This window comes from Apis laboriosa, unplaced genomic scaffold (genome assembly GCF_014066325.1).
Source record: "Apis laboriosa isolate Shangri-la unplaced genomic scaffold, ASM1406632v1 scaffold68_cov148, whole genome shotgun sequence".
Classification (NCBI taxonomy): Eukaryota; Metazoa; Arthropoda; class Insecta; order Hymenoptera; family Apidae; genus Apis; species Apis laboriosa.
The window spans coordinates 6,819,152-6,891,240 of NW_025224135.1; the positions used below are offsets into that span (position 1 = coordinate 6,819,152).

Genomic DNA, 72,089 nt, shown 5'->3' on the forward strand with positions numbered 1-72,089 from the left:
GATCATTCACGAGAGGAGGTGTTTATAATAGTATGAAGAAGTACTTAGATATCATTTAGTTCTTAAGGAAGGAAAATTCCTAACGCATTATGAATCCATAATCGATATTTCGCTGACAATCGGCTACTGTGAGGCAAGTGACGAATGGATTCAATATCCGTGTAACAATGGATTAATGTACTGTGCACATTAAGCATATCGATTAATGCATCATTGAATCAAACAGTTTAGCTATTAGATAGATTTTCTGTATTATAATTCATTTGTCAATCAATCATAAATTGATTTAAAAAATTATTCATTGTTATTATATTTTACGTCTTTATCATTAAATTATATTAAATTATATTAAATTTTTTATCATAATTTATAGAATATATTAAGAAATGTAGGAGAAAAAGAGAGATATCAAAATATAAAGTTCTTTAAAATATATAAATATATTAATTTTTTTAATGCTTTAAATTCTACTATCTTGAAAAATATTCGGAACGCATTAACTTAACCGAAGAAAAAATATTTCTAATATTTTTATATAAGAGCGTGCCTTAAATTTTTCTTTTTATTTGATTCCGAAAATATTAATATATTTTTTTTTAATTTCTTATGATATTATTGAATATAAAGTTCCTGTAAATGAAAAAAAAAAAATTTATTCCACTTATGATTTGAATAATCATAATCCACAAAGGAAACGAGATGAATTTATAATTATGTAAAATTTTTCCATTCTTATTATAATAAACAAACAGCATAATTATATGTGAATAATAATTTAATACAGATAGGAAGAAGAACTTATATAACTAATTTTTTTATATAATAAATTGCATATTAGACACGATAATTGTTTATGCATAAATTAAAATATAAATACTAATAAGTATTTTGCTCATTATAAATATATAAGATATAATATATATATTAATAAAAATTAAATTACAAATTGAATAACATTTGTCTCGATTTTTAGATAAAAAAAAAGAAGACACGCTTTAAATGAAAATAAAATCTAAATTTTTGTAATTTAATTTTATATTTTCAATTTATAAAAAAATATAATAAAATATCGCTTAAAATTTTCTATAAAAAATATATTTTCAATAACCTAAATTTGTTTTCTTTGGTCGAAACAAAAATCTTTATTACGAGATCTTTTTAAAAAAAAAAAAAGAACAATATTTTTAATGGAATCCAAGCCCCAGAAGTCAATGCTTTATTATAAATCTTATTTATTATAACCGTAAGCTACTTTGTTAAGCCGCGGCGTAGTTAAACCGAAGGAAATAAAGCCTGCTATGAAATGATATATTCGGTAATAAATAGCCACGGTGGAAATTATGTTGGCGGAGAATTGTTTTTCATTTCGAGGACGCCGACTGAATTTTTATTCGCCGCTATGATTTAATAAAAATATTCGACTCGTAAATAATATATTATCGAATTGTTACAATTTTTATCAAATAATTTTGCAGTATGATTCGAATCGAATTTTCGAAAGCGTAATTTTTATGCATCGATTAATAAAATGTAATCCTTTGATACTTTTTTCCTTTCTTATAATTATTTACAAGAATCGTATTGCAACACCGTAATGGATCATTAACGGAAAGTTGAGCTGAAATCATCGAGATATTTATGCTTTGTAAATTATATTCTTCTGAAAGTGTAATTTGATACATTGATGAATAAATTATCCATAATATGCATTTTCCTTTCCTTTTCCTTTTAAATTTCATTGCTCGTCTCACTTTGTATCTACAATTTTGCGACACCCTATACATTAAGTTAGTTTAGCAATCGCCATTTGAACATAATAGAGCCATTTGTTTGTACCCAAATGGCGTATCGACTACGTAACCGAATTTAAACTGAATAAATTCGTATTGTGCGGCTGTATTCAACAAACCAAAAGTTAATACCTCCAATTTCGCTATTACTAAAAAATATTATTTCAACTTGCAAGATAAATTCGTTCAATACATAACAATACAATAACAAAATATTACACACAAGTATTATTTCTCTCTTTAATATGTTCCTTTTTTTTTTTCATTTTAATCGCACATATATACTAAAATTTAATCAAATTTTCCACGCGTCCAAAATCCTGGTGTTATTAAATTTTATTTATTTTCAACAAAGTGTCGAGATAACAAAGTGAAAATATTTTCGTTGTGAATCGAGCTTTAGAGCCGGTATCGCAGACGGAAACGATTGATTTGCGAACCCGTACAGAGTCATGAAGTCATACGAACAACAAAGTCGATGGAAGAAAATGATATAAACGATCTGACGATTGGCTCCCGGTTAGACGTCGATCGGTTGCCGGCGCATGGTTATGCTAATTCGCGTATCAACGTTAATATCGGCTATTTATGATCGTCCGGTATATGACTTATGTTCATTACTTTCACCTGGCTGATATACCGATATACCGATGAATACCGACTTGCGAAACGGGGGAATTAAATTCCACGTTCAATATATATTGTTTTTTCCTTTACGATAATCCGACAAGAATTGTCACGCGATATTTTATAAAGATTGTAAAAAAGAAATTGTGTAATAATGCATATTGTTTCTTAAAACGTTTATATATATATATATATTTATATATTTGTTTCTTGAAATTTAAAAATTTTATATTGCATGAAATATATTTAATTATCACAACTCTAATAATAATTTTATATTCCTTTAGAGAAAGAGAGAGAGAGAAAGAGTTTAGAAAGTGAATAAATGAAATTTTGTAAAATTAAAAGGTTAAATTCTTTTTTATTTACAGACTGGATCTGTGAATATAGCAAAACCGGTGTGCCATGCTAGATAGATTTGGCTAGATAGATAGTTTCAGAGATATTTATCTAACTCGTTTCTCCCAGCGATCATTTTTATTCGAATTAGCCTAATTATATAATTAATTAATAATGGCGTTAAAATAATTAGTCGAAATTTAAATAGAAATTGGGGAAGAATTTGACGGGGGATAGATAAAAATCTATCTTATCCTTTTTAATTAATAAATTAATAAATTCAGAAATTAGAAATTAATCAGGATTAAAATATCTCCTGAATGAAAAGGAAAAAAAAAAAAAAAAATTCCTCCTTAAAAATTCTAAAATCTCATCGATCGTGCTGCAATCATAAAATTTCGAAAGAATTTATCCAATCGAGCTTATCCGAGTTGAACATCGATCGAAAAATCTTAAAATCACGAAAAGGCGCGAAAATCGTGGAGAGGAGAGGAAAATAACGGTGAAAAATAATGCGGCGGGTAAAAATTTAAAACGGATCGGCTGGTTGCGCCGGGGATAATGGCCGAGGGATGGGGGGGGGAGAGGAAGGTTGCGCGCTTATTTTTTAGCATTCTACAGCTTTGCCCCGAGACGGCCGGGCCGAAACTTTTCCAATTTAAAGTTTCCTTTCGGGCCGACTTTCGCGCTGCAACTACACCCCCGCGCGGGGGAGGGGTGTCTTTATTGCGCTCGACAACGTTGCCCTCGCTGCGGCCACTCGACGAGCGCAGGAGGGGAGGGGGAGGGAAGGGGGTTTCCTTGTCCAACCACCCCTTTTTCCACCCGTTAGAATTTCAGCTTTCGTAAACACACGTCCTATCGGCGTTTTTCTTTCGAAGCCCTTTTCGCCGGGCGTCGTTACTGTCAACAGGTAAACCTCCCCTCCCCTCCCCCCCCTCCCCCTAATCTCCTCCAAACTACCGTTTCCACCCAACCGGCTATTAATTAACTTTCGCGAAACTTGGCAACGGGGTTCAGATACGGAACGACGTCTCTCTCGCGTTGGACACCGAAACGCGTTGCTTCTCGAAAGCTTCTTCCTGTGTTTGTTCGGCCGAATAGCTTTCCAAGTTTTGCTTTTTAGCTCTCGACATGGAGACTTTGGAAAGGGGTGGGGATGTGCGGTTGGATCGGTTTCGATATTGCGAGGTTTTTCTGAATTCAAGGCGGAATAAATCGTTTCGGGGGATTCGATAAGAAAGATAAGATTTTTGAAAGAAATTTCGAAGAACGGAATTGAATTCCGCGAAAGAAAGTTATATTATGCGTGAATTTCGATCGATCGTAAAGGAATCACGAAGGAGTTTCGAATTGCTTTAATTCGATTTATTTATTCGATTTATTATGATTATAGAAATAGTTATCTATAGTTATTGTGTTATTATATACTGTATGTATAATGAAACAATTCAATTGCACAAGTGCGTTACGGTTCGTAAGAGAACGATTCGAGTTTTTCGTGGCGAACGATGGGAATACGGGGCTCGTAAGTTATTTATGAGATTCGAGCAAAGTGGGTCGTTCGGTATGGTATTCGATATTAATAATTCGTTACATCTGCCATTTTATACAACGATAATAAAGAGATATGAGAAATCGTGTACACTGAAAGCCGACAAGTAAGAAAAGTTGTTGTAGGCAGGCAAAAAAAGGTTTGTCGTGCAATCTATAGTTTCATAATTCTCCGCAGGTATTTCTGTTTCTTCCTTACTATTAAAGAAGAAAAACGAGGCTAACACGTTGAAAGCGTAGTTTTCATTGAGCCTCATAAGGCAACCGCAACAAGTCTACGTTCTCATTTTTCATGGGACATGCCCTCTTCCTTACTTTTGTTGCGCTTCAACCATGACCTTATTTTCCGTTATGGATCATACCCGAGCCATCCTTCTTCTTTGCTATATATATATATGCAATCATCGCTCTTTGAATGCAATATATATAATCTAAATACGTATTACCTTCTACGCATCGTATAAACAATATATAAATTGAAACATTCTTTTAAAGCAGAAAAATAATTCTATTCTATTTTATATAAAATTCTTGTTAAATAAAAATATAAATAATATTTATATACGCACGATTTGAAACGGTTTCAAAGAGTATAAGAATTCCACGTAAGCTTCGAAAAAAGAGGAGGAATCAATCGTCCGTCGCTAAGGGGCAACTACCTCGAAAACTGACCCCCCTCGGCTTGTTTCCATTGTGAACGCGGCTTAACAGACGGTGGTTAAGCTTTTCTGGTAATTAAGTGCGGCTTATGTCGGCGCTGCGAGGGTGGCTGCGGTAACCTTAGAGGTTAATAACTCAGGGGAGGGCCGAATATGATATTGTTATGGGGGTCGGCTGCGCTGTCGGAAGAGGGGGGGGTGCGATGTACCAGGCACCCGTGAACCCTACACCAGCTGATTAGGCTCGTGCCAGGCGTTATTAATCCGCTAACTCACCCCCTCACCTGACCCCGCTAACGAGCCAGGGTACACTTGCACGTGCCACCGGCTCTCACGTGACTCCGGAAGCCTCCACCTTGCGAGGGTGCGACTTTTCACGACTTTCTTCGCTCGAATCAAGCAGGGTGCAAAGGTGTATTACGTGTATTTCGATCTTTAAATAGAAATATTTCTGGGGGATATATATAAAAGGGAAATTATTTTTTAAAATTATTCAAAAGTTTAGAAAAGGAACTAGGGGAATCGAAAAGAAATATTTGAAAAAGAATACTGGAAAAATAGAATATTAAAGTGTAAATAATAATTCTTTTCGCGTGTAACAGTTTTTTGAATATAATCGCGATCATTTGTAAAAATAATATTTGTTTCTTGGAAATTATATTTTCAATCGTACGTATTGTACAAACGTACGTGTTGTTTATTTGGAAAAATAGATATTTAAGGGATATTTAATTTTATAAGATTTGTGGCATTTTTCAATGTTTAATTTTTTGATTATGTAACTTATTCCAGGAAATTGTTCTGTTTCCATTACGAGGAGCGGGAAATTTAATGTTCCGAAATTCCTCAAACAGAGAGTCACTGGTCTGGAATGTGTTGGGTTAACCTGACGTAATATCATCAAGAAGAACATAATAAAGCGAGACGTTAACGTAGCTGTTATAATTAGAGATTCATAGATTTATGTTTGATACGATATATAACTGTGGTATTCGAACTAATTCAATTTTTACTAGCTAATACTCGTAGTAAATTATCATAGATCCAGTTCAATTTTTCCTTTTTCAATTATTTAGACTAACAATACTGGTACGAACAAAAGCAAAAAAGAAAATAATAAATTATAAATTAATCAATAACAGAAACATAAAATAAATCCAATCTTTTCAATTCGATTCAACACCTATCTAATATCTAATTCGCACAATCATCGGCCAGTTTTAAGTTAAAATTAATAAAAATTAAATCGTTATCGTTCCAAAACATCAATCGAAACGAAAAATATTCGGCAATATTCCAATCTCAATCACGATCACCACGGACATCGATATTGTTCACGAAGGTCACGAGAAGAGGTACGAAGGAGATCTCCAGATTGTCGAGGGTTCGATCCTCTTTGTCCTTGCTCGTTGTTAACCCCTCGGTGCTAATCCGACCTGACCCCACACTTCTACTAATCCGAAACGGGCGCGGCGCTCGTCCAACAGAGATTGACAGTTTAAAATATGTATAATAGGAGGAGGAGGGTGTTGAAGGGGGTGGCGGAAAGGTCTGGATTAAATTGGACGCCGTGAATTAATCGGCTTCTGTTTGAGTGAAATTGGGCAAGCGCTGTTAGGAAACGTGAGCATCGGACGTGGACCATTGTGTGGACCATCGCGCAACCCCCTTTTAAATCATATACGAAGGCCACCCCTGGCAAACCTGCTCGCCCTATTAATCGGTCGGTAATCGCGCATTCACGTGAATAGGGATGGCTGGAACGGACGAAGGAGGTATTGTATCTTTGTTCCGCCCGCTTCTTTTGTGCCTGCCGATTTGGAAGGAGTTGCGCCCAGATCGCGGGGGTGGCTCTCGAGTAATGATCAATCCGTTCATTTCTCCGGGACTCTTCCTTCTTTTGTCGGGTAAATTATCGACGATTTTTCGATTCCCGTTGTGATTGCTGCTCGCTGTTGAAACTTGATCCCGGTTGAACCGGGTTCAATATGAACAGAGATTTGACGAGCATGGTATCTAATTTATTAAATCTATCTTTGTGATTTCTATCTTTAGTTAACAGTGTTTCACAAGTATACGATGGTATAAATATATGTATGTAATGAACGTAGATCTCCATTCTTAGAAGTTTAAAAAAAAAAAGAAGAAAATCGGATGGCTCAGAAATTATCTCGCTCAGAATTAAAAAAAATTCTCTGGAACGCTCTATACAATAAAGCGATACCTATCTATGATGTATCTATGATTCCGAATTTTTATCGTAATATTTCCAAAAGCGAAAATATATCACGACCATATCCCCTTCGTCGCTGGCATCCCGATAAATCGAAAACATCCTTCTATCGATCCCAATTTTTATCGTAATTTTTTCATAAAAGCGGAACACATGGCCACTTACGGCGCTCGTCACTGCCATTTCCGATATCCGATGCCGAGAATCGAAACATCCTCCTATCCATTCATTCTATTTTTCCACAACCACGTCCAACCGCGGGTTCGGCTCGGTTCACAGAGTTGGTTCGGCTCGGCTCGGGAGAAGGGGCAGGTCGCGCGAAAGTTTCGCATTCCGAGTCGAAGGGATCCTCGCTCGACTCGAGGAAGATCCGATCTGTCGGAGTTATGCGTTATTGGGCAGCGTATACGTCGTCAACACGCGCGATTCCGTATCGCGCGGCAATTCCACGCGAAAAATTCCGCACGCCAGCGACGCGGCCATTGCATAAACATTAGGGATGTATCTCCGATCTTGCGGAGAGTACGGTGGCCGTAAGACGGTGGCGCACACCCACGTTCCTGAAATTGAAAAAAGCTGAATGGGCGCTTTCGAGGCGGTGTTACCAACGGTGGGAAGGAGGTACACAGGAGGGGGGAAGGGGGGAATTATAGGCATAACGAGCAGGCGAGCGCGTTAAACCTCGCGTTTTTACGGGCGATGGTTGTTTATGCCCCTCACGATACTCGCGATAATGGAGTTTAAATGGCTCGAGAACGGAAATCTATCGGGGAATCCGAAATGGCTTTTCGACTATGGAATTTCTTTGCAAATAATTGTGTTTTCGATGATCGAAGGAGAAGTTACGAAGACGAAGAAATGTTAATTTTATATCAGGAGAATGAGTTATATTATTATTTTTTTTTTTTATTACTTTCTATTATTAATTTGGTGACTTAAAAAAATTATATTTATTTACGTACGTATTAGTTTTGACGTATCGATTTTCTAAAAATCATATTATTTAATTTTTTTTTTTTTATTATTAATATAATATATGTGATTTAAATAAATTATATTTGGTTTATTACTATATGGTATTCAATGATCTTTCTAGTCCGTTAGCATATGTGTTTAATTATACGTATGGGATTTAATTTCAGGAAATATTATATTATATTTTCATGGATTACGTACGATTCATTTAATAACAAGAAAATTATAATTCGTTGCAAAATATGAATCAGCATAATATGATGTGTCATACCATCGTTGCGTATTAATACGTAAATTAATATTCCATCCAATTGCCAAGAAAATATGTATTTACATGAAACGTACGAAGGAGGGAAGAAATGGATTGCACAGCAGCACGAGGAATATTTTGATATTAGAATAGCAGTCGAGCATAATGGAACGCATATGGAATGAAATGAAACGATGATACCACGATATTATATAGTATCTCTTTCGAGACGATGAAATATCCGATATTGGAATCTTCTTCGATATGGGTATTATTAAAGGTTCTTGAATACATATCTTCGACGACAGTTATTATACATATATAGCATAACAATATTCCATAACTTATAATTTAATCCAAAAGGAAAAACTTTTCTCCAGTGACACGAATAAAAAGAATTAAAATACTCCATGATAGAATATTTTTCCAATAAATTAGATACCAACTTTATTATTTAAATAAAATTTCCTTCACAACAATATCGATCATTCCTCCTTTTCTCCTTCAAAATCAAAGCCGCGATTTATTAATTTTGACGATTAATCACATCGAACAAAAAGAGAAAGATGAAAAACTTTGTTGTATGTTGCATTACCAATACGGCGAATAAAGTAACACCAGCTTCGACGACTATTCCAATGATTTTCCGAATTTCTAGCGGCGGCAGAAGAGCGTCCCGGTCGATGGCGTGCTGCTTTATGGGGTGTGTAATGACACCGTATGGAACCGGCAAAACCCAGAGGAAACGTAAAAACGTGCGGCAACGCGGGACACACCGAGGAAAAAAAAAAAAAAAAAAAAAAAAAAGAAAAAAAAGAAACGTGGGGGTCGACCGGATGAATTTCCATCCGAAATTTCCACCCCCGACCGGGTAGGGATGCCGAGCCAGAATTTGACTGCGCGACGCAACATATGCACGGGGTATTCTTGATATTTACGGCGGGGTTGCGAGGGTTGTAAACTGTTCTGCAAAGTAGACGTGCTGTCAGCAGTTTCCATAAGATTGGCCGCGATGCCATGCCAGGGGTAAACCACCCTCTCTCGTTCGTGAATATTCCTTGGTTATACTGGGTCCCGGGACTCGGGGACTATGCGTGTCTGCCACGAAAATGTGAGTGGAATTTTCTTCGTTTTTTCGTCTCCCGATTCCTCCTCTTCTCGCCGTGTGTTTTTCCCGGAAGTGGAGGATCTTCCTTGAGAGCACGGTTTTCCGTTTATTAAATAAAATTGCTTAGGGGAAAATTGGGATGTGATCCTTTTTTTTGGAGATTGAACGTCGGGCTTGTTTTTCTATCAATTTTTTTTTTTTTTTTTTTTTGAATATTATTGGACAAGCGAGAAATTGGTTTAATTTCTATGATAGATAAGGTAATTCTAATATCAAGTTTCGGTTTAAATTATGTTTGATTATTTATTGAAAGGCTATTAATATTATATTCATATTTATAATAATAATAAGTATTTTTTAACTCGAACTTTTTAATTTTTAATCGATATTATTATCAGCCGTTCGTATCTATGTTCTTTCCATTACAACGATGACTACGTTTTTCATCATATTTGATTTAACATTTCATTATAAATCTGACATCGTGTATATTTATTTCGAATTGTAATATAACGAGTCCAGTATATTACTTAAGCGACTTTGCTAAGAAAAAATATGTCAAGAACTGCATAAATATATTTTAAATGAACATGCATCATGTCCATCAGGGATTATGATGTCATCTGGCATAAATATGTGCATTTCGATAACAAATATTAATATGTTATTGTATAACAGCGTTATATAATAATAAAAAAAAAAGCAATTGAGATCGGTAATTCAATTATTAACGATCTCAATTTACAAATATAAATTTCATTTATTTTATTAATGTTAAATATAAAATTCAAGATTAGGTATTGTGATTAAATTTTTACACTTAAAATATGCCGTAACGTATGCCAATATAATATGTGAATATATTCTTTTCGAGATGAAACAATAAAGATATTGAAACCATATTGAATACATATTTCAAATTATTTATATGATATAAAAAAATATATAAACAACAAGCACTAATATGAATAAATTAACATAACTCGTCACATTAACATAATAATATAAAAAATTAACGATATGAAAATCTAAAATTAAAGGTGAGAAGGTATCGAGATTCAAAGTAAGAAAAAAAAAAAAAAAGTAGAAGTACAAAGACGAAAAAAAAATCAGAAACGAAAAAAACTGAACAACAAAAATATGTCTCGACGTTCGAATTTCGAGGATTTTCAGACAATTGTCACCATTATTATTATTACTATTATTATTATTATTATTATTATTATTATTATTATTATTATTATTATTATTATTATTACCTCCTCCTCCTCGTGTTCTCGAAAACACGTAACGTTTCCTTCCATAGACAATAGCTCTCTCATTCGTATTAATATAAACTTCACATCTCCAATTGCGAAAGCAACACGGATCGAGCGAGTGTAACGATCCGTATGGGTAACGAGTTCGTTTCGTTCTCTTTTCTCTTTCTCGGAAAAGTCATCGTTCCTCGTGGAAAGGGTTAGCGAAGCATTTCACGAAGAGGCCGGCGACGAACGTGTCGGTCGAACAGGACATCTAGATCCTCGATGCGGACACGTGCTTCGCCTTGGCGGCCACACGGTTTCGTATACTTTTGCCGATATCCCTCCTCTCTCTCTCTCTCTCTCTCGACTTTGGTCTCTTTGTCATTTCGCAGTCATCTCAGTCGACCTGCCCCCGGCCAAAGTGACTCCAATACTGTTTTTCTATTCTTCTTCGTGGCCGACACGTGCGACAGATCGCGCCACGGATTACCTTTCGCGTGTACGCTAATGACTACCCACGACGAGCTTTCCGTTCCTCCGGCATTTTTTCACGATTCCCTCCTCGACTCTGATATGCATGCTTTATCCCCACGGCAGAGAATTTCTTCTTTTTTCCCTGCCTCCCTCCCCCTTTTCCTTTCTTTTTTTCTTTCTTTCCTTTATCTTGTTTGAGTATGGAATTAATTTTTTTTTTTTATCGAGGGTTACGTACGATCTTGCCTCGTCGATTATTATTTTTTTTTATTTTTGTGTAACATCCATTATTCTCCGATTCTGCATCTTTTGTACATTCTTTCGTTACTCGTTTAATCTGTGTAACGCTGTTTGTTTCCAAGTAAATTTCGATATTTTCTTCGAAGCAAAGCATGCGAGAATATAATTTATAATTTATAATTTACGTAAAAAATTCATTTTTCATTATTGAAACAATATTCAAATTATTTATCGGTGATTCATTAATTTTTTATTACGATATTGAAGTTATGGTGATCAATTTTTTTCCTCTCTCTACGATACGAGAATGAACACGATAATAAATTTTGATAAATCGATAAGTTATATGTTCGCAATTATCATTTAATAATTCCAGATCAGTGTGCATAAAAGATAACGATTGACGTTAATTAATACAAGAAAGAAACATCATTATTCTACATACCTTGATGTACACGTTTTTTTATTATACAGTGGTATTAATTTTTTATTATATTTTAATATCCGGGAAATGGAATGGAGAATAGATTAGTCTAGACCAGATCTAGTTGATTAAAAAGCAATAACTAGATTCAACGGTAATGGAATCATAAATAATTATTATTACATGTACACGAGGATTGGAAGAATTAATGAAGGATATAATAGTCAATACTTATAAGTTTTCATATAAAATTGCATACAGTTAATTAATATCCATTTATATGGTAATTAAATGATATAGGATACATTGTACGTACTGGAATTTACCATCGATTCTTATTACCGATTATAACTGAAATAAAATAAATCTCAAAATATAAAATTTTTAATACAAATAAATACGTACACTTGATCCATATATTATTAAAATCCATCGATATTTATTCAAACATTTTTAAAAACTCATCGGATTCTGCGTACAACCTCTGCGTAAAACCTAAGAATCCCAAAATTCTCTCTACGAGAGGACCCCATTTTTCTCAACAGGTGTCGCAGAACGCATCACGAAAACGTATCACGAAACGATCCACGAGCGATCAATCTTCGCCACCGGTTCTCTCCTCACCGCAGAAAACCACACCCGCGCCAGTTTCACCTTCTAGAACGTCAAACCTTTCCATCACGCCGCTGAGAGAGAGAGAGAGAGAGAGAGAGAGAGAGAAAAGCAAGATCCTTTCCAACCTCGACCAACCTGGCGGCAAAACCTGGCACCGGCATCGCGATCACGATTTATAAAAACGCAATTAGCAAAAAGGGGGATGGCGAGAGGAGGGATGAGAGGAGGACGTAGGAATTCCCCGATCGACGTGTCCGCTTCCTGATACCTGAGGTGAAGCGATTAACGCAAGCACGACGCCGGGCGTCGTCGCGCATTCGCCTCCACTCATTGATGGATCTCTCTCTCTCTCTCTCTCTCTCGACAGTCTCTCCCATAGGTCATTAATAATTCATCCGTCATCGGTCGCAGCGGTAATGGCAGCGGCAGCCACCGGCTCGAGAGGAGCATTCATATCTGCGAATCGATCCCTAAACTCCAGCCGCGCGGTCAGCCTTCACCATCCTTCTGCATTTGCATATAAAGGCATTCCAGAAGGCTCTCCTTGCCGCGGCCGCGTAACTGTAAGTCCTCGTTGACAGGATCTGCCAACAATCTGGTCTGCATGATTTGCTGGACGGCCACGGCTCCTCCGCTTGGCGTATTGCTATATACATCGTTCCCGCTTCGTACGAAGGATCCCTTTTCCTCGCGGGTATGATGACCGCGCGGAGGAAATGTGGAGGCTCGGCGAGGTGAATGGGAGGAAGTGCGGTCGAGATGGGATGTGGATGATAGAGGCGAGTAGTGGAGTCGTTTTACGTTTTGTTTTGTTTGTTTCTTTTCTCTCTCTCTCTCTCTCTCTCTCTCTATCTATCTATCTATCTATCTATCTATCTATCTATCTCTCTCTCTCGTTGACACTTTTGATACGAGTTGAAATTTTTTGGATCCTGAAAATTTTGCTCGAAATCTTATCGAATCTTATCGAGTGAATTTTTCTAATTTTATTCTATCTTTAATCGCGGAAATTTGTTGTTTTTTTTTTTTATTTCACGCAACCTCGGAGAAAACTTTGCGATGTATTTTTGAATTAGGCAGTTTTTTTCGTTTTTTTTTGGAATTGGAATAATAATAAATTAATTTTTTTAAATTAATATTAATGTATATTCCGCAAAGAATTTTGATTGGATCTGTTTTTCTCTAATTTTATTATTATCTTCAACGTGGAAATCTGTTATTTTCTATTTCGCAGTGTCGAGAAAACGCGATTGCAAATGTACTTTTGAATTAGCCGTGCACCAGTTTGAAATATTTTTAAATTGGAATCGGTGAATATTAGTTACCGCGGAAGAAAAGAATTTTGATTGGATCTGATTTTTGTAACTTTAAATTAAGGAAGTCATAAAGAAAGGCATTTAAAATCAATATTTAACAAATTAATTTTATAATTAATATTACAAGGTTTATCGCTATAAAGCCGCATAATCTTCTTCGTAAAAATTACATTTAACACCTGCGTTATAATGACTTGACAAACGTAAAATGTAATAAATGAGTTTTATAATTGTTATAACAGAAGAATGCTATAAGTGAACAAGCTATTCTTAACCTTCTTCGCAACGACTAAATGGCAATAGTTTCGATATTGCACACCTGTACATATGTGACATGAATATGAATTATAATAGCCGTTTGTTTTATTAATGCACTCATTTTCATCAAGGCGGTAACTCTGTAATCATTGATCGTTATCTCGTTATTCATATGCCTCTCGAGCATGCTATAATGCTTGTAATATTGAATTTAATGTACTGGGTGATTTAAATGCTGCATTTATGAGGTTGGTGCTCTTATCTCGATATTAAATTTAAACGAATATTTCATCACTGTATAAGTATATATTTTACCTGAATAAACCCATACGTAAAACGTTATGGAATAATAATATGCTTTGCGAACTGTAGGATACGAATAAATATTATTTCTATTTTTATTGAACTAACTTCGCAATGATCGCGCTTTAATATCATGCATACGTTACATTAAATATCTACGTTAAATGCATGCACACGTGCTTACGTGATACAGTCACTGATTATAAATGTTATTTATGCGATATATATATATATATATATATATATTTTTTTTTTAAATTATAACGCAACGCATAAATAATTAATAAATGATTTATACACATGTCAATTATTTTAATTATCATTCGTCTTTAACCTTTATATCGATATACTCTGACACACTTACTTAATTTATCAACTAATCATATTATATTTCCTCCTTGAAATATTTTTTCAATTCAATTTTCGATCATTCGATCGAACATCTTCTTCTTCTCTTACACACTTGTCTTTGTCTCGATAAGCAACTCCACAATTTCCACTCCCCTTAATCTCGCTTTCAAAAGCAAACACAAATTGACCGATTGAACAACGTACTGAAAAAATTAATATCGAAGAAAGAGGAGCCAGTCCCATCCGGTACTTTTTACGAGACACGAGCCACGACGAGGCAATCCTTCCCAACAATAATCCCCGCGTCATTATCACCCCTTCCTCCTCGTTATTAACCCCCATCGATTCAGCAAAAGCGGCGCTCTCGCTCATCCGGCCATTGTGATGTCACGTGAGCTCGTAAACTCGGTTTACGTAATTACGAGAGGGGCAGGGGGGGATGGATGGCGTGGGCCCCCGTACGGCCCAGGGCCGGCCTCGTCAATAAGTCGGATGCCATTAACATTCCCCGACCGGTTGGGTTAAGTCAGGTTAGTTACCGGGTTAACCTTACAAAACTGTCGGGTCAGTCCTGGGCGAGGCTGTAGGTCCGAGGGCCTCGAGGCCCAAGGGGCCCAGGGCGTAGAAGCCGCCCATGAATTTCGGCTAATGAGAACATTTCGAGATACGTCAGTTCCAGTATGCTAATGGCCATACAGATGCCGATACAATTTCGAGAGATGAATCTCCCTCTCCCTCTCCCTCTCCCTTTCCCTTTCCCTTTCCTTCCCTCTCTTTCTCTCTCTCTCTCTCTCTCTATATATATATATATCTCGGGCCTCGTTTCACCTGTGTTCACCTCTCTTTTTCTCTTTTGCCTCGCTGCTCCCCTCCTCCCTTCTCCGGGCCCCGACGTCCTTCTCTTCGTCCTCGTCCGTCGTATATTACGGCTGTCCGCCATATCTTCGAGTTAACTATGCGCTTCGTAGAGAGGCCGCGTGCGTGCGCCTTATGCAAATACGGTATATTTTGTTTAATTAAAGCGGAACGGAGGGATAACAGGACGCGGGGCCCCGGCTCGATTCGCGCGTAAAGCTTCCGGTTATTGGGGATCCTCGATGAAATGGAAGAATGGCGAATGGGGGAGGGGGAGAAGGAGGACTAGGAGGAGGAGGAGGAGGAGGAGGAGGGAAAGGGGAGGGGGTGTATTGTCTACCACTGCCCGTTGGTGATGCTTGATGGTACGTTTCGCGGTGATTTATAGCGATTCGGGCCCTCTCCCTCTTTTTAGATTTAGGGGTCTGGGATTTATCGGTTTCTTTCGATTTAGGTATTTTCGGTGAGGATTTCGTTCGTTGAAAGTGACACGCTCGTTTCTTCTTTTTTCTTTTTTTTAATGTTTGGATATCGAATTATATATTTCGAGTATCGAGTAAGTAGTAAAATTTTGGAGGATTGTGGGATTTTTTGGTAAGTGACTCGTCTTGTTTGATAAAATACTTCGCAATGACTCTTCTTGATTATAATTTCTTACGAGGTTGTGGTTCTTTCAACAAATTTCTCTCTCTTTCTCTCTCTCTTTTTTTTTAATAATTTTTATAGTCTCTACGATTTTATTGTTCTTGTCAATCGATGAGGATCTTAGGTAGAGTAAAGTTTCGAAGACCAGTCGTGGAATCCTATTTGAATTACGTTCGGGGGGATCGATCGTCGGGGAATCTTTGGGGAAAAGTAATATTGAAGAGAGAGAGAAAGAGAAAGGGGGACGATCGAACGGTGACCTTGAAAGTCGGTCGACTCCGACAGATTTAAGGTCCACTAAGGTAAAATATTATGAAAAACCACGCGAAAAAAATATGTCTTCGCTGTCAGGGCTGCACTGTCGCGAGGACGTTGTAAATTACGCATTCAATTCCGGATCGTAAAACCGGATGCCACGGACTGCTACCTTTGACGGCACCGTTTAGGGCTGCAATAAATTTTGACTTATATAACGTGCTCCTCGGAAACTGATTCTTACGCTAAAATTTTGCAGTACTTTGTTGATCCGCTTTCACGGGAAAAGAAAGAAAGAAGAAAAAAAAAAAGAAAAATGTACGATTGACTGAAAGTGAAACTTGTTGCCTTTCGGATGAAAAATGTTCGAGGTATGGTTGTTTCATAAAACCATTTCAACGTTGCCATTGTGAAGTCAGGTAGTAACATTATAATATCTTTGTTCAACGTCAATAGAAGATATTATTTGTTGAAACAATAATAAGAAAAAAGAAAAAAACGTAAACTTGAAAATATTTCGTACACTTTCTAAACTTTTTTTCCCCTTCCGATAATAATATTATCGGGCTTCGAAAATCAAAATATGGAATGTTATGAATCGCGATACGGGAAACGACGACGATATCGCTTGTTATTTACATTCGAAATATCGATTTACGCAGTCGTGTTTCGTATACGGAGCTAAACGGACGTGTCGCTCTTCGCTCCTCGCAAGAATATTTTAAGTAAGTTGATTCTTTAAGATTATTTTTGTGTAAATTAATCAATTAGTGTAATTATTATAAAAATTATTGATAAAATCACAAGAATATTATATTATTTAAGTAAATTTATTAGTTTTGTGTAAATTATTGTGAAAATTATTGATAAAATCACACTTATGGAAAAATGTCTATCAACCAATGCAACAATATAATTAGTTATAGCTAGTATTTTTACAAGAATATAATAATTAATACTTTACAATAAATATTTTGTTAAAAAGAAAAATAAAATCTTCCAGAAAACGACAAAATTTAACAAAAATTACGAAATTTTCGACTTTTAGAGAAAAATACCGTAGCATCTCAATAATTTTCTTCAATAATGCTATAAATATCGGCACAGAAATCTAGAATTTTATTCTATTTCGCTCGATATTAGAAATTACCATTAAAATGATACCATTAAAACCCCCTCATAAAAATATCACTCCTCTACAATTCCATCCCCGTGGAATTCGAACATCTCCTTCGAAACGAAAAAAAAAAAAAAAAAGAAAAAACTTCCAACGTACAATCACTCGTTCGCTTCCAAAGTGGCTTCGTTGTCCACCATCGTTTTATATATATATATATATGTATATATCTTCATATATCCTCCTCCTCCCTTCCGGTTTATACACGTCGTTGAATTCCGTGAGCTCGTAAAGCATCCCGGCCCCGTAAAACCGATCGTCGAAGAACGTCGAGGCGTAACGTCCGCCTTTATCACGATTTGTAAAGGCGAAGCGTTACGAGCCGCGTACAGAGAAGAGATCTGCCAATAAGAGCAAAGCGTCGACGCTCGTAAACTTATGCGAAGCTGAACTCTCCTCTGGAAAACGGGGAACCGAAGGCTGCACGGCCGACTTCCATTGGCTGCCTCGGAAGTGACGTAACCGAGGCCGCTAATCCATCGGCCTCGTAAAACGCTTCTTCATTTCCCGATTGAAAAATTAATTATACCGAATAAGGGAGAGCGGAACGGGCTATAAACTCGATGAAATTTAAATTGAATCGGTGGGATCGGTGGCCGCGGCGCGCTCACCAGGCTCACCCCTTCCGCTCTCTTTTTCGACGCGCTCTCTTCCCTCTTTTGTTCCCAGCATTCGACCATCGAAAAGTAAAAATATTTAAAGTTCTTCCCAAACTTTTCGCGGCCAAACCTTTGTTATAGTACCTCTGTCCCTCGGAGGGAAGGGATACGTTTCATTATCCAAGTTTATCTTTTATGGATGGATACTCCGGATCTCCATCGATATTTGCGATATATATGGTTATGGTTAGTCGTCAGAACGTGAAATTGGCATTTAGACGCAATTCGTGGATAAACTTTACGAGTTGAGCTTATCTTTTGATTACTAGTAACTGCGTAGCAGTGAATATTTGTAAATATTTTGCGATATTTGTACTGCGATGAGTGTAGCGGTTATTAGAATACAAATCGTGTAATCGTGATATACATACGACTAAAAATTACGTTAAGGATTGCGTTAAGAAAAAAGAAAAGAACTTGTTATTAATAATCTCATCCGTATTATACAAAGTGATACAAAAATGTCACGTAAAATTTTCAAAATTCCCTCGAGAAAGAAATCGATAAAAATTTTTATCTGGATAATTAATGTCCTCTATATAATGTCCTCTAACACGTAATAGTGTTAAAACGGAAAGGAGATAAAGTCTTAAGTTGAAAATACGTTTCATCGTCGGGTCGGCACGGTTGAAATGGTCATAAAGTCATATACTCATCGACTGTTACACGCATCGCCTATTCCGGAAAACAGCAAGATAAATGACGAACGTCTTTCGAGGAGTATAATCTTCGGACACGTGGCTGGCAACATTATCTATAGCGGGTTGGAGAAACGTTTTCGAACGTTTCCCCAACGTTGTCTTTTTGGCGAGATGACTGATGATCGTGCGGCCTGCGGCGCTTTGCTCCTGTCGTGTCGCAATAATCAATTAGCCCGATGTGTTGACACGCCTAATTCCTTGTCCAACTGATAGATAACCCGTGCCTCATAATAACCCTTTCGTTCACGGACTAATAACCACGATGACGGAACCAGAAACCTGGCTCTGCTTCGGCGTCCACCGCGTGTCAAATGGTTGGAAAAATTGGGGAGGGGGGGAATAGAGGGCGATCAGTTATATACTCCGTCAGGATAATAATTTACTAAGTTACGACGGTTGTTTAACTAGTTGTTCCTTGTCCCGTCGATTCGTCGATGATAATCTTAATAGCTTATACTTTGTAGTTGGAAAATTTAATCAGATCGACGCAATTCTATTCTTTTGCCAATAATTAATCCGATATTTTTTCTTTTTATATAAATATAAATTATTCATAAGATTAATCAAAGAAATGTAGTTTGTACTATGTGAAATTTATCTCATTTAAAGGGTTAAATGTTACATAATATTGCATCTCTCGGTTGAATAAAAGTAACTCTATGTTATTCTATATATATATATGGATAAATAGATAGATAGATAAATAGATAGATAGATACATAGATAGATAGATAGATAGATAGAGAGAGAGAGAGAGAGAGAGAGAGAGAGAGAGAGAGAGAGAGAGAGAGAGAGAGAGAGAGAAAATAACACAGAGTTACTTTCATTCAACCGAGAGATGCAATATTATGTAACATTTAACCCTTTAAATGAAATTAATTTTAATTAAAATAAATTTTAATTTTTAATAAATTTTTTAAATAAATTTCACATAGTACAAACTACATTTCTTTGATTGATCTTATAAATATAAAATATATATATATATATATTCTTCTCGTTCGAAAGAAAGAAGAGGGGTTGGCCGAGAACATGTACGAAACTTAGGAAGTTGGACGGACGAATAACACGTTCCTGAAGCGAAATGTATATACGGTTGGTTCGAGGAGGATATAAATGAGCGGCAGGAGTCGACAAATCAAGAAAGTATCGACATAAATAAATTGTGGCCCGCTAGGGGGTTTCGCGGTTGTAACTATATGAGGAAAATGGCAGGCTCTAAGTCAGCAATTACCCACATTTCCAGCTCCCTGTGGCTATTATATCTACCTGCCCTCTCTATTTCTCGTTCGATTCCAATTCTACTACAATCCCTTTCAAATAACGTGCAATGGATCATCGTTTATGTAACAAAATCCTACATCATTGTCTTCGCAATTATTTTCAAAATTACAGAAAAAAGAATAATTGCCATTATCTCTATGATCTAGAATATCTTGATCAAAAAGAATGTATTCGCGAAAAGAAAAAAAATTATTATTTATTCTTCCGCACTTATTTAATTCACATATTTTCGGATCCATTGATTCATATTTTTTTTTTTTCAAGAAATAATTGTATTTCGATAATTATCGAATAATAAAATTAACAAGAGTCTTAGAAAATATTAAAATATAATTAATCATATTCCAATCATCATTAACATCGTTAACGAATTTATGTAAATCTATCATTTTTCATTTCCGATTCGAGAAAATCCGTGTAGAATTAGAATTTCGATCGAAATTATTTTCAAAAAAATGATCGCAGATGTTCCTTTTTTTTGACACCCTATCAATTATCTACCGTCCATTATCAATTTTGAAAGCAGCGATTCGATCTAAATCTCAATTTTGGACCGTCCTATATACACTGGGATTCGGTGTTTCCACCCCCGCGTGCTCCTTTCGCCCCACCATCCCCGACGTTCATCCAGTGAATTACTTCGTTAGTGGCTACCTTCAGAGGGCTGTTAATTCCTGCAGGGCAGATTATACAGATAGGTTTATTGCACTCGTGTCCCAATCTAATGTCCGTAATGCTCCTCCGCCCGCTACAACGCTCGCTCGTTGCTTTTCAGGCCTCCCTGAGTTTCCCTACTCACCCTCCTTTCTCTTGGCCAGTTTTCGCTCGAATTTCGATCGAAACGAGCGACAATATTTTTCTTTTCTGCTCGTAAAATTTACGCTACACCTTGATACGTTAATCAAGTATCAAGAATAAATATAATATGAAGACGAAGAATGACAATGTCTGAAAGATATACTTGTAATTTGAATTATTATATTTTTATGAATTCGAATTCAAAAAACAGAGATTCATTTGTGAAAGAAAGCAATATTCGAACAATAGAGAGGAAACCAAGTAAATAATAACAAAGTATAACAAGTATATAATAAAATTCAAAATCATGTATCACGATATTCTAATAAATATTCCATCTATCGCTGGATGCTCGCTGGAAAATAAAATTTTCACGAACGTGATAGAACACAAAGCATTATATTTCCCTTCACGAGAACGATACCGCGCAAAAGGAGAGCGGCATCTTTTTCTTAAGCTCGAATCTCGACGAATCTCGAGAAGAAGTAATTTCGTATCTCGATTAATCAAATCCGTCCATCGATCGAACGGATCGTCGTTTTCTCGTGAATTCTCGGTTGGTAATTCTCGGCCACTCCGGTTGATGTCCACTTGGCCGGGCTGTCCCCTTCGCTGCCTCTTCCTCACGGGCGGCTGGGCACATCAGCTCCGAAAATTTTGGTAACGAGTTTAGCATTACGCCCGAGACCAGCGGTTCGAGGAGGCGGGAAGGGGGATGAGAAGGAGGAGGAGGGGGAGGGGGAGAAGGGGAGGGGTGTCTGATTTTAATGGCGCGGACTGCGAGCTAATGGGCCACCGATTGTCCAAGCCCATTTAAGTCCGGGCCAGACACGTCTGTCGGCCTCGAAATAATGGCATTCGCCGGACTCATGCGCCCAGATCTCGGCTCTCTCTCCCTCTACCGACGTTTGGACACCGCGCGATAATTTTCGGGAATAATCAGACCGCGTGGTTGCGGGCCTATGCCAAGAATATTAATAACAGGCGCGTAATTAGGCCAATCCGATTTCTAGGGATATTATTTGCGGAACACTGGACGGTTTGAGAGCTTTCAGTGATTGAGATTGTGATGATTTGGTTCGGTATTTTTTTAATATTCGTGCAATATGGTTGTATGGATAATATTTTGTATATTATCGCGAGAGACTTTTTCGAGTCTTGTCTCATTTATTTTTTTCTTTTATATGTAATTTTTTTATTTAATCGTTAAATAGATAGTATTATATAGAATATATTTATTTTAGACGTAGTAGATTTATGTAATGTTTATTTTTATTATTTTTTTCAAGTTTGCTGAAATTTTTAGAAAATAATGTTTATTTCTCATATACTTTCCTGTTACGTAGATCAATCATCGATCACACTGGAGAATATAAAAAGAAAATGATGATATAAACATCGAGATATATAAATACACGTGATTTGAATGACAATAAATGAATTGGAATAGAATAATATAGCGAAACAAAAAGACTAATTTATATGAATAATTTTCAATAATTATTTATTAATTATTCGATCATTAATTATCTTAATCTTAATTAAATACATCATTTTCTTTTGTATAATTAATATTTCGTTCTTGTAATTTATTTCCATTAATTTATAATTGAATTTTGCACCTTTTCTTCTCTTCAAACAAAAATAGTTATACTACAAGAAATTGCATCGATATTATTCCTAAAGCGTAACTAATATAGAGTATAAAATCATTTAAAACACTCTTCAAATGCGTAATCATAATCTTCGAACTTTATACACTTACATTCGATTTAAGATCATCCTTGATGATGAAAGCATAAATATCAATTAATAGGATAAACAAAGGACATCTGAATTACCAAGGAAATTGATACAATCGTTACAGAATCCGGACTGAGAAAGTTCCCAAAAACGTTTTCCACGGACAAAGACGTTTCCAGGGACCCGAGTCCACCCCCCTTGTCAGCAATCTCAGGGATGTTTCGAAGCGAGGAGACAGCGTTCCTCTACTCATCCACCGAAATAAATGTTTAAATTCACGCGAAGTTAATTAAAACTAAGCGTAATTATAGCGGCGCTCCTGTATAAACCAAGAGGACCGAGAGGGAAGGGGAGGGAGCAAGGAAAATTACCTTTCCTCCGGAGATGAGAAGCTATTTTGTGCCGTGGATATCGTGTCCTTGTGAAAGACTGTATTGTAATAACGAGAGAAAGAGAGAAACACAGAGAGAGAGAGAGAGAGAGAGAGAAAGGGAGAAAGAGAGAGAAAGGGAGAAAGAGAGAGAGGCCTGGTATAAGGGAGGAAAAAAGGATTCTGAAAGCAAAGGTTGTTCGTTCTTGAAAAATTCAACATCATTTCGTGCTGCCCCCCTCCTACGGAGGATTGTTTTATGGAAGCAGCAGCGGATAGAGGGGGAAGAGGGGAGTTTGTAAATTTAGATTAACCCGTGGTTTTTCCCTCAATGATTCTCTTGTTTCCTAAAATTTTTCCTTTTTCAATATTCTTCTTCGCTCGAATAATTATTAAATTTCAATGGAGAGCGGCATTATTAGATGGTGATGTTAAATTATTTATTTTTTAAATTTTAAAACGACGAAAGTTAAAATGTTAAGTATCGTGGATATTTATATTTGGATTAAATTGATCTGTACAATTGAGAAATCTTTCAGAAGAAGAATGAAAACTGTGCTGTGTTCATCGGATTTGATTCGAATCATTGATTTTTCGGGGATAAAAAGAAACGGCAAAATCACGTTTCCGGAGAATTATCGAAGTTCGAAGGAAAAAATCGTGTGAATAATTCGTAGACCGATTTAAACTGTAATGAAAGAAGTGTAAAGAAAGATAGGTAACCCATTCCTAATTCCTTCGTTATGACAGCAATGAAGCATAACGCGAGTAAATGACATGGCATATTTTCCGAGAGAAACATTCATTATCGGTACAAATTTGTAATTAATTTTTGCAATGGTTTCAGGGTCATCCGGGTGGAATCGAGTCTTGAAATCGTTCCAGTTCGATGGAGCCTATCTTTTTTTCATCTTGAAGAATCTCGAAGGATCGTTTTAAGAAATATTTTGCTCGAAAATGCAAATTGCAGCAGTAGTCGCATTCGAAATTACAATTATTATTCACCAAATCTTTACCAAATCCTTAAATTTTATAAAAATATCATACAACTGATTGGCTCGTTTCATCGGATTCAATTCATTTACATCAAATTCAAATGCTAATCGGATTTTCATTTTAATTGCCTGCTCGTTTGGTCCCTTCCTCCGATGCCAACATCTCCATTTCCCAACAAAATTTCTTTCTCCCCCCTTTTCTTTTTATACCGGCCGAACGCGTTTCGCTTCCTCGATAAAAACCAAGCTACCCCCTCCATCCCCCTCCGAGGGCCGGAGAATCGTCAAAGAATTTTTTCTTTTCTCCCCCCTCTCCCTTAAGGGCACGGTTAAACAGGCGAAAAGAAATATGCGAACGAGGAGAGTTTGTAAGAAAATCATACAATCGCCTTAATGGCGACTGCTAGGGGGAGAGACCGATGGCCGTAGGCGCATAATGGTGTTGATTACTAATTACAATTATTGGGCAGCGAGGGTACGATCGATCCTCCCCCTATCCAGCTTCGAATACCTTCCCCTCGCCACCACCAGAAGCGTGTTCGAGATCGCGGCCAGCTAATTGCATTATACGTGTCAATATCCTGGAGTAGTTCTCCTTCCAATAGGATTGGCAACTTCGAGAGGGGATGGGGAGAAGGGGATTATTGGTAAGTTTTTCAGACAATTCTTCTTGGAAAATTGCAAGAATCGATAATTATAACGCGACTAATAATCGTTGATTACGAAGCGATATAAATTTGTAAAAACGATTATTCAATGATCAATAATTAAATATACAAATATAATAATATACGAAATATATTTATTCTTACGAAACTACGGATCGCGATTTTTTTCATTTTCAAAAACGTGATTCAAAATCTTCATAATATTTCGCGATACTTCGATTTGAAATTTCCAAATCTTAAATTTTTAAACGCAGGATGACGAATATTTTTATAATTCGATTATATCGTAATCGTAATATGAAATTCGAAAAACCGAGACGCGTTCGTCCCCCCTTAATTAATATTAAAACGAACGAAATTCCGTTCAAAAACACCGTGAAAAAATTCGGCTCGTGCGTAAAGCTGCGCTCGTTAAAAAAAAAAAAAAAAAAAAAAAAGAAAGAAAGAGAAAAAGAGAGAAAGAATCGAATTCGCCGGGACGAACGAACTCGTCTCCTCGCTAAGGATGTATCCCTGTTTTTGGGGTGAGAGTCGGCTTTTCACCGGGGATTGCCAGATTTATGACGGGCTGCCCTCCGCGCCGGCTTATTTTTAACCTTTCGCCCACTAACGAACCTTATCTCTCCGGGCTGCATTTCTCCGCGCAACACGATAGACAAAAGAAAAACGTCCGGTTCCATGGGCCCCATAACTTAACGATTCTGCCCGATTCCCGTACTCGGCCGACCATTATGTCCGCTCGAAATTTTTACATTTTCTACCGCAGCGAGTTGGCCAGAGCACAAAAAAAAAAAAAGAAAGAAAGAAAGAAAAGAAAAAGGGGGGAAAAAAAAAAGAAAGAAAAAAAGGCCCAATAAACACGGGGACGCGATAAAATTGTTATGCATCCCGATTAATTTTCGGGGACATTTTTGGCCTCCCCCTGGCGCTCCTCCTCCTGGCGTCCCGCCATCCTGCCACCAACCGATTACCGAAGATAATCGCGACCTTGGCCACTCTCTCCAAGGAGGAATAATTAATTGAACTCGATCGAGATTTTTCGAAGTGTGTTCCTTGCCCGTGAACGTTTACGCAGAAGAGATTGCGATGAATTAGTGGTACACTTAGAAAAGGTTGTCGCGTATCGGTCGAACGTTGGGTTTCAGTTAACGCGAACAGGATAAGATTTTATAATTTAGATTTGTACGGTTAATGTTTTCAACATTCAGAAGTTTATCATTTCGAAATTGTTCGATCGTGAATTTAATACAAAATTTAGAGAAAAACTTTATCCCTGTAACTCTTCGTTCGTCGAAATTTTTTACAATTAGGTATATTTCGATATTAATTCGCGACATGATATTTTTCGAAAAAAAGAAAAAAAAGTTCATGTTCATTAAAAACGATTGCAAACGCATCGCGGGCTGTTTTTCCGTCGTTCTTTCCGTCTTATTATTGTTAAAAAAAAAGTTTTTCCGCGCACGATAAAAACTGTTGACTGTTAAAATATTCAATGTAAATTCATTCACCTTGAATCCTGATGTTGTTCCCGGGGAAAATATCAAGGAATGCCTGTTCCTTTCCCGCGAAAGCGGTAATTTAAAAAAATCGAGGGATTCTGGGAGCAACGAGAGAAGCAACAAGAGACCCCGGTGTATGGTGAATAGACCGGTACACCGTCCGGGATAAAAATCGACGAGCAGGAACGAGTGTAAATGAATGAAAAAGTGGAGCAGAAATATGTCTGTGAAACTGTGGACTGGGAATGGAGAGAAAGAGAGAGAAAGAGAAAGAGAGAGAGAGAGAGAGAGAGAGAGAGAGAGAGAGATAGGAATGTATAACTGAAATGGAGCGAAAGGGGGCGGTAATTGTGAGAGGGAAACGCAGAAGCAGCAGGATGCAGATGCATTGAAAAAGTAACGTGAGAAGCGAACGATGATACGGAGGAAATGATGGAAATATAAGGATCAAAAGCCGGAGAAATAGAAATAAAAAAGAAAGAAAAAGAAAAAAAGAAAAAAGAAAAAAGGAAAAAAAAAGAGAGAGAGTGAAAAAAAAAGAGTGAACGGACGTGGCTGCACACTGGAAGAACACTGAAACAAATGGAAGGAACGGGAGAAATGCATATATAAAATGTAAAAGCCCGCTTTTCAAAATTCCTGACTCGCCACTTGGAGCTACCTTTTCGTTTCAAGTTTGAAAATTATTCCATGTTAGATATGCCCCGCTTGAATACGTGCATCTACCTCGGCAATAAAACGTATAAATTGTTCCGCAATGGAAAAAAAAGAAATAAACCGAGAAAGAGGCTGAACGTTACACGAAAAACGAAGTTGAACGATATATATAATAATAAAAATTAAGAGAAGATAAAATTTAATTTATTCTCCTTTTCCATTCTTTTAAAACTTTACTCTCACTTTCCGAAAATTCTCCCTCCTTTCGATAAATCGGAAACATTCGCCGCCCCTTTTGATAGAAACGAAACGTTTTTCCATCAAAACGTCCGATGATCAATCAATCAAAATTTCGTCTCTTCTTCGAAAGAAGAGGAGGAGGGGAGGAGGAAAAAAAAAAAAAAAAAAAAAAAGGAAACGAGTAGAAGGAGAAAGAGAAACGGAACTCACGCTCTCGGTTTTAACGAGAGCGAGGAGAGGAGAAGGATACCGCGCTTATGCGGTGGCGCTGGCGACAGAGACAGCCGCGCCTCTGGTAAGCGGACACGGAACGAAACGAAAGGGAGGCGGGAGAAGGTGCGAAAAGGATGGCGCGCTTTACACGCAGGCCTTATTTATGCGCACCGGCCGGCGACCTCGGATAAGAGTTTAACACCGCGGCATTATTTATTCGAGTTGGCGCGCGCGCGCACGTTTCTTTTAAAAGTTCCCGTGAAAATGATACCTCCGCGATGAATATAAAACGCACGCCCACGCAACCGACATGCCGACACCGACACTCTCTCCGACGCCCGGCCCTCGGATATTATACGAGGCCCTGTTCACACGCGCGCGATCGGCGTTAACACCTACACGGACATCCGCGGCGGCTGCGGGACAGCGGAGAGAACGTGGAGAGAGCCAACTGATTGGGGTGGCGATCGCGGCTGGAGAGGGGGGGCTGGAGGAGGGGGGGGAGGAGGGAGGAGAGGAGGAGTCGGTGTTGCAGGTGTACAGGACTAACATCCCCTCGAAATCGGAGAATTCTGCTAGGAAGGAGGAAAGAAGCGCCCGGTTTAAAGTTTCGCTTTTCGAGCGCGCCGCGCCGGTTTTGGCGCTCGAGTGGAGGAAGACGTAGAGTTGTTTCTTCTCTTTTCTCCCGTTCAATAGTAGTTTTGAACTGCGAAATGCTCTTAACCAAGATTTGATATACGAATCGATATCGTAAGACATCTCGTGTTAAGAAGTGTTAAGAAGCGTTTGACGCTTAGCTTCTAGTTATGGGAACGGTTAAGGAAGATGAATATCGATCGTAGAGAGTAAAAGTTGGGCGTGATAATAAATTTGGATATATTTGGAGATATTTTTGTTCATATATCATTTGAATATTATATGCACGTACTATTCCATGAATGGAATACATTGAAAGGTCAAAGTAGCGGGAAAAATTTCGTGGAACATTGGTTCGTGTTAATGTCGACCGCTTCGTATCATATTGAACCAGATCCAAGATCTGTACTGAATTTCAAGCAACTGTTTCGCGAGAAAATGAAGCATTCGAATGATAACGTCAAACTCGTGTTCAATCAGAGCCGCATACGTGGTACACGTCGAAAATTCAGAGCAGCTGCAGCTTGCTCAATCATTGGCAGATATTAAACGAAGAAGGGAAGGGAAATTGGTTAAAGGAGAATAGAAACGTAATGTTCACCTGTAATTGATGGCGTTTTACCACTTACGGTAATAGCTAAGGCATTAAAGTATGAGACAATCAATACCGAGGTCGTTGTTCGTTGAATGTTGAAAAAGCCGTAGAGGAACGTGCATGGATGTTTTATTTGAAAAATTAGATTGCGATAAATTAATACGTTTTCTTATTAAGTTCCTCGATGTATCGATTTGTCTTGTAATATCGGCGATTATGAATATTTGTAGGAATTGATCGAAAATATTTCATATTAAGAGATGATTTATTTTCTTTCGGGTCTAATAATTTTCTAGATATCCAGTAATTTTATAATTGTTTAGTAGTACTCTAATAATTTCATCTTAACATTTTTCTATTAAAAATCTTTTTTTTTTTTTTTTTTTACTTTATTTTACTCGTTATTATATTATTATATTACTTTATTATATTGCTCGTAAAAAGCAATTATATAAATTAAAGTTTTTTAATTCCTCATAAAAATTTTATTTTAGATTATTTTTATCATATTTGAACGTTTTGATTGCAAAGCGTAATAAATTTTAATTTCGCATATTATACTAGATCCGTCGGTGAACTGAATTAATTTTAATTAGTTAGAAACTACCGTATTATTTATTTTAGTTTCACAATTTGAAATAGATTTAATATATTTACGTAAGTGCTATATATGAAACATTATAATTAAAAATTTATTTCATATCGATAAATTTAAATTTAAAAAAAAGTAACAAATTTTAAATAAGTATATATTCAAAGAAAGTATTTCCAAAATATATATTCAATAATATTTCCAAAATTTCTTTTTTCCTTATTTGTGCAACACACGTTGTAGCATTGGAAATTCTACGTGTCAACGATTAGTATATAATCTTGAAATAAATGTGTGATGAATAAGAAAAGATAGTGAAAAATTGTACTCAAGTTTGTATCGAAATGAAATACTTTTATAATTATAAATGGATTAAATTTACGGTATATCAATTGCTTATCCGAAAAATCTTTTAACGAAACTGTTAATTTTAAAATGATATTTGATATTTATTATCATGTTTATCTCAATATTCACTTTTTATTTTTATTCGAAATTTATATCTATTATGCAGTAAAGTTATACAAATTAATATTCGTAGTATTAAACTTAAAATATAAAATTTCATTTTATAATTCCTGATCATTTGTAATTTATGAAATCATTGGATTTATATTTCATCTGTTATATCTGAGGTATTTAACTATATAAATAAATATATAATTTAGTTTTTATCAAGAACATTAAAAAAATTAAAGATTAAAATCAATGTGCGCAATCAATTTTTAGAAAAAAAATCTATCCTTTTTATTATTTTTATATGACTTTTTTAATTAACAGTTTTAATTAAAGAATTTTTTATATTTATAGCAAATCATATACCTCCAATATGACTAATCGATAATTTTAGCATTTGATCGATCAATGAAAATGAATGTCAACGTGTTCTAAATATATACCTTCTTAATTGATTTGATATGATTCGTATATTATTTTATCAACAATAAATATTTCGTACGCATACATAAAATTAAAAGGAAAGGATTTAATATCCGAAATATCCTCATTATAAAAATTTAATAGTCCTATAATTGGAACGACTTTTATAAATAATTTAACACACAGAAATATCTGTTTGTCTCCTCAAAAACTCTGGTATTCCAAGTGATATGAGTCATATGCTTGCTATTTCAGTACGTGAGACTTTTTGTCACATAATAATCCTACCTTGACGGCTATAAATTTTTCTAATTAATGACCGCCACGGTATCGAAAGGAGCAGATACTTTCGCTAATTGGTATCCCAAGAATATAGACCTTTTTTATCTCTTTGAAATTTTAATTCGTGACTCATCGTAGCTTTCATTCTTGATTCATATACGTGAACTATATCTAACAGGATATATAATATTTGCAACTTATGAAATATCCAATTATATTTAATTGCATCGAACGATTTTACAACGGTAAAAGACACGATATTAATAATTATTATATCCTCGATTTCTACGTAAATAGGATCTAATCGGCCGCAATTTATCTACAATTTATCTAAAATATTTATCATCGTAACAGCTTATTTTTTTTTTTTTTTTTTTAATGTTTAAAGAGAGAGCCGGATACAAGATACATATTTTATTTCATATTGAATATTTTATTTCACATTGAATTCAATTATACATTCTGGAATTTATTATCTGTATCTCATTACCTCGAATAACTTTTAATTGCCATGTAACATAATGTTATCAAGAAAATGGAAAAAAAAAAAAGAAGAAAAAAGAAAAAAAAGAGAGGAAACACTAATTTTTTTTTTTTCCTTATGGAAATTAGATTCAACGCATTTGCATCGAAATGAAAAATATTTCTTTCAAAAACGTAAACAAACTTTATAGAGAAATACCGAGTGTATAAAATTATCTCCATTTAATTATTTAACAAACAACACGATGCAAATGAGATAATTACATGTGCTACGTGTAATCAAAATTTAATATTATCGCATAGCATATTTTATCATCCTTGACTGAAACAGATAAGCAAAAAAAAAAACAACAGTATTTATAAACTGATCTATCCACTAAACTAAAACACCTGATCTTATTGCTCTGATCTTTCGCTCATACCACCTTTCTTATGCGAACAAAATACGCAACGCTTGTTCCTTATTTTCTCCATGTTTCCGTCCCCGTTCCGGTTATAGTGGCTCGTCGCAGCCCAGATCGAGTGATTACGCGAATCCTCGACTGCGAATAAAATGCGTATAATTGCGGCAAACTGTTCGAACGCAGGCAATAATAACACCCTCGAGATACGAGCACGGTTTAATATATTCATTTCGAGACACGTTTGACAATTAAAAAGGCACGCTTAGGTTTCCTCTCCATACCGATGGGAGACGACTCGCTAGACCAGGGTCTCCCAGTCAATTTTTCGAGTCGAGACCCAACATCGATTCCAATATTTCAAAGTTATTGATATATTTCTGATAAAAAGAATCCCAACTCTGTACGACGTTTGAAAAGAAAATGTTCGAAAAGAATAGAAATTGTTAGCTAGAAAATAATATATATATATATATATTCTGGGTCTTTTTTTTCCGAGGTTTTACAAAAACAAGTTGAGGATCACTGAGCTAGGTGATCAAAACGTGGCCATGTTAATCATAAATATAAGTGTTTATGGGAGTAACCGTCTCTTACTTTAGCGAACTTGTTCGCTGCTCTGTTTAATATGCCGTGCGTGTTGGAATGTTTTAGAATGGAATCGAGGCGATAAGTTTTCGAGAAGAGAGAGATCTTCTCGATATCGATTCTAATAATTATGGTTAAATTAATAAAACGATATTCGATTCATTATATTATAATTTTATTCGAAGAAGATTTTATTGGAAAAGATTTAGATTTCCATTTATATACACAAATGAAAATGCTCTACTTCGATGACAGATGAATCTCACTCGTTTCCACTTTGCTTTGTTAATCTTTGATCCGTTCAACGGATGAAAAATTTATTTGATAATAGCATTCGAAAGTTATATTTGGAATTTTATTCGATTAATTATACGCATTTTGCATAGAATTAGTTGTTTCTATATTCAAGAGTGTAGGCTTTCTTGCAACCAATTTGCAGTTATAAATTCGTACGTTTATTTATGTCGAGAGTTTCGTTTATATATATTATACGACTATTCTTATTTTTCGCAATATTTAGTTTCGTTAATTTACACTTTGAGATGTATGTGATTGACGATCAATCGGTAGTTTCACAGTCGTGAATCTTTCATCGATTTTCAATTCTGCTTTTCGAAATTATATTTAAAACTATTCTCTTATTAGGAAATTTCTATTATATATATTAGGAAATTTCTATTATTCGATGAATCGAGTAATTTTTGTGTTATGGATATACGGAGAATGAGGTTGGGAATGCGCTCGAGATATGTAGATACGCGTGTTAAATGCGGCCTCGCCGCAAGTTTGGATACGGGCACGGAATATCGTTGAACAGCACGCAACCAAGAGTTTGTATACCTTAAATAGTCCACCCTAATTCCGGCCAACGTCTCTATCAAGAAGGACTACTTGGAATTAATAGATAGCTCAGAAATGCCTCGGCTCTCACAACTTTGTCAAATAGTTCCACTATCATATTGTATTAGTTTGAAATAACTTGGCGACTCTTCCACAAACAATTTCAACCTTCGTATTTATAATTCGCGTTAAATAATTTCTTCGAAATTTTTTTTTTTTTTTTTAGAAAATTTCATTTCCAAGCCTATTTGATTGAGAATTTTTCCTGAAATTATTAGCAATATCTATCACAATTCCTCACTTTCCACAAAAATAAAATAATCTTCGTTGCAATCTACGCATTCGAAGAATTCACTAATTCGATCGAAAATTTAATCCCGAGTAGTACTTCGTTCTATCTTTTCTCATAATTAAATAACGTAAAAAAAAAAAAAAAGAAAAAAGGAAAAGATGAAATAGAAATTAAATAATTACAAAAATATATTTATCTTCGTTTATCAAAGATCGATCAACAGCGGAACCGCAATCTTGTTTACTCGAGATTCGATAATCAATGTGTACCGAGCATACGTCGGCGAATCCTCGTGTAATTAGAAGAGCAGATGCTGGCAGGAATTATTAGCGAGTATTAAGCGGTACCGCGACGCATCGGACACGGAATATCGTCGAGGCTCACGCGAACCGAACACATATCGGGTCTAATGCGAAGCTACATCTTCATTCGAGCCCCGACCCTCAGCCCTTACCCTGGTCGACTGGGTAAACAGCGAATTTGCTCCGTATATGTCGTGTACCGGGCGTGTACCGGCTGTCAACAGCCTCTATTTCCATACAGTAGCCGTGTTCCAGCATTTTATAGACTTGTATGATGGTAACTTTAAGTATGAGCGCGTGATCCCTTTTCATTCGTATTGTATACTTTTTATGGAAAGGGTTCGATGAGAAAAAGAAAAAAAAAAATTGCAATAGATATTATATAAATATAATAGTAAATAAAATCGATAATTTAAAGAAATGTAATTTTTTTCGAATGAAATTAAGGATAGATTTGCAATTTCTTTGGAATTTTATTTCTATTTTGTAAATTCAGAGGTATTTTTTTTTTTTTTTTTCCTTTAGAAAACGTAGATATCAGGATAGAAGGGATGACATAACGAATATATTGCAGGAAATAATTAATGTTAAAAATAAGAAAAATTGATGCAGATATGGCACGTAATCCTATTTCTCATTTGTATTTCAAACTATATATATATATATGTATATTTAAGGAACACGCACTTACTTTATATTACTGCATTCAAAGGTAATCACTTAAAATAATGAACTTTTTATTGCATGAAATGTTTCCCTTGATACGTTCATGAATTATGAATGTTGTTAAGCGGAAAGGTTCGTGTGTTAAGAAAAAGTCTACTTAACTTCAAAGTTATGACTTTGAGATTAACATTTGATCGAAACTATTTATGAAATGGTAATTAAAATAAAGTATTTTTTTCCGTGAGAAACTTTCAAATTAAAAACAAAACAAAAATGCGCTCTCGAAGAGCCATCGAGGGAATTAGATAGAGAAAAAAAAAATTAAGGGAAAATTATTCGACCAGCGTTGAAAAAAAATTGTAATTTAAACTTGGCTCATAGAAGAGAGATGGGAGGGGGGGGGGAGTGAGGGAGGTGAGGAAAAAAAAAAAAAAGAAGGCGAATGAAGAGGCGGGGCACACCCCTCATCGCCCTTGTCGTCGACATCTCTGGCACCGCATTTAGCGTTCATTAAATAAACCGCCCCTTCCGTATCCACCCTCTCCCGTCTGTCTCAGCGCACGTCACTCACACGGTACAAAGTTTAATTGATCAATGATAAAGTTTATCGATCATTTCGAATTCATTTAACTTCGGTATTAGTTTATAGCGCGGGCAAGACGTGGCTTGGACGGTTATACGTGCATAGCTCACGAGTGTGCCACCCTTGTGAATTGCGCGCGCTTATGCGGGAAGAATCGACAAGAATTTTCATTTTCCCGTCATATTTGAATTTTAACAAACTTCGAGCGAACGATCCACGAAACTTCGATTAACTTTTCGATTAACTAATTGGAGAGGATATCTCGATATTTTTCATCTTTAGTGTATATACTTCGATACTGCACGATAATAAATCTAATAATTCGAGACGTAGAGATCTCTCGTCTTTTCGGTATCAAAAGGCGAATAAGAAAAGGGAGAAAAAATAAAAAAGAAACAAAACAATTTACTTCTAATCAGCCCGATCCCGTCCGGGAAGCGGTCGAAAAAAAACCCTCCCCCCTCAAAATCGATTAATTCGCGAAGATAACCGAGGCTTGACTGGACCGGCCTCCCTCCACCCGTGCCTCGACAACATCCCTCATTCAGCGGCTCTTTCAACCGGCCTCCCTGAAACCGCTCCCTGACGTCCGCTGCCTGTATCCCCTCCCTCCATCTCGCTCCATCCTCCATCGAAGCCTCGGCCTCTTTCAATGAACAGGGCGAAAACTTGGCCTGAATGCCTCGGCCGCTCTGATATTAGTTAATACTTAATTCAAGGCGGAGATCCCCGCCTCAAAGCCCCGCCATCGCCCTTTATTTCAAATCTATCGCGCGCAACTTATATTTTCATTAGCCTTTCAGGGGCCCCGTAGGGGCCAAGGGCTCCGTTCCACCGTTCCACCTGTGCCATTTTCTTCTGCCCTCCAACAGCGCGCCGCAAAGATCCGCACACCCACGCGGGCCTCAGCTGCGCGTACGCAGACGCCTTTTTATTTCGTTAGCGGATTTGCGGAAGGCGATCGCTCGCCAAGAGGAGCCGAAGAGCGCGGCGTACGTATTTGTGGTGTATTTGGGATGATCGGCGAAAAGGATGATTCGAGAGAGATGGAATTGTGATTTCGAGAGTTTACTCCGAAGAGGATCTTCTTTTGGTATCTTAGAATTTTTTAATGATAGAAATAAAAAGGCGCAATAAAATATAATATATTATATTTAAAATATAATATATTTATATTTAAAATATAATATATTTAAAAATAAATAAATAAAAAGGCGCAAATAGCGATAATATATTTAATATATTCAATATATTGATGTTTGATTGATTTTTGAAAAGATAAGATAAATTTTTAGTTGTACTTCTATCTCTTAATCTTTGATTTAATAGATTAAATAAATAAGGTGTATTTATTTTCGTTTATGAAAAATTCAAATATGAAAATACGCGAGAAGTGGACGTGGTATCAAAGATATACAAAAATTCGAAAATTGTTGTGGAACGTTATCGTTTCTCTCGATCGAATAAGAAGGAAAAGATTTACATCGCGCATTTTTAATCGTGGTATTCAGTTCCACCTTTTTCCATACTTAACAACAGCGGTAAATAATTAGAGACAGAGCGAGCAACAGCCCCCTTATTGCCCTATAGAAAAATTCTTTCAACGTTTCAGCATTCAACAATTCACCACTCTCGCATCCATTATCACGCGCAAAAGAATAAAGGAAGCGTGGTATTTCCCTCTAAAACTCCGTCACCTTGTGCGAAATATATGCACCGATTTTACCATACAAAGACACGCTTCCCTCCAAGAGGTAGAGGGTTTCAAAGCTTGGAATCGCATAGGAAGAGGCGTAATTCCGGGTAAACGATATTCAAATTCAGCGCCGGCATTGTCGGGCAAATTAGTTGTAGCTGGCTGCCACCACTTTTGACGTACCGCTATTCACCCGCTATTTTGTCATTTCAAAATAGCCAACTTCTCCACGGTGGACAATTTTACTTGTGAAACTTCTCGAAATGTACATTGTGTCCACCGCATTAGAATTCGTGCCGGAAGACAGCCGTGAAATAGAGTCGGCCAAATAATCCAAAGATTATTATTTATGATCATCAAATGACGACCGATCCATAAGCATACTAATTTATTATTGATCGTTTTCAGAAACTTGGATGGAGGCGCCCCCCTTCCCAACTTGGCCAATTCCCGCCTTTTACTTTCTCCTCTCCCGTATCCGCCTTTTTCGTCTCCACGACGCGACGTTTCCTCTTGATTGGAGGGCCGCATGTCGTGAGACTCGTCTACGTCGTCTTTGTCGTCGTCGTCGTGGTGGATTTCGTTCGCGGATCGTAATTCACCTGCTACTGGAAATCGTTAACAACCGGGCAAAATGAAAGGCGCAGGGACATCGAGGAAACGTATCGGTTTGGATCGGAAACGAAGACGAAGCAGGAAGTAATTTTTCATTCCGATCTTATTTCTCTTTGATTTTGATTCGCGTTTCGTGAATATTGTTGATTAGAGTTTTAGAGCGTACAACAAGAGAATGTACATTTAGAAAAGGAATTGATTCTGACTGTTTCAATTTTGCAATAGAATCGTATTTTTATTCTAGTGGATGGAAGGAAGCGATACTTGTAACATGTTAAGAGGATACCGAGCTTACATCGAGAAATGTACGCTATTAAAATTTTAGATTTTTTTAGATTTCAAATTACAGATGGAATGTTAGATAAAATGGTACACAGGTATAATAGAAACGAGAATTGAACGTGGGCATAGATGAAATCAATTCGATTCAATATGATTTAAAGAATTACATGTAATATGCAAATCTTTATTTTAAATTAGACGTAGAATAATAAATTAAATAAGATGTATAAATATCTAATCATAACTAATTTGAAATTTTAATAACTATAACCGTTATTTGACTGAAAATTTCCATTTGATATTTAGAATCAGTTTACGTAATTTTATGTGAGATTATATATAAATATTTCTATATTTTCAATGTATTTTATAATTCAACTTTCTTACAAAATAACAAAATATTTTAACATTTAATATTAGATAGAACGATACCTGTAATTTTAGAACGTTGTGCAAATGTCTATTAATATTCATATTACAGATATTCCTATTAATTCAATGTAAAATAAAATTACATAAACTACTTATAAAATCGTACAATATTCCATCTATTAACATTTTTAATCAATAAATTTCAAATTGGTCACAAATATTTCCAATATATATATATATATATATATATATATATATATATATATTATTTTTTGTACACGTGAAATTACTTACGAACGCCGTTGAAGAAAAATAGTGCAATGATCAAAATACATATATAAAAGTGTGATCGAGGCTCAAAAACCGATGCGATTCCTTACAAGTACCGTCACGCAACGGTACCTATCGCTATCTATTAAATTGTCACCATCGAATCAGCACCGGCGAAAAAAAGCCATCCCGTCCTGCGCACCTGCCAGTAACCATCAGATCCCAAGAAACGACGATAAGGAAGGCCGGCTATCCGCCGATATCTTTTTTGCGATATCGATTTTCCAGCCAGGTCTCTTCTTCATTCATCGAAACCGCCATGTTCTACCAGTTTTACCTCTTAACCCGGCAACCGGGCGCACCGATCCCGAGAAAACAGTTCCATTCCATACAGCTCGCCATAAAGAACACTTGGACCATAACAGAAGGCAACAGCTTCAGGAATTAGCTCCCATTCAAGTTTCCTCTTTGCCCCGTGTATGGCATTATGAACATTCGCGACGTCACGATTATGAACACCTTCCGCTCCGATACCGTTGCTTTTCTTCATCCTTGTTACATACCGCTGCCACAGGTGTGCATCGCTCATAAACTAACGCCTTAGTTGGATCATCCGGCTAATGCACTCCCGTGATAAAGATACGTAATATTTGGAACGGCCTTCCTTCTTCGTGTCTGCACCTCCTTTTTTCCCCTTTCTTTTCTTTCCTTTCGATGTATCTTCCATCTCCACTCTATATTCTCTTTTTCCTCTAATCCATTCGTTAAATATTCATAAGCGTATCGCAACTGTTTCTTTCGAAAGGAATCGTGATGCAAGGTAAGAGACGAAGAAAGATAGATCAACGGAGGGGAGTTGCTCGTTAATGGCTCGCGGTCGTGGAGCAATAACGGTACGATTAAATATCGTTCCTTTCGATGAATCGTTGCACGTCCCGTGGTAACGGTCGGTTTGAGCGCGATCGGTGAACCGTTTTATATTGTGTATTATATCGTATATCTTGGACGAGATTTCGTTCATTTTGAAATTTAAATAAACTTAAACTTTTTTTGTTTTGGTTGAATGGAGGAATGGATTTGAAATCGAGATGCTTTAAAACTATGAGAATCGAAACGAAAGATATATTAGTTAAAACTTCTTCTGTTAGAGTGTCTCTTTTAGTTTCTTTCTTTTTTTTTTTTTTTTTTGATACGAAACGAGTATATGATTGCGTTTTGCTCTATCATCTTACATCTCTCAGAAAGTCTTATTATTGTTCCCTCTTTCCAAGATTTTTGAAGTTTATTTACAAAATATTGCTCGAGATTTTTATTTCGCTTGCTCAAAGTATTTCGATAACTCAACAAACAGGGTTTCCTTCCAGAAAAAAAGAAAAAAAAAAAAAAGAACCACATTCCACGTTCCACGTTTCACTTTCCAAAACGATAAAAAATTCTTTACAACCCTCTCCTCTCCACGCTCCGTCTCCGAACGAAGAGAGATAACAGTCTCAAAGATGGAGAAGGTGGTCAGTTCACCCATTTAACCCACATCCGGCCAGCTTCCACGTGGGCCAGCTCGGTGAATTATAGGAGCTCGCGTCGAGACGTCAAATCACGCCCATCCAGGACGCGTTTCTGCTTCCAAAAGGCCCACCCCCAAAGGGTTGGCACCTACCTGGGCGTGAAAGATCCTTCCGAGATCTCGTTCTTAAGGGTTCCCACGAGCCAGCGTCACTTTTACGGGCCACGCATTTACCATGTTAATGGGTGGATCCCCTTCAACTCGTTATGGAATTATCATCGGCTGTCCCCAAAATGCGATGGCTCAGTCGCCGTCTATCCCCTTCTCGTCGGTGCTTATCTCGCGCCGTGACCAAGTATGAGCACCAATTATAATAAATACCAATTAACAGGGCGCAGGCGCCATTACCGTTGAAAACCTGTTCCAGGGCTGCTGCATCCTGTTGACAAACGGCCGGTTCCTACGCACAATCCACCGCTTTGACGCGAGCCGGCCCTCCTTGCTTTCCAGATTGAATTAGTGCCCCGCTGACTTTATATTCGGCCACTTATGTGGTCCGCTTATTTTTCCAAGATTTAATTCGAAGATGTATAAGAAAGGAGATTTTGTTCGATTTATCTTACGTTTGTCCTATATTCGATAATAACTTAATTTCTCCGAATAAAGATACAGGACAACGAGATGAATTTTTTAAAATACCATTTCAATAGAATATATACGTACACGTACACTAATTGGTAGATCTATCGTTTCGACAATTTTCGTACTCTTTACTACCTAAACTCTAAAGCAAAATTTTCGATAAATTTTTTTCATCAAAATGCGAATCGACGATTTCAACAATCTCTGAGAAACGATTGAGAAGGTCATCGAGAGATCCATGCCCGATCTATCGATATCCATAACCATACTTGGCCAATTCGATCCTTCAGACGGAAGGGGGCACGGAACGTGGAGTGGAAAAATTGGCAGACCGCTAACGATCCTTGGATCGTCGGATGATCCGAGGCACAGCTCGGAGGCCGAGCGTCGGTGTGCGCCCGACAGGGGAGGAGGAGGAGGAGGAGGAGGGGAGGGCAAAAGGATGCGGCAGGAGGCAGGACACCCATCACAGTTTACCGCGTGGGATTTCACCGTGGCGTGGAATCAAGCGTGGAAGCCGGGGAATAGGCTCGCAGAGGCAGACAGCCAGAGTGACTTCTCGTTGTCGCAGCATCGGGGATCGGCCTTCGAAACGAAACGGAACATGCGTCACATAAATTGTCTCCCTGTCTGGCCCGGGTGAAAGCTGGATTTGTTACACTTTGCACTCAACCAGGACGTCTAGGCCCCGGCTGATTCCATCCGCTGATGCTGCTCTCCTTCAGGTTAGGAATCCATCCTCGCGATCGTGTCTCCCCCTCCCCCCCTCTCCCTCCTCCTCCCGCTTTTCTCATCCCGGTGTCTAACCCTCCCCTTCACTCCACCGTCAGCCTCATTATCTATCCGGAGCCCTCCTCCCCGACTGTCATCCCGATATGCGCCCCTCTCCCCTTCGGCACCGAGCTCTGAGAGCTGTGCGCGGACTGTCTTCCACGGGCTTGCCACCTGTCCTTTATACCCGGATCCAGATATTTCTCGACCACGGAATCCGGCCGTGCCGGCCTCTGTTATTGACGATCCGGCCCGACAATGAACCGAATACGAACGCTTCACAAACCCTTTCGGGAACCCCCTCTTTACAGAAGAGGAGCACGAAAGTGTCGGGGAAATCGGGGAATTGTTTTGGGATGGATTGTAGCGGGACAGAAGCTTTTTTCTCGAAAACTTCTGGGAGTGTGGATTCCGTCTTTCGTCCCGAAGATTGGTGTTTTTCTTTTGGATCAGGAAGTGCGTCGAATGCGATTAATTGTGCATATCTAAAAGGAAGGAGTTTAGAGGGAGTTTAGAAGGAAGAGTTGGCTAGTTCCATTGTTAGACGATGTGCTCTAAAAAACGATTCTAAAATAAATTCGTTCGATCCAATTCAAGTTTAATAAGATTGCGTTGACAGCGATCGCCAGATCAGAAACTCCACACGATATTTTCGGCGAATTCAGTACACTTATCGTTGAATCGACAGCTCCAGTGTCAGATTTGGCAGCTGTAATCGACGGCCAATATATATTATCAATCGATTCTCTCATCAAACTTAATAAGTTAACAGAAATGCAAAGAGAAAAAAAATCTCTATAATATTAGATCTCGCACACCTAAAATATTCTCAACGAAAACGATATCTCTCCAGTTTCGAAACTTTCTCTCGCCCATCTTCCCACCTTCTCTTCGAATTATTCTCAAAAAAGAAAAAAAAATGGATCGAACACTTGGTTCCAGAATCCAGGGGAGTCGATTGTTGTTGGCGGAGCGGAGGCGAGCAAAGGGGGTACGTAAAAGTGGGTACGCCGGTGTCAACGCTCGTTATGGCGTTGCGCGACGCGGGGTGCTGGGGTTGGCACGAGGGACAACATGCCATATCGGAGACACCTGTTAGTGGCAGCGGCGACCGATGTGGCCTGGACCGGGCTATAAACGTATCGCGGCCTGTATGAATAGGGCTGCGCTCACGAGGAGAGGCATGCAGGGAATTAAAAGCGCGTTGTCATATTATAATCGTATTATGGCGAGCTCGGACCCGACCCCGCAAAAACGGCCATGCCGGCGACGTCACGCCACGAAGGTCGGCCGCCACTCGATGCAGCGTGAACACCTACACTGCCCAACCCTCCTCCCTCCTCTTCGCCATATTGTTCGCTCGCGGAAACAATTTTTTTCTTTCGAACGGGATGATCGATCTTAGGGAAAATTTTATTAAATCGCGACTCGTCATAATTTATTATATTGAAGTAATTCTTCAGATATTTTTCGAATTATCATTTACCACGTATTCTCAAATTCATAATCGCATGCTCACAGTATGGAATCGTATCCGGAAGTTTTTCTTTCGCTTGGTTTGGAAAAGAAAAAAAAAAAAAGAAAAAACCGACAACCCTCCGAATCGTTCTGGACAAACTGTAACCGATCGCCGGCAACGTCCGGTAAACATTTCCAAATCCGATCAGAGCGGGGCAGATCCACACGAGACACAAGAAAAAGGTTGGAGCCAGTCCGCGACACCGTGCACCACCACGAACGAGGAACACTCTGGCAACAACAAGCGTAATATCCTTTGTCGCGAGCGGGATCCGTGCGTTATTCCACAGAGCGTTTCGATTTAACGCACAAATGGCTCTCTGTACGGCCACGGTATGTCGAGAGAGCGGAGAAAGAGCGAGAGAGAGAGAGCGAAAGAGAGAGAGAGAAAGAGAGAGAGAGAGCGAGGGCCGGGGTTGGATCCGGTATCCCGGTCCTTTGATATCCATCGATGAAACGATTTATCTCTGTCCGCGTGCACTTTCAATCCGACCAGGACACCTCTCCATCGGGACAACCAGAACGCGAGTACCGAAGGCGAACGTTTCTGCATCCCGACCATCGTACCACGGGATCGCGACGAGTTTTACCAATTGCTTCGACCATGCGTCGATCAACGTTGATTATATCCCTTTCTTTCTTTCTTTTTTTCTCTCTTTCCTTCCACCTCCTCCTCCTCCTCCCTCTCTTTTCACCGACGTACGACTTTTCTCGAAGGATCAGAGGGTGGATAATTTCGAATCCTTATATCAATCTCTAATAGAGAGATCTATACTTCGTCTTCGAGAAAGAAATGAAAAATCTCAACAAATACTCTCTCTCGTATAATATTTCGGATCAAGAATCAAGAATTTTCTATATATATATATATACAACATATTGCAACGTCTTCCATCTATCCGTTGCCGTTCAATTTCTTTCCGCTACATTCGCGAACGACGTTCCAAATCTCGTCAAATTCGAATTTCCCGCCGCGCAGCGGATACTACGGGTAGTACCAAGGGCGACGATGCGGGGGGATGGAGGCGGCCTTTGTCGGTCCCCCGCAGTTATGTCGTCGCGTCGGGGCATAACGATATGACGGGAGCATATTTTATGCGCGAAGGATCGGCGGTTGCTGGCAAGGAGGAGGAGGAGGAGGAGGAGGAGGATTCCTACGGGGGCCCCGCGCGATGTAAATCAGCGCCGGGTCCCAGTGATGACATCCGGTGACGCAAGGACCGAAGAGGGGGGAGAGGGGCCCGGGATCCGGTCCCCGCGGCCGCATTATTATATACGAGCGGAGCGGAGAGCGGACACCGCATACCGTCCTAATATGCCGGCCTACCGTGTGCGCCTTTGTCAGTCGTCCCAGTGAGCCTTTGTCGTTGAGGAAAGCCGACTGACTGTATATTACGTCGCGATGTAACGCGGCAGGAATGTCTACTTGTCTTTGCTTCGGTTTCGCGGCGGCAGGGGCGGCGACCTTGGAGGAAGTTTGGCCGGCCCGGGTCTCCACGATTCTTCGAGGTAACGAGGATTCGAAATTTTCGCCAACGGGGCGAAGGGAGTAGAGCGAAGAGAGTTCGTTTTAGCTTTGGGTTTCGAAGGTAGAGGTATGTACAGAGTTGTATTTGTTATAATTGGTCGAGGATTCTTTGGTATTTTTTTGTGTAATCTTAAGAGGGTATGTTGAATTAAAATTTTTTATAGGGAAATAAATTTGGAAGGATTGTTTTGGATTTGATTTAAATTTTACTTCTCTTTTTTTTTTGGTTAAGATTCGAAAGATAAATAATTGACATTTAATTTAGTCTAATATTTTTCAAGGTTTTTCTTATTGGTTTTTCTTATTGGTTGTTGATCTTGTTTTATTTAGTTGGTTTCTATCGATACAAATACAAATGTTATTTGTTCGTTGTTTTATATTTTAATATTTTCGAGGAGAAGAAGTTTTTCAGTATTTTTCATATTTTCTATGATTCTTACTTTTTTTTTTTTTTTTTTTATAGGTATAAAAGAAATATTTGGAAGTGTAAAAAATACCTATCGGTAGGATATGTTTCGCGCACGTACAAAGCACAAAATATCCTTTTGTATTCTTTGAAGTGGTAATTTTTCTTTTTTTACACACTGCCCATTTTGTTTCATTTTACACTTTTGACCGTGTCACGTTTTTCTGCTGTGTTAATTTTATTCGAACGAGAGTACAAAGAATTTGCTGATGAAAAACGATAGTACAGAATACAGAACCTTTATTTTTTGAATGTATTTATTTACTTTCTCCGCCTGCTTTTACAAAAACTGAATGACGTTTAACGCACGTGCGGCACAACATTTCACATTACCATTCAAATATATTGAAATTCAAAAAAATAAAGATTTGTTTAATTAAAAACAACATAAATCCAGTTAAAAATAGAATTAACAAAGTGACAAACACGAAAACATTGCCGAAGAATTAGAAAGAAAAAAAAAAAAAAAAAAAAATTGGAAATCTAACGATTGATTTAACCGCTAAAAATAACAGTATAAAATTGAAAGAACGCTAAAAGGACTGGAAATTGTATTTTACTTGAAAGCAAATAGAAAAATAATCGTAAATAGCAAAAGAGTTTAGAGATTATCGCCAAATTTAAAAAAAATAGAAGAATCGAAGAATCTCTAAATTAATTACATTATCATCGTCGTCGTGTGAAGAATATTTAAATATCATCGGATAAACTCTCGTTCAATCGAACTATTAAAAGACTGTTAAATTTATGTTACGATTTATGACGACAAATGTAACAAGTGATCTATACATAGCTCAAAAAAAAAAAAAAGAAAAAAGATATCCCATATTACGAATGGCAGAAATATTTCTATAAAATATCTACGTGTCGATTATGCAAGTATAACACTTATCGCACGACACGTATCATCGCGTTATTCTTATGCATAATATTAATAAATATCAATAAATATTCGATACGTCGATAAAACCGCATGAAACGGAGATAAGACCGAAACAAGAATTCTCTCTTAGAGAAATTGATTTCTAGAAAATTCTTTCAGCGTCGGTCAACGGTTGAATAGAACTTGAACCATTAACGGTCTTTTAATTGACACGAATTAATTTACGATGCGCTAACCACCCAGAGCCAAGGTTCCGAGATGGCGATATGGCTTTACGTCGTTGGCTGCCGGCATTATACGATTGATTTATCGCTTATAAAAAGGATTCTTATCGCGTTAATAGCATTAAGTTGTAATCGAAAGAGACGTGTACGAAAGTAATTATTCTGTCATCACGCTTTCACGGGATGATTAAATCATTAAATCATAATCTCTTTTCATTTATTCCGCTTCTTTGCTTTAAATACAAGAGAGAGAGAAAAAAAAAAGTGTATACAAGAGTATTTTAGAAAATAATTTCCTTCCAACATTATCCTATTCGCTTCAACTTTAAACTTCAGTCTTAAAATTAATCTGCGTAACAGCAGTGTCGGAGGTGCAGTAAAAGGGAGAGGCTTAGCTATTTACCAATGGAATTAAGCTTACGATCGGGTGAGCAAAAGTGAGCAGAATGTCCAAAGAACGAGCGTCGATCGACGACTTTTGCTTCGTCTATTTGAACGTGACGAGAGGAGAGGAGAGGAGAGGAGAGGAGAGGAGAGGAGGGAGGGGAAGGAGAACAAATTGGCCGCACGGTTCGATCGGTAGCGCGGCTTGTACGATTTTATTTGGAACGAGGATCGAAACGGTTTCGGAATCGGACGTGTCCGCGGCGGGTATGGACGTGGAGGAACGAAGAGCAGAGTCGCATGGTCGGTCTCGTCTCGCGGTCGTAGTCCTGGCACGAGAGTGGCTCGTTTTGCAATAGAATTGTCGCCGCACCGCCGGGCTTTAACGAGTTAAAAAGGCGAATCTCGTTACGACTCGTATAAATGATGCTGACAAAAATGGCGGAGCGGCAATAAATTTATAGACCGAGCCGCTTCGTCTACCTCATACGGCCGCGGTCGTTAACGACCGCCTCCTTATGGGGGAGCCAGTTCTCATTACGGATGCAAACGGACTGCCGGTAATTTTCAATTGTTTCCTTGCCCAGAAACCTCGCAAAAACCGTCTCACCTTCGGGACGAGGAAAGCGAAACGGGATCGAAAACCGTCGCTAAAACATGCGGGCAATACGGTTATTGCCTGTGCAACTGGATCTGGTAAATCGCGATCATGCGACGATACGTGTTATTGCTTCAAATTGGAACTGAATATATTGCGGTGTTATTATACATATGGGATGCTTCATTTTAATGCGAGCAATTTGAGATCCTTGGATCGTGGTCAAAAGATTCTTTGATATAAATAAATATCTTCTTCTTTCTTTTCTTTTCTTTTCTTTTTTTTTTTTTTTTTTTTTTTTTCACTGTCATTACATTTGTTGCAGGTTATGGACATCGTGGGAGAACAGTTGTGATAAGAAAGTAATATCGTGCATATGAATAATAATTTTATACTGCGTTCAACGAATATTTCTAGTAATTCTAGATACGATAAGAAACAAGTATCTCAATTTAATGAAGCGAGTTCGATAGAAGTAAAGTGATTTGTAATAAATTTATTCGTTCGAGTTTTTATTTTTTTAGATTCAGTTCGGACAGTAGATGCATAGTAATTTAAAAGAAAAGTTGAATTTTTAAGATATTTCAATATTACGTGAATTCGAATACAATGATTCGAACGATGAAACATTGCGTTTTATAACGGAGTTTCATTTATTAATACACATTCGAGCATTATTTTACTCGAAAGGAGAACAATAGTAGTATGCTCGTTTCTTTTTGCTTGGGTAAAACCTTCGGTAAAATTACAGTTGCCCGTTCTGCAGCTGTGCGTTAACTGCTTGTTCAGTGATCAACTCATGATGCATAATAAACACCTATAATGCAATACCATCGAATGCACTGCATAATTTGACGTGAAGGAAGATCCAACTTGCAAGTAAATATTGACGATCCACCTCGCATACGAAATATTTTTCTACGTTCTTTTTATATACCACATTTCCGTATATGTATATAAAAATTTAAAATATCTTTTTCCCTTAATTTCGAAACTTTCATTCCATACTAAGTCCGATAACCAAACACAATATTCCCATTTTCAAAATAGTTTTGGAACAACGGTTGAAATCCTCATCATCGATAGGTAAGAACGATCTATATTTAAATTACTATACATTTTTTTTCCATTTTAATACCAATAATCCAAATTCTATAATTCGATTTTCAAAATCGAATTATATCCGGTTTCGATCATCAGGAGATAAGAACGAATTATCATATTCAACTTTAATCCACTCCAACTACGAAGTACAGTACGATTGCAACTCCAAATCCTCCAAATCATTCGATCAATCAACAACTATCGAACCCTCTCTCCTCACCGATAACTCTGTAACAACTACTATTACATACCGTAAATACCGTAAATACCGTATACATATATATCACCTTAATTTCCCTGTCGGAACCAAAAAAAAAAAAAAAAAAAAAAAACAAAAAATCTCGAAAAATTTTAATCCATCCCAATTCCAATAATCGAATACAATACTCGACCGAGTGCAATACTCGACCTTCAAAATCATCGGGAACAACGGAACGGGTCGTCCTCCCCGTCATCGGTGGGGAGGCAGGAGCGGTGTACGACCGATATTCACCCTCTCCGCGATTCCAGTCAATCGCAATCATTGAAACCGGATTGCGATCCGGCCCTTCTCTCTCTCTCTCTCTCTCTCTCTCTCTCTCTCCTCCCCGCGCCCCTCGCGTGCCGCCGTAATTATTATTCCGCCCCTATATTGCGCGAGGAGATGCACGGCCGAGCAAACGTAACGTAACGTAGCGAAACGGGGACGAGGCGAAACGAAACGGAACGAAACGAGCGACAGCACACCCCGCTCGTACCTATACCGTCCCCCCCTTTCCTACCCCCTTCCCTCCCCCCATATATATACCGAAACCGTATTCCGCAGCGCATCCCCCTCAACGGATGCCCCCGACCCCGCGGAACCCGTGCCCTCCTCCTCCTCCTCCTCCTCCTCCCCCTCCACCCACCCCCCCGGATAGCAATCAATAACTTTGAAACGGCAGCGACGTTTCGGGGAAAAAACAAATTCAGCAGGTTGCTTGATTGGAAAAAACCGTCCCCGCCGCCGCCACTCCCCCCCCCCCCTCCCCGCCCCCCGATTTCCAACTCCGACTGTCCGATTCTTTCTCTTTTTCTCTTTCCCTCTCTCCCTCTCTGTCTCTCTCTCGGCCCGTTTGTGCCACCCTCGCGGCGGCGGCGGCCTCTCGCACGCGTCGACACGGACAACCACCTCCTCCTCCCCCCCCCTCTCCCCCGCGCCGGACGGTTTTCAACCCCCCTCGCGGGTTGCCCCCCCCCCTCTCTCTCTCACCTTCGACTCCTCGTTCGAAAAAAAATCGACGATGTTCCCGCGGACCGGGAAGCCGTTACTTCCAATCGTTCCTGCATTTTATTTCCAATTCGTGCTATTCCATCTGCTCGCTCCGCCTCCTCGCGCGGACGCCTCATCGTTTCTAGGCGTTTATTGGAAATGCGGGGAAAACGGATGCACGGGGGAGGGGGAGAAGGGGGGGAGAGGGAAGGGGGCAGAGGAGAGATGGGACACGGCCGTGTTGCGCGCGTGTCGCGGCTATGACACGACCGATTATAAGCATTTTTCGAAATTTTTTAATTTTGTTTTTGTTATTTCGTTTCTATATATTGTTTCTCTTTTTCTTTTCTTGTTATTGTTATTATTAATTCTGTTTCAATTTTAAGGGAAGGAGTTGACGTTCGTCACGCGTGACGTTCTCTCTACGAGAGAATCCGTAGCGTGGAAAGCGAAGGAGACGAAGGAATTTCTTCTCCGTTGTTTGTCGACAACGCGTTTCAAAAACGTGACAGCTGGAATTATATATATAATATATCGCGCAGCATCCCTTATGTCACGTGTAATATTTTAGAAATGAAACGTTGCTGAATTTCTGGGGAGGAATGCCAACGATAGAAGGTATTACATTATTTCGTATCGTCGAATGAAATTGTCACTGAAAAGCTTATTCTCGTCTCGCTTTAATATCATTAAATTTTTGTTACAAAGTTTAGGTTACAAAGTTTAGTTTTCACAAATCTAGAATTTTCCATTGTTCCATTGTTTATATATCTATTGTAAATTTCAAAGGTTGAACATTTTTCACGCGTCGATTCTCGGGAAAGAGGGAGCGTTATTATTAAAATCGATACAATTATTGTTCACGAAGCATATGATACCGGATCTACGAAGACGCGTTACAGGCAATCTCGTTAATGGCCGGCTATATTTCCCGCTCGTCGGATCTTCCGCCCACCCACCACGGGGAAATACGCATATATCCGTGTAACTCGTTCGATTTTATTAAATCTAATAAATTGTCGGCCCTAGGAATTTCGAAACATTTCACTTTGCCGATCAATAACGCTATCGCGGCCTGTTCAATTTACGATGGACGGGGAAACGAGAAACGCGGTGCAACTTCAGCTTACGAGAAACCAGGGGGAGGGTTTTCCTCGAGATCGTTAATTACTTTTATAATGAAAACCAGGGGGAGGGGGATTTTATATTTGTTGATTGAAACTTTTGCCGTGATGGACAACGTTAGAAGAAAAAATGGGAAAGATCTAAGAAACGATTTGTTTCGATATTTATTTTTTCTTTAAAGATGATATATTCTTTTCCTAAAATAGAACTCGCAATATTTTCTACGAAAATATCCAGCAAATCTAGGTACAGGATTGATCGAAACCAATGCGACGGAAAATTTCTATTAAATTTCAAAACTGGCAAATGGACCAGCAAAAAAATCCGCGTCCACTTAAGAAAATAAGTCCATCCGACGAGAAAGAATTCGAGTTCGCCGTTCAAATTTTACGCGCCCGTAAATGTCCCGGCTCGTAAATCTCGAATCTTTTGCTTCCGCGGTGTGTTCACCATCCGCGAGGGGACGAAGGAGGGGTGGATCGAACCGCTTCCGCCCGAGCTAACTTCAAGATACCGTTCCCTCGCATCTTATTATCCTCCTGCTCATCTTCGATGCGCGCGCGCGCGCGCACGGATCATTGCAAGCGCCGCTATCGGATGAATGGAATTGCGATACCCTTTGCAGAGGCGAACCTAAGCACGAACCTAATTGTCGGCAGGATTACGGATCAATGTCGGTATCTCTGGTGAAATTGTAGCCGGATCAGAGGCGGCTTTCGGCGGTGGCGCGGAGAGGAAATTGGAAAGAAGCTGATGGAGGGATGGTTTCGATCCCGTGGAAACCCCGAATTCCATGGTTCGAGGGGTTTAATGACGATTCGACGAGATGCACAGGAGGTGGATGGAGGAGATGCAGCTTTTTTCCTCCCTCCCCTTCCCTCTTTCTCACCATTGTGACGTAACTCGCCGGTAAAATATTCGTGTTGAAAAGTACGACAATGCGCGGATTATATTATACATTTCACATCGGCAAATTATTATATTCAAAAACTTATTCGAACAGTTTTCTACGTTAAACAGTTTCTGCGCCGATTTAATATATATGTATTACATGAATTCATCGAGTACTTGGATCGTCATATCTTGATGAAAATTAACTTGAAATCGCAACTCGATCGAAGATATCCAAAAAAAAAAAAAAAGAAAGAAAGAATAGATCATGGAACGAATAATCCTCGAAGACGATAACCGAAGAAATAGAGTTTCGCATGAACGTTTTGGACGGCACTTATGGTTTTACAAGCGGCGAGATATATACGCGTCTTCCATTCACAGTTTCTCGAAATCAACATTGTCGAGGTCCGTTTAATTGTACCCCACTCCCACTCGTAGCGGGTTTAAATAAAATTCACCTTGGCCGTGGACGTATTCGCGGCCCGTGTAAATATTAATTTCACGAGGCCGGCTCGTTATAAATAACGATAAATCGGGCTCGCTTGTACAAGTTGTCGTAATAAACGTCGCGGGCCGGGCGCACAATGTGTAAAGTGCCGGGTGTAAAGTTAAGCCCCGGCCCAGTGTCCATCGGCGAGGCACGCTGCAAGTCTCGGGAGGTTATAACGCCGCCATAACCGTATACATTCCGCGACAATAATCGTTTTATGGTGGTCGGCAATATCGGCGGGTTCTACTACCACGGGAATTGATATCCTCCACCTACAACGGCCGGTTAACTTATGGCGAGTGTACGGCCAAGATCCTCCGCCCGAGTTCGAAAAACTTCAACTCAGGTATAGGGAAATCAGGTTTCCCTACCTGCCCTACGATTTTAGAGGGTGAGAGGGTGGTGTGTCTTTTTTTTTATTTTATTTTCTTTTTCTATTTTCTCTTTTGAAAATGATTGCCATGGAGGTCTTCAAAGAAATTGGGACAGGTAATAATGATTTATTGAAATAACAGATTTAATTAAGGATTAAAATTTTCAGTCGAGTATTTCGATAGTATTTTGATTATTTCGAATCGACTCGTGAACTGAAAGTTTAAATGATAATGAGATTCTACATAACACGAATAATAATGTTCAGAGATTGATTAATTTTTGAATCCATTTATAAAGATGGAGTGGTAAGTATAATTTTTTTTTGCTTTCAGTTGATGAATTATAAAATTTATGTATATAGGAAAAAATCCAATTTTTCCTATATGCATGTATGCAACTCGTTTTGTTTTAACGAATTCTACTATTTACTATTTTGTCCCTTTCCATCCTTTCTTTATTTGCTTTGAAACTTTATAGACTTTCACGTATAGGGAAATTGGGTTTTTTCAAACGACCGCTTTTGTTTCAACGAATTCCGCTATTTTCTCTTTCGTCTCTTCCCCTTCTTTTTTTCTTTTTTTTTTTTTTTCTTTGCTTTGGAAGCTTATAGAATTCGAAATACATGCAGAAAATTTATTTCCACTGGTGTGACGACGAATTTTAAGAATTCAAAGTATAAAAAAAAACCATTCGTCGTTCCAAGAAAAACGATAAATTCTACAAATAAATACCAAACAATTTTTCAATGTTATTTTTAAATCACTTACGACGTTCTCTTAATCAATTCGTATAATTATTTTATTCATGCTCGTAAACTTTTAATTAAAAACCGCACCTTTTGTTTTTATATATATATATATATATATACATATACGAGACAAAAGAATTTTCAATCTCAAATTGTTTACGAGTCTTCGTTATTATTTTATCTTAAATTATCTTAAATTATTATTTTTAATCTCATAATTTTCATCGAGAAACGACTGTATGCAAATTTTACTGATGACTTTTCCAAAGAAAAGATGATAAGAGGGATAAGTTTACGTAACGACGGCTTAAGCTCTCCTTCGACGATGAGAAACGGGTAATTAGACCCTGTAACGCGACGCCGTAATAATCGTTGAATGTAACTTTACACCTGCAAAAAAGTTAATAACAAGGGTGGCTCGCGATGGTTGCGGCTATGGATCAATAAAATGCGTCGTATTGGCGAAAAGTTATATTGTGTCGAGCCGTGGAAGAAAGAGGAACGAACGAACGGCGGTTACTGTCTTGTAGAAAGCAAACCGTGATACTCTCGAGCATTAAAGGAGATTTATATTGCACGCTTTTATTGCTATAGACCTTTGAAAATCTTGTCCATGCAAACGGTAAGATGATAAAGGTTATTAAAATAATTTTTAAGCTAGGGAGAGGAATTAATTTATTCGTATTATGTGCGTTCCGTGATATTTATATGGAAAGCGCTTCTGGTTTTAATGCGTGGATATTTTTTTTTTTTTTGTTAACGAAAAAATTTTTTAATTTTAACTCGATCAAAGTTTTTAGTACGGTCATGATTTTACATTTTTTTCCCTCTCTTTTTTGATTTTATTCGCGAGTCTTTTTTTTTTTTTTTATGAATTTTATGATCTTTTCGAGGCGCGATGCATTGCCTTGATTTATTAAGACACGTATATAATTTGTATCCTATCCTCTGCTAAAGACCGTCATTATGGTCTTTAATGACAACACGACACTGCTGTTATCCTTTCTTATTTTTACCCTCTGTCTCTCAGAAAACTGAAGAGAACGATATTGTAATGGGCGTTATGGGACTATCTATTAATAGATAGGCCTTGTCGTTTCTAGAAATGCGATGCCTGCACGTATTTTACGTGACGTTAACTAACGAAAGGAAAACATTTATTTACCCTTATTGAGCGACTAAAATTGGAAATTTAAATATTGGACAAAAATTTTTGTTACTTCCTGAATTATAAAATTCACAATTTTGAAAAGGGATCGTGTGCAAAACGAAAACTTAAAAAATCAAAAAAGGTTTATAGGATAATTTTCTAAAAATATAGGTGTTACCCTCGATATATTCTCAAATTGTTATTCGATTATTTATTATTACAGTGTCAGAAAAACAGTGTCAGAATACATCTGTCGCGGTTTATTCCGCGAATGAAAATTTCATCGGAGAATAGAAGGCACAAGTTCAAGGCCAATTATCATCCCCAATCATCCCCTGCTTACGTGGCATCGCGATAAATCTTTTCGGAAGTCGCTGTTTCCGTGCGGAGGCCGGAAGCTTCGTGTCGACGGCCTGTCAAAACACGGGGGCTGCCGGGTCACGTGCAACCCCCGAGGTTCGCGCCCTTTTCTACAGTCATAACTGCACCCCATTGTACTTTTGTATATACAAGGCGCACGCGACTCGCAAATAGCACCGCTATTATTGTACGCTATTTATGCGGGGTTATAATCGAGGGGGTGGATTGTCATCGAAAATTATATATCTTCAATATACCCTTTTAATTGGAAGTCTGAATTACGCTCGACTGGAATTTATTTCTAACTACCCGATTGAAATTAATTAAAGCAATAACTTTTCTCCCTGTTAAAAATATTATTCATACCATTCTATTAAAAAACAAAAAAAAAACAACTTTTTTCCAAATCGGTTTAAAATATTTCTTTACGTTTAAATAATCTTAAAAAAAATAATAATGCTTTTAATTAGTTTTTGATATATAATATCTTTTTAAGGAAAAATTAAAAAAGAAAGAGAGGAAACAAACAATTATCTAGTAACTAATTTCCAAGCGCGCACGATTTCGATCTTTGCGAATGGAAGGACAACAACGTAATCGAAAGCTTATTTTCAATCACTTTCCGAAACATTGAAACATTAATGTCGGGAGCTTACCGCACACGATGTTGAGTGTTCGATTCTAAAAGCGGAGCACATTTATCCAACGCAGATAGGAGGAGGAGGGGGTCGGAGAGGCAGGAAGCTCTTGATCCGTGTAAAGCTTTTCCGAAAATTTGTGAAAGTCAGCCCCCGAGTTTCCGTCGTTTCAGCTGGTCCGGCTGCGACGCGTGCACGTCATAGATCAATAAGTCTCGTTCTCATTGTCGACTCGTCGTGGGCCGGCTTTACGGGTCTCCTCTCTCAGGAAACGTTAACGACATCCGTGAAAGACGTATCGATCGTTACCTACCAAGATATCGTAAATCACGAAAACCGACGGGGAACGTGGTACGTTTCCACGTGCACAGAGAACGGGTACACGGGTACAGAGAGATGTGTATTTACTTCTGCGCAGAGGTAGAGAAATAGTCGCGTCTTAAATAATATATTAAGAATAATATATTTTCCGCGAAATAAAATTTTTACGAAATTTTTACGAAAAGTGGCTAAAGAGATTTTTCCTAATCCTCGAGTAAGACAATTGTCATGTATTTCGAATATTTTGCATGTGTGTTCTAAATTTTTAAATTTCCCACGAATATCTCATCGATAAGGGATAAATAAGGATTTTTCCTTTCTAATAATTTTTAATTTTTTAATAAACTCGTCACGTTTTAAACTCATATTGTTTTTTTAAATATTTTAACGTAACTCAATGCTATCTATCTCACTATAATACCCAAGTAAGATGAATACTCTTTCTCGTTACTATTCACAAAATTGTTGCAAACGTAATAACTTGTATAACTTTTCAGCAGCTAATTACGTCTTTTAAAAATGATTATTTGAAAGAATATCCCAGAATATCGTTCAACGAATCAAAAAAAAAAAAAAAAAAAAAAACTATTCCCCTATATACTGATATCCAGAGAAAAAAAAAAAAACAAAAAAATATTCGTAAAAATTTCAAAATTGCATCGATAATCGAGCGAGCCGATGAATTGAAAGGAGGGGGACAAAAATTGGATCCGAAAAAAACCTCGCGCTCGTTAACTACGATAAAACGATCCGATGGTGACATCTGTGTCAATAAGGCGAATTCTCCCGGGGGCTCGAAGCGGAAGGGAGGTTCCACGAACGCGATTATCCTCATTCAATCATCGATTTTATTTGGTTAATAAAACGATTATCCCGGTTCTCGCACTCGACGAGAGAGAGTATCGCCCTTTCCACCCCTCCACCCACCCCTCACCGTTCAAGCCTCCCCCCCGCCTCCCCTCCCCTCCCTCCCCACCCCCCTTGTTCACCCTCTCCTAGGCCAGGTTGAAACTGTTGTACAGTGCACCCTCCGGGGGCGTTCGACCAAAAATGTAATTTACATCCCTTTATGTCGCGAGATTGAAATATTTGCGAATTAATCCGCGCGACAGGATTATCGTCGGCCATTATACGCGGCCCGCCGTTTCTCATTCACCTCCCTCGCCGAGGTTTCCAGCAGCCGTTTCTAACGATTCTCCCTTTATTCGATTCAAAAATATCACCGTTACCCCATTTTACGGAAGATTGGATTCAATTATCACCCCGAAACCTTTCCATCCCGCGAGCCGCACGCTCGATCCTCCGAGGATTGAGCCGCGAGGATGATCGCGTTTTCAAAGCGTTCTTGCGTATAGCTTCATTTTCTTCTAATCTCTCGAGTAGATATTCTTCTTCTTCGGCTTATATCGATTCCCGTTTCTTTTTTTTTTCGTTTAAAATCTTTGTGGGATATTTTAGTGTGAAAAGTATTTAGCTTTTTTTTTTTTTTTTTAATTTGAATCTCGATAATTCGTAATTTCTTTTACGAACGAGAAACTATTGGATGAAAAATATATATAGTAATAGTAATAAAAATTTTATCCAGATATATATATATTTTTTTTTCTGTTTATAAAATTAATAAAAATTTATTTTTCGTATAAATGGTTTCTATAATTTATGCGATTAATGATTGAAAAATTGTATTTTTATTTTAGGTGGACGCAAAAGATTTAAATATCTAAAAACTCTTTTTCTATTTAAATATTTTAAAAAGTTTTCAAAACATTGTGGAAGAATCGTGGAATCGCTGAATTGTTGAACCGCACGCTCACCTTGCCACAATGGTAAGGTCCAGTTCCGTGATGTTAATTTTAATCCAGCAATTAGAGGCAACTCCACGACACTATATCCAACCGACGAGACAATCGTGAATTGAACGATCGTGAATCGAGGATGACTGCGCATACCCGGCCAGGGGGTTGTTCCAGGAAACATTACGTCAAATCCCGGCTCGTTAAAGCGGTATACAATAATCTGCGCGCCGCCAATCCCGCCGGCGGCGCTCAATTAATTCTCCGGCAAAATTTGTCGCTTGTATTAAATCTCTCTGGATTAAAGGCAATCTCGCTTCCGTCTTCCAACCCCTCTTAATTCTCGCTTATACTTTGACTCATCATCCGATCCATCATCCGTGCCAACTTCACTGGACCGATGAATTAACGTGCTTTATATATTGTTCTTGGATTTTATTTTATTGCCGATACTATTTGATGTTCGTACATTTGAACGTTTGTTCAAATTAATAAGAGAAAAAGTGTATATATATAATCTTCGTTACAGCTTTAATTTTGTGATATTGATATTAAGTTTCGATATATATATATGTATATGATAAAGTGTGAAAAGAAGCGTGTAAAGAAATATCCTTTGGATATTCAATATTGAAAAGATCGAAGAAGACCGATCGAAACGGAGACACAATGTTTAATGATGTAAGATTGAACGAACATGAATCAGAAGCTAAGAAGAAGAAGAAGAAGAAACAACATGGATTGTCGCTAAGATTTTTACAGACGACGAATCGCAAAGAAGCTGGCGCCATCAATTTTGATTCTCATCCAGGCAATGATAAATGAAAAAAAGTTGACGGAGGATTGTAATCGTTGAATTATCGATTGATCGCTATCTGTGAAATGATAAATCTGAAATGACTGATTTCACATATTTTATACTACAATTTATAAAATTGTATAAAAACTTCTTTCTCAATAATCAAAACTTTGAAATTGAATCGAACTATTTACAATTACCAGTTACAATTTAATAATGTCCGAATATTATTAAAAATTTCGTTTCACTTTTTTTGAAATTTCACTTCATAGAAAATATTTATCGACAATCAAAGATTAAAGGATTGAATATCATCGATATTCTTCACTCGAAAGAAGAAGAAGAAGAAGAAGAAGAAGAAAAAATACAAAGATACAAGATTTTCTATAAAAACTTTCTTTCGAATATTGAAAGCAGCCGTCAAATATATACCTCGTGTCAAAAACATCAATTCTGAACAACCCAAGGAATTCGAGTGTCGGGGAGGACGACACGCGAGTGGCTCGTGTCGAAGTCTCGTGAAAAAGCCAAGTGACATGGCCGCGTGCGACAGGGGTGAGCCAGGCCAACGATACGGGTGAGTGTAAATAAGGTAACCCCGGGTCTGGAGTTCATCACCCAGCGCGAAACACGTCAGGGTTGCGACCCTGGGTTAGCAGGGCTTGGCTGGTAGAGAGGATCACCCGAATAAGGGTAAGCATTCCCCGGTAGAGGGGGATCGAGGAGCTCGCGTGAGGTAAACAGGGGATGAAGAACGTGTGCTCGACTTTCGTACATTATGTGCTAAACCATAATGTTTTGTTATTGTATATAATAACGATGGATTCGGATGGAATTTGGATCATACTTTACACCTACTTCTTCTATTCAATGATTATTGATGTAGTGATTACGAGTACTCTATTTATTTTTTTCATTCAACGATTCATTGGTTCATCCATTCACGAAATTTTAAGAATATAGAAAAATATTTCTTTTGGTAAAATAAGATTTTCTTCCTCCGTTATTTGTGATATGACATTAGTAGATGATATCTGGTTTAGAAAATTAAAAAATTATTTCACGAGAGATATTGTGATATTTTAAATATAGAAATTATTATTATATAGGGAGACATGAAAGATATGTTTCAGAAATATTTTCAATTTAATAAATTTAATGAAACATGGAATAAGTATATTAGGTAATAAGGAACATTTGCAAAATTGGATTCTCGTCTTATTTTATATTAAAGATCTTATGAATACATTTGCCGGTACGGGATAATGCAATTAGCTAACTTCCTCGAATCTATTTAATTTAATTAAGATGTAATCTGATATAGAATATCACGATCGGAGCAGAATCGACTCGAATGTAGAAAAGCAAGTAGGGGGTAGAGTTTTATCGATTGAATAGCGAACGAATGGTCATTTCCAGTGAAACTGGGGATTAAGGGCAAGGTCATGTGAGGTCAAGACAAGAGTACACGTTTTCTTACTAATGGAAAGAGTATAATTAAAAAGAAATAATAAATATATCAAATAAATCAATTAACAAGATCAAATTCAATCAAACAATCAATCAACAACGCTTCGTTATTTTGAATTTTTTATCGTGGCATTGTGTAGGAAAAATTATGCAACAATGAAAGAATAACAATGAAGAATAAATGAGTTATTAAAAAAATAAATATATTTACATTAAAACAAAAGTGGGATTTGTCGAATAGACTAGGAATCGCGTACCAAACGCAATTTAGACTATTCAACCATGCTGCTTGTCAAGTTACCGCGATGCAAAATGCGCTCGCGACCGCAGCGCAACGAATCACGGACCGCGTGTCGTGTCACCGATGCGTTGTTGCAAAACAAGAGGGAACAAAGTGACAGTTGCGTGCATAACAAGGCCGCTGCGGTATTTTGTAACTAGCGAAAGCAAAGTGAAGTTTAAGCTTTGTAAGTGAAAGCCTTGTTATTGTTTCAAGATAATCCGATTCTTCTTTTATAATTACAATCGTATAATTAAATCGTGGATTTATTTCAATTTATTGATTTATTTATTTATTTTTTTTTTTGCTGAAATCGAATTTTTAATTACATTCGAATTACACGATTTTTTTTTTTTTAAAGAAAATTCCAAAAATATTACTCTCTCTCTCTCTCTCGTTCTAACGTCACGTTACTTTTTAAAAGTAATTGGAAGATTGTTTGATCGATGAACGAGGTTATTTTCAATTCGTGAAAGGAAATCGTACGAAACAATAATTAAGAAAAATTAAGTATACGTTCGTGAGAATGGGACATTCCTCTACACACTAATATACTACTAATATACGGCTAGTATCCACTACGCTCTTGATGAATCAAAGGGCTTTAATATCGAACGTTTTCCGCGCGAGAACACGCCACAAGAGCACGCGTCGCGAGCGTATTAAAAAACAGGAATAATGCGAAGGCCGTGAAGGGGCTGACGAGACAGGGAAAAAAAGGAGATGATGTCACCCTCTGCCGACCATATGTGACTTTCCAAAAATAAGTAATGCTAATAGTAATTGATGGCCGCGTTAGTTGCGCCGTTTCCTAATTCGTGTCGTCCGTGAAATATACCGAGTGTCCGATGGAAACGGCGCCACTCGAACAGCTGTCGCTGTTGAGGGTGAACATTGAGTTACAATAGACATCTGGCTGCGTTTAAAAGACGAGAACGGAAGAGCACGCGATCACCGTTAAGGTATTAGAAATTTTATTGTGAGACGTCCTCTCTTTCGTGTATGGAAAACGCATGATTTTTTTTTTTCTTTTTTTTTTATTCATCAGAGTGATAACTCACATTGTCTTCTTAGATTATAATATAATATATATTTAACTGGACAATATAATATTTTGTAGACGGTTGGAAGATAGTAAAAAATTGATTATTCAATGATATGCGCGCTTTGAAAGCATTCGAAAGATATCATACGTGTCTTTTTCCTTTTTTCTTCTTCAAATGGAGTTATATATTTAAAGAGAAAATTTGATTAGCTCGGAAGATATTATAAATTTAATTCGAAGAAAATTTAACGCGCGTATGAAGGATAAGGAAGATTGCATTTAATTTTGCCAAATTAAATTACTCGGATCGTAAAATAGAATTTGCGCAATAATATGTTTAAATATCGTTTGGCGTGATATAAATGTTTATTTTTAAAATCGATTACCATTTAAAAGTGGAAAAAGAAAATTTTCGTGAAACGATGTTATTCGCGATAATATTCATGAAAGCATAAACAACGCCGGTTACCGGCAAACAAATCCCAAAAACACCGGTTACAACTTTTCCCATTCGAGCAACAAACAGCGGCATTTGCATTATAACAATGCAGTCAGTGTCTATCGGATGCACTATAATCATTACGCGGATCATTAAAATATCTCTGGTACGCGTTCACCAACCGGCCATCCCCCTCGATTCGTATGCCACATTGTAATCAATAGGATTGCTTTTTGTGTCGAGTTTAAATGCCGTACGCGTCTACAAACCCGGGAAAATGCGAAGAGAGAGAAACAGTAACAATTAAACATAAGCAAACAACAATCGTTAAACTTTTGCAGTAATCACTTATTCTTAAACAAGAATAAGCAATAAAAGATCTTTTCCACAACATTGAAATTTATATCTCTAATTATTAAATTACCAAATTGTATGATTTAAAATAAGAAAAAAAAAAAAATGAAAAATCGTGATTAATTTTCAAAATAAACAACTTAACATCAAGATCAAGAACGCTCTTCTTTTTTAAACTTATTATTCGTCCTTTTTTATTTAAAAATAATAATAAATTCGCCAAGATTCGATCCCCCTTCGACTACCAAAATAATAAGGGTTAAAAAAACAGAGAGATCGGACTTGGCCCTTGAAATGAAATCCTTGGGAATTGACGCCGCGGGAATTCCGAAAGATCGTTCAAAAAGTCATTTCTTTACGACGACAAAAGCTTTTTCTCCCAAACAATTTAAGGTCAACAAGCTAAACGAGTCCCCTGTATATTGACCTTCCAAAATCCACAATTTGAACCCGTGCTAATGGCGGTTGTTAGCAAAAGCATGCAGGCGGAATTGCCTTTCGACCGTAAACAGTTAAATTTGTAGTTCTGAAACACCCTATACATTCAATTTGCTAGAAACACAGAGAGCGGAACAGAATACTTCTGTGAAACAAAACGTTGCCCGTGTGTGTGTGTGTGTACGCGTGCGCGCGTGTGCCGCGCGTACACACACACACGTAACACGTGTGCGTACGATAGTCCATGCCCGACCGAGCCGTATATTAACGTATTCAAATGCACGTGTATCTGTCTATTCATGCATGTATGTATTCACCAGTGGATATTATACATCCCCATGAGAAGATGCGGGCGAGTGACAACCATATGCATCGCGTTGAATTGATAATATCGTAATATGCGAATGTCGACAAGGCGGACTTATTTCTCGTGGAATCGTGTGCGGACAATCGCGTGGAGAATCGTGTCAATAGCTCCCAGTTTTGTGCTCCTTGTTTTTTTTTCTTCTTCTTCTTCTCCTCCTCCTCCTCCTCCTCCTTTCCACTTTTCTTCTCGTTTTGAGAATTCCTCGAAGTCGATGGTCTCGATCAAGCCCAATTGCAGCCGAGGTTAAGGCTTGGGATATTTAGCTGTTGGGCTATGGAGATATGGATCTATGGAAATTTACATATGATTCAAGAGAGAGGGATCGAGTTCTCTTCGACGTTTGTGTGCAAATATGATACACAGAAGAGGTGAGATAAATATATTTTTCTGATAATAATAACAATCCTTGCAGATGTTTTCTCTGCTTAGATTGTTAAAAAAAACTTGTCCTCCTTTTTTAAATTATTTTAAAATCGAGAAATCCTCTTCGTGACAAATCGAAGCATTATTCCGCAAATAATTAAAATAAATTCTCGTCTCAATTTAAATTTCAAACAATTTCAAAATATTAAAATATTAAAAATTGTATTAGTTGTATTATTATGATCGAAACGGTAGAGTTTAATTCCGCGAATTATTATATTTTCTTAATTTGGCGAGACGGTTTCTCGAAGCGTCTCTTCTTGTAGCGAGGTCACATGCCCAGACTTCGGGGGCAGCGCACAATGGCAGTTAGAAACCTACTCGAAACGAAAATCTGGCGCCCATATTGGGCCATCTATATTTATAAGATCCATATCGCGCATCGAGATCCGCCGACCAGTCGCTTTGACTACCCTTTGACCCTTGTAGACCAAGTAGAAATCGTTATATAATACATCTGCTCGAAAAGTTGGGCGTTTTTCGGCACCTTCTCAACGCGAGATCTCGACTCGTCCTCATCCGCCACGTTGATTCCTTTAATTCGATGATTTGCATAATTGACAGGATGAGAGGGGGGGAGACTGTTTATTTTCTTCGTCGTAGGAATGAAAATGAGACACGTGTGGGCTCCGTTCACCGGCAAATTTAATAAGCCGTACAATCGTTACGAGCAGTTCGGTGAAATCGTTAAATCGTCATAGAAGTCTCGTCCCCTTTCTTTTCTGGCCAATTCTTCTGGAGAAACCATGCCAATACGGCATCGACGGTTATTTCGCGAATAATAAGTTTAGAAACGTTTAGAATTTTGTGGAAGAAAGGGTTTTGCAGCAAGGAATTAAAAATAAAAGGAGATATTGCACAGTTACGATATTTCTTTTCAATTTGAATCTTTTGAAGTGAATTATACGATATATAATATGTTATTTAATAATAATTATACAGAATCTTGATAAAGAGGAGAGTTGAAGAAGAGTGTTTAAAATTTTCAGATAAAAAAAAAATTGTCATTTGAATTTTTTTATTTGAAATATACGTGCAATGATTCGTGGTTTATTATTTATGGGAATTCTGCAAAATCTGGACAACAGGAAAAGAAACGTTTGAAATTTTGCGAGGGAGAAAGAATTTTGGGAAAAGAAGATGTTGTATTGATAATTATTCGTGACGATTATTTTATATAATGTTTCATAATAATGCAATTAAAGGAGTTTACGGGTAATGCGATAGGATAACGTTGCGTAACAAAGGAGAAATCTAATTTACAAAGGCTTTCCATTTTGCATGTAGTAACATCCGTCTAAAAATTTGCATTTCCAAATTTCGAAACACGGTTGATGGAAGATATTCAAAATCTTTAACTCTAATTAGATACATTTGTAAAATTCGCTCCTACGTTAATAGCTCCTACATTAACGCAACATCGAATTGCTACCCTTGTCAATTTAAAAAAGAAAAATATTTGTCCTTCTTCCGTAATCCATCATCGAATTTTGAAAACTGAAAATCATCTTAAATAAATCTATCTAAATTTATTCTCCAATGCTTTTCCATCCCACGTCCATCCAACGTTGCATCATCTTTCATTTTCGAAAAAAGGAAACGAGACAAGTTGATCAAAAATGCTTTCATCGATATCTAAAAACTTCTCGAAACATCAAAATTTCTATCTTCTCCATCTCGCATCCATGTCGTTTTCCATTATCGAAAGAAAAAAAAAAAAAAGAAGAAGAAGAAGAAAACGTATAGCTTCTCCATTTCACAATGTCATCTTTCACGATTCGCCGCGACCGGAACTCCTCTCTTTCTCTCTCTCTCTCTCTCTCTCTTTCCGTGGAGGAACGGTCGAATTAGCTTTGCTAATTCCGATGGAAACATAACTTCATCCACGGGTTCACGCCTCGAGAGAACCGGCTGCTAGAGAACCGGCAATAGTCCAAGCTTCGGCAAACGGGGGCCAGTGGTGGGGTCGTTCGAGGAGGTGTATATAAGCGGTCGAAGGAGGGGAAGGGGGTGGAGGCGCGCGAGGGCGGACGGTATGAAAGTTATGTCGCGTAAAAATCGATTTATCCGCGTCGGATCTCGGGCATTGTTCTCGGCGCGGCGCGGAACCGGGTCGTCGTCGTCGTCGTCGTCGGGCAGAAAAGAGGGGAAAAAGAGGAGAGGAAGGAAACGTGGCGTGGAAATGGAGGAATCGGCCGGTGAAAAATTTCGAGAGTGTGTATTAGGGTATATACACGTTCCAGTTCCGTAGAGCAGACAGAGACGGCGGAAGAAGGCCTGAATCCACGAGCTCTGATTGGCGCTACGGACTGGTTGCAACGTACCTCTTTCGAAGACAATGTTGTGTGCCCGTGCTAATTTGCACACCGATGGACGAGGCGGTCCCTACACCTCGTTCGCGATAATTCGCGCTGTGCTCGATTTTTCGCGTCAACCGGTATTCCGTCGATCGAGAGGAATTCCTAAATTTAAGATATACGGATGAACGGTTTTGTTTCCGTAGATGCGATTTCGAAATTTTTGTGATTTTTTTTTTCCGCGTCAGAGAGTGGAAGAAAAGAATAATTCGCTTCGAAAGGATTATTCGAGTAATTTTTCTTCTTCTTTTAATCCGATCTGTCCGAATTGTGTACATCGTAGTTCGCCGCTAACTAGAAAAGAATAAGATGCATTCTATTTTGAAACGTTTCTGAAATTTGACTATCAAACGATACAATTTCTTTGCTCGAATAAATGTTCATTAAAATAATATCTCGAATAATTTACGATTCTAGTCAATCGTAAATTATTAAGTGTCAGAAATGCAAATTTATTTTACGCAATAAGATAAATAGATGTAGGTATACTCGTTATTCAATGATTAATTAAAATCTGAAAAACGTTAAGAACGTTAAGAATTCACATTTCACAATAATATTATAATTACGTATAGATATATTACTTGAATTTTATTTTACCAAACTTCTTTCAAAAACTATCGTGTTCTCCTCCCCCTCCCCCCAAAAACAAAAACAACGTAAAATTCTTCCCAATAAAGTCATTAAATCCTATCCTATTATCCCTTCGATCGTTACAACGTAGAGGAGAACAGCTGAAACTATCTAAAATGCAGGATTTTCCCGCTCAAACCATCCATTTTGCCGGCCACCGAATGCATGCTTGAGGCCGTGCGAAGCTATGAGACGCGTTCTCGTTCGGATACGCGCGCACGCCCGCGCAGATGGCTGCACTTGTGCGTGAAAACGCGTGTATACGTGAGGATACGTGGCCGTGGCGCGCTTGTGTTTGGTGCTGTGGTCGAGGCTCGGACTGGTTTACAAGTATAATGAGTCTTGCGCGCCGCATAACATTACATCGCTGCTTGCTCGGGATTTAGATTAACTGTTTACATGAACAGCGGCGAACAGCGGAGGAGACGGCCGATTGCCGTTCCACCGGATAGAGCATATACAGGCCGATATAGAGCATATGTACTCTACATTTCGATCCTTCTCCATTCTCGCCAAACTAATCATCATCTCTCTCCCTCTCTCTCATCTCTCTCTCTCTCCCTCTCTCTCTCTCTCTCGCGACGAAATCTGTTCGTTCGAAGAGGAACGATTTGCGGTATCGTGTGTGAGAAATCGGTTCACGATAACGAAATATCCAAAGTTCCTATTTAAACTCCATTTCTGAATTCCATTATTGGAATTGGATCGATTGGATTTTGTTAAATATTTTACAAAAGTTTATTAAAATTTGGATTATAGAAATTGTATAATTCGCTGAAATCGCGTATCATCTATCTTAATTTATCGATCGCTTGTCAAAACCAATCGTCGAATTCTGCTTCCCGCGAAAAGATGGACAGGAGGGAGGGGGGGGGGGGTTAGGACGGGTTTGAAAGTGAGAAAGACGCATCGAGAAACATCGTTGAAGCATCGTTTCACTCTCGAGCGCAAACCAAGCGGTGGCAAAGCGCAAAAGCAAGCGAGGAGAAAAAAGTAGGGAAATGGAGGAAAAGGATAGGTGGGTGGCGATCAATCGAACGCTAGGGTCCCTAGCGTTATCGAGGCGAGCTTTTAAAGGCTCAGTCGGGATACTTTTTTATCGGCAGAAATATCGCTGATTTCTCGTCCGCTCTGTTTCTCATCCACTCGATGAAGACCATCGCACACAAGGGTGTGTATCTTTCATCGATCCCCTCCCGTTGCCCCCATATTGACCTCTCTCTTTCTCTCTCTCTCTCTCTCTCTCTCTCTCTCTTGATCCTGGAATCTCCGCAATTACGAATGTTTCGCGTCCTTAATTCGTTCCTTTGAGAATGGACACCCGGTGGATCTCGTCGCGTTGAAACGTTTCACACATACTGCACTGGGCTGCCGGTTAGCTCGCAGAGTAGGGGAGGGGGTAGTTCATATTCACGAAAGTACATATGTTCTCGCGCGCGCGGAAACAGGGAAGGGAGGAGAACGAGAAGGGGTCGAATTGAAACTGCGCTCGAATGGAACATATCACTGTCGTTTCTTTCATGTCGTTTGAATTTGAAAAGCGATCGAGGATTAAACACGATAACCGACCCTTTCGCGGCCCGTTCGGAAGGCAAGCCAAGGCTAGGCTCCTCTGTAAAGTTAGAACGATTAGTCGATGATTAATTTTTTTTTTTTTTCATGATTGAAAAATAATTTGAGAAACACTGTCGCAGATTACAGAATTATTTCATTCTTTTAATTTGTCAAAATGTACGAGAATTTTTTTACATCACGCTATCTATTATCATTATTATTGCACTGATATTAATTGTATGAATATAGAAATTTTCAAGTATTTTTTTTTTTTTAAGCTGCGATGAATATTCGCGTCATCGTCTAATTGCGTAAATAAAAAAATGTTTAATCAATGACGCGTCAAAGTGCGTGATTATCGATCAATGCAATTCAATTTATCGACACGATAAATGATTTTTTTCGATCGCGTGTTTCTTGTTCAGAAACGTTTATGGAACGTTTAAATACACGCAGTTTTTCATTGAAATTTTCTACAAGAAATAAAGTACATATCGGATGATTAATGAATTGCATTTGCATTCGTTGCGGCGACATCCACGCTCAATTAATCTTATTAAAATGGAAAACAACTTGTCGATTAAACGTAAAAATTGCAATTTATTATTTTTCTAAAATATTTCTCAGATATTTCGCCGTCAACGCCGCCCCGTTACATCCCCGAAATTTCCAGCACCAGCATCAGCACCGTTCAGAAACTCGACGCGCAATTCGAGAAACGAGATTGTAGGTTTAATAAAACACCATGGCGAATGTCGGTGCACAATAAGCACCGTGGAGGCACCTTGCGCCCATTCCGAGGGGTAGGTGCACCCTCGGCGCACACGTGTGCAACGTCACCCCACGCGTGCCGTTTCTGGTGGCGGGGTGGGTCGGAAAAAAGGGGGTTGGGTGCCTGCCACGATCCTCCGCAGGACCTTCGCACGTGGACATTCTCAGCTTACCGAGACAAATCCGTGATTCTGCATGCATAAAGTATTAACCCGTGCGAAATTTATGAAAATGCATGTCATTTTCCAACCCCTTTCCCCTTCTCTTTCTTTCTCCGTGGGGGACGAAAGCATCGACGAGATTTAAAATTTTACACGACGAGAGTTGAGCATGATAAATGAGAAGAGAGGAGAAGATTTGGACGGATTACTTTTTGGACGGGGGTAGTTGGAAGGCGAGTATCGGAACAGTTTGTTGATAAATTCTGTATACTGTATGTATACTGTATACTGATGTAATTATCTGCACAAGGTTTTCTATTAAAATAACGAAGGCAACCGGACAAAAGCGAGATAAGATATTTTCACTTGACTTGCTTCCGGGCATTAAGAAACCTTTCATTTCTTGGGAAGTGTACGTAGCAAACATAAACATAGCATCGATTTATGATTCGATCTGATATCTTACGTGCTCGAAGTGGAATATACTATTGTGTATACATAAAAAGGAAACTTAAAAAATTTCATCCCAAGAATTAAAAGTTAAAAGAGCAACATAAATAAACAAATAAATAAAATCTGTTCTCAAAATATTCTTTCCAAATTATCTCGATCCATTTTCAAATCACTAAGAACTTCGAAGAAATCCTAAAAGCACACAACAATCTAATCCGAAGAAGCGCGAGTAATGCGTGTAAATCTTGAAAAGGGGGGGACGTTCGCGAGGAGAGGAAAAAAAAAAAAAAAAGATCATTACACGATAAGTTTATTTGGAATGGGTTTTTCGAAGGCGCGTATCCTCCCCGTATACGTTTGGAGGATCGAACCGCCGCCACCCCAATATTGAAACAGCAGATCTTGGCCGTGTCCTCGGGGGAGACGCGTGGACGCGTTTATATTCGCACTTGGCCCCTCGATCCGACCTAGAAAAGGGTACCGATATCAATTCGAGGCCGCTTATCAAAATAACGGTTACATCTTCATAAATATTTGGCCGAACCCCGGGGACCCCCCCTCCTGTGACAAGCGTGAAATCAGTATGGAGATGAGGGTGCAAGCCTGCCCGAGGGAGGTTGAAACGGGTTTCGAGTCGGCCGCTTTTTAAAGTCGATGAATGATTAACGCGAAATCTTCAGGGGAGGGGTGGACGGAATAAACCATGGAAGGGTGAGTATAGATAAGAAACGTATGGGTAAAGTTCGTTTGACAGATGAAGAAGAAATGACTATCGTAAATATTGTTCTCTGTTAACGATATTCCTTTCGATTCGAGTGAAAAAATTTTTTCGTAAAAAAAAATGTGTAAAAATTTAATTTTAACGATTAATTCTAAATGAGATGGGGAACATCGATGTGCATCCGAAAGTTTCTTCTTCGTAACGGCGATATAACGCGCATAACGTCGGCGAGGAGCGTGGGCGCCGGGTGCAGCGCGCGGGTGTGTAAACATTTCTGAATTAGTATTCAGAATGCGCAGCTGTTGACCGCTGCGATGGCTCGGTTTCGAGGGTCTTCTCCGAGGCTTCGTTTAATTGTAAGGAGCCAGATGCCCTCTTCCTCCTCCTCCTCCTCCTCCTCCTCCTCCTCCTCCTCCTCCTTTTCCTCCCTTGTCCACTCGGCAACCCCCGGTCCGCGGTCCAATTTACCCTCGTGCCCGGCCTTCACGTATGGTTTCTTCTGCAATGGATCCACATTTGTCTACGCGTATCATTGTTAGATATCGTTTCAACCCCCCGCCAGGCATCGCGTTACTCCGCGACCCTCTTTATATATATATATATATATTGCCAATTGCCCCTTCCCCGTCCAGTTCGCTGAAATTGAGAAATTCCCGCGTTCGAGTGCGTTAATTAGGTTTGTTTATCGGGCAATTGGATCGTCTTGGACGCGTTTAGAATTTAAATATTCCCTTCTGGAAAGCGTATAACTTGTACGCTGTGAAGTGAAGAGAGGAACGAAGATGACGATGACGCGTGAAGTTAGTTTATATTAAGAGAAGTTTTAAGTTTTAGTTTCTTTTTTTTTTTTAATTTGAGAAATTTCTTGCTAGAAATCTAGAGGAGAACCACCCGAAGCATTTTTCCCAAAAGAATTACTCCTTACCTGTGTCTTAACAAGATTTATAGATCGCGGCAAATAGCTTCGAGCTCGAAACCGTGTTTTCCTCAAAATTTACGCCTTCAATAAGATAGGTAACGGCATATTTTCTCCCGCGCGATCTTCTTCTTCCTCACGATTCCACACGACAATCCTGTGTATAAAGGGATACGAGAGGTGGGAAAAAAGGATGAGATAAAAGTGGGGAGAGAGGGAGGGAGGGGGGGGATAGATAATTGGCGCGATTAATAGAAAGGCTGTCCGAGTCCCTTCGAATCGTATGACAGCGTGATATTAACGTTCCCTTCGACGCGCTTTCGTTGTACGAATCGGGGAAACGTCCGAGGCAGCCGATTATTATTATTATTATTTCGAAGCAGAAAAATATAGGAGAGAATCCGATCGCGCCTCGAACGGATCCCAGGAATCATAACCAGTGGTTAAAATCGAATTCGGCCCTTCAACGTCTGCTCCTCTTAGCAGAGGGGGGGAGATGTCGTCTCCGCTTAAGTAACAACAAAATTCAATGATTACGGAGAGAAGGAGATTATAATTGATGGTGTACCAACTTAAAAACGATAAAATATTATATATATATATATAAAACTCGAGTTTTAAATAAAAAAAATTCGATCTTTTTTCACATTTTTCGAACAGTCATGCGAGGTATTAGTGAAGACGAAGAGTTTAAAGATCATGAGAGTTTTTTACAGTTCAATAAAATGGATTTTAAAGCGAAGAGACAAGGTTATTTTTTTTTAAATGTTCTGTAAGTCTTTCAGATCATTTGAATAGATAGATATGATATTATTCTTGTAAGGAAAATTCGATTGATGCAAATCGAAATATTGTTTATTTATGAAATAATTAGAAACGCGTTTTTTTTTCTTTTAAGTTGCGCAGAAACGATAAATATGCAGAAAAAAAAAAGAAAAAAAAATATAATATATTATATGCAGAGGCGTATAAAATGAAGGAAATGTTCTCATTGAAATCAGAATGAGAACATCGTGTTGTATGATATTCCGTAAACAACGAATCTGTTTGATGAATTACGACCACACATGCTGCGTATAAACATGCCGTTATTAAATTAACAAACATGAATCAGCGAGAAATACTATTGAAACTTAATTCTTGCCATCAATTTACTTCGCGGTCGTAACTAAATTTACTTCAGGTCTCGGAAATGGCGGATAGAAAGGCTGAGTACGTTATAGCATATTTAAAGAACGAACACGTGAAACGAAGTTGTTAGATTTTGAATATTGATTTACAGAAATAGCAATGAATTTTTAACAAAAATATTAACTAGTTTAAAAAGATTTTTCTCAAAATCAAAAAGATGCTTTCGTAGTTTGGATCAATAAACCATCCTTCTTTATTTTTCTTATTTCAATATCAATATCACATGAATAAAAATTTCAATAATTCCAAAAATAAATCGCAATTGACTAAAATTCGAAGAAGAAAATTCCATCACAACATTAAACAGGACTCTATTCGATAAAAAGAAAAACAAGACCCCCTAAAAATAATATAATAATTCGTTCTTGCGTAACGCTCTCCGATGAAAGAAAATGTAAAAAAAGAAAAAAAAAACGAACGAAAAGGGAGGAGAGAATCGAGCTGCGCAAAGTATATATATATATATATAAATTGAAACAAACAGGAGCTGGTCGCGTCTCGCCGACTTCGTGGAACACGCCTCCCGACCGCTTATGATTTCCCCCAGATACGCGGCCCACTTAATGAAACAGGTAACTCCGAGGGATTTCTAAAGCGAATTTCGCTGCCCTCCCACCCCACGGCCCATCCTTCCACGTCCATCGTGGCGCGATACGATCGCCGGAAGATCCATAGATCAAACACGTGAACGCACGGGGGTTGTGACGCTGCTTATTATACATTCGTGCCACGATAAGAAGGGGCCACGATGCTTGCGCCGCCGCGGAAGGGGTAGATACGCCGCCGTTATAAATGCCGGTATTATGCGGACCATCTTGGAGAATCTTTGCACGAGAGTCACTGATATCCAACCGCCCTCTTCAATGTCCCTCTCCCTCCCCCCAACTCGTACGTTTCTACGAAACTGCGCCACTGCGCAAAAATCACTGCGGACATTTTGAATAATTCGAGATCGGATGGAAGGTGTTCCTCGATTTTTATTATTAAATAATAACAGGAAAAAATTGTTGTTGGATTCGTTTGCTTTTGCTTGTACGAATTAAAAAAAAAAAAAAAACCATGGTCCAAATAACTCTT

The 72,089-nt window shown here is 38.1% G+C and overlaps 1 long non-coding RNA gene across 1 annotated transcript; it reads left to right on the forward strand.

Annotated features, from left to right (window-relative positions):
- Nucleotides 1–17,201: 17,201 nt before the first annotated feature.
- Nucleotides 17,202–37,401, forward strand: LOC122718832. Its single transcript, XR_006347467.1, has 3 exons — nt 17,202–17,240; nt 35,454–35,650; nt 36,763–37,401. It is a non-coding gene; the product is annotated as an uncharacterized LOC122718832 (long non-coding RNA).
- Nucleotides 37,402–72,089: the final 34,688 nt, after the last annotated feature.